A 72089-nucleotide genomic window follows, 5' to 3' on the forward strand; every position below is an offset into this window, starting at 1 on the left:
TAGTTCCACATTCTAAGTCCTCTAGACAGTGCCGCAGCTGCTTCTCTGGTTCCGTTGGTAATTTCCACATTTTATGTCCTCTAGGCAGTGCTGCAGATGTATATCTGTTCCCAGTGGTAATTCCTCATTCTCAGTCCTCGAGACAATGCTGCTACCTGCTTCTCTGGTCTCGTCAGTGACTTCTCCATTCTAAATCCTCTAGGCAGTTCTGTAGCTGTGTCTCTGTTCCCAGTGGGTAATTCCTCATTCTTAGTCCTCTAGGTAGTGCAGCTAGCTGTTTCTCTGGTCACATTGGTAATTCCCCATTCTAAGTCCTCTAGACAGTGCTGCTAGCCGCTTCTCTGGGCTCATCAATAGTTCCTCATTCTAAATTCTCTAGACACTGCTGCAGCTGCTTCTCTGTTCCCATCGGTAATTCCCACATTTTAAGTCCTCTAGGCAGTGCTGCAGATGTGTCTCTGTTCCCAGTGATAATTCCTCATTCTCAGTCCTGTAGGCAGTGCTGGTAGCTGCTTCTCTGGTCCTGTCAGTAATTCCGCATTTTTAGTCCTCTAGACAGTGCTGCTAGCTGCTTTTCGAGTTTCGTCAGTGGCTCTCCCATTCTAAATACTCTAGGCAGTGCTGCAGCTGAATCTTTATTCCCAGTGGTAATTCCTCATTCTTAATCCTCTAGGCCAGAGCTTTCCAAAGTGTGTGTCGCGGCACAGTACTGTGTCGCATCCCCTGCGTGGGTGTGTCGCGCAACGATGACCTCTGTGGGCAGATTAGCGGGAATGCTCTTGAGACTCTTGGAAGTTTGCATTCAGGGACTCAGAAGTACAGCGACGTACGCAGAGGAAGGAGAGCGTGAGCTGAGTGTGCAGTCTGTCACCGGGCGGAAGACTTTCCTTCTATGCAGCGTATTGGGGGCCAGGTCTTGGAAAATTTGGATCTTGTGTCCTCCATAGCGTAGGTCCGGCTTGTCCCTCGCCGCTTTCAGTATGGCCTCCTTCTCTGTAAAGTAGTGCAGTCGGGTTATGATATCCGGGAGGAGGCCCGTCTTGCCTCCCGCCCCAAAGACTCTGTGAGCATGGTCCAAGAGCGGTGGGGAGGCTTCTTCGTTGCCCCACACCTCGTGTAGGAGTTGGGCCACATAGGCCATGGCGTCAGTCCCCTCTTCCCCGAGTGGCACACCCCGTATACGGAGGTTGTTGCAGCGCCCCCTATTTTCGAGGTCCTCCTGCTTGACCTGGAGCTCGATGTTTTGTTCCTCCAGGGCCGCCACTCTCTGCCACAGCTGCTCCAGATCTTCCGTGCGTGCGTCGACAACTTTCTCGAGTCCATCAATCCTGTCGCCCAGCTCGGTCACCTCCTTTCGCAGCTCTTTGACGCACGAGTGCACTTCTGATCTCAGGGACCCAATTTCCGATTTCAGGTCTGTCATGAAGGAGGACATGAAGGCCTGGGTCACCGGAGGGGAGTCGGCGGTAGGCTGTGGCACTCCTTCAGTTGATGCTGGTGTTCCTGCTTTGCCCCACATGGTAACCACCGATGTGCCCCTGGACGCCGACGCCGGGTCCGTCTTGCCCCCTCTGCCACGGGTCATCGTCAGTCCAATGTCCTGCCACCTGGTGCGTCGCCCGTCGCCATGGACGCGGATTCTCTATGTCGCCACAGCAGCGTGGGGGTTGATTAGGTCACCACCAGTATCCTCCTCCCCTCCCGAGCACCTTCTCGCATGGAGACCCGCTCTGCCCGACAGGTGGAAGTCAGGCCTGAGTCCTCAGGAGTCTTGAAGGCGTCTCCAGTGTACGAAGGATACGCTATGGGGGTTAGGCCTCTCTTCTAGTCGGGGGTGCTGCACCGCTCCCCCCCGCAGGTTGAAGCGGCTCCTTGAGGGCAGTTGAGGCGCCCCCAAGCTCCCCGGCCACTATTGTCTTGTGCCTCCCAGATGGCAAAGAAGCCGCGTACAGGTCACCCAGGGTATCCCAAGCAAGTGGAGGGGTACTCACGAGTCTTCAGTAGTCTCTCCCTCTCTTCTCCAGGCCGGTTAGCCAGGCCGTGGGGCGTAGACACTATCGGGTGTAGCGTTTCGCCCAGCCAGCCGACGACTTTGCTCTCTTCAAACAGGGGGGGCCGGGCCACATTCCCCCTGCAGCACCCTCAAGCAGCCGATCCCAGCCCGACCCACCGGTGAGGGGGGAAGTGCACAATCCGCCTCCGCAGCCTCCCAGGCAGTGTTGTCCGCTCCGGAGTGGGAGCGTAGTGCTTTCAGGGTGTAAGCGCACATTGTGAGTAAAAAATCTAAATTTTACAAGACAGGATCTCAGATGAAAACCATGGTAAGCTCACTAGAAAGCTGTTTAAAAAAACGTCAGGAGAAAAAAAATTCAAATGAAGGTAAGAATATGAATTATAGAAAATATGTTAAGTGACTGCACTCTACTATGGACAGTGAAGCAATTACAAAGTATAGCATATAAAAGGAGACTGGATTTGCATACATTGTCCTGTATTTCATAGAAGATATGTTGTGTTATCTACTTGTCCATGGTTGCTTCATATATTACTTGTCCTGTGACAAAATCCACTTGTCCCTTTTGTGCCATCTAATGCTGCAACACAATATGGCAGCAATATCATTATATGAGAGTTCTATATACCATCTCTGATTATGCCAGGGCTCGTACCATAGTAGGGTTTGAATACTAGCAATTCCCTTATGTTGCCATGTTTCTGCAGGTCTACATACTGGGGCTGAAGTCAGTGGTAAGCAATAGTTCCAGGGTTGGAATGCCCTTTTGAGTCTGTGCAAACCTACTAACTTGCATGTTTAAGGGTTTTCACCAATTCTTCTCAATTCTTTTCTCATAATTAGAAAGGTTGGAAATTTACTTTTGACAGTGACAGGCGTAAAACTTCTTCTAGGGTTAGGAAAAAAGTGGTTGGAGGAAAAGTGAACTTGAAAACATTCAGATTTTCACATGAGCAAATATGTACATGCAGATTTGCTCATGGAAGAATGCAGTCCACAAATATTTTCTAGGAGTACTATTTCTTGGTCTACTTCTGTAAATTCTTCTGAATTCAAGGAAACCATATATGTAAGGATATATACCATGCATGCACTTTTGAGACTTTCTTTAATATTTGGGCCTCCAATTAGGCCTGTTGTTAGCCATGACCTTTTTGTATATTGAAATTATGCCTGTTCCTCTCTCTCTCTAACAGCTGGCATCATGATTTCAGAATGTGTGTAGGGGTGAGACTACGCACCCTATGTTTATGTACTGAAAATTTGTTAGTATATATCAGTAACTATAAATACAGCGGTCACGTTGATAAAAGCAATTTGGAGGACTTCAGTAATATATTAGGTTCAATAGGTCAAATTAGTTGCTGATCCCCATGAATGCACTACGTCCATCACAAGGGCTTGGTCAGCCATATTTATCACTTAAATGGGAAGCAGACAGCTTCCGATATATGTGAGTACAGGTGACAGATGCAGAGACTAGACAGCATGCTCTAAACATAGGTCAGATGCTCAGGAATTTCCTGAAGTCTCTCAGATTCTGTAAGACATTGCACCGGTCATTTGCTAGTCGAATAGCACTCGCTAAAATGATTGTCCTGCTGATGTTTTTCTGCCTGTTTCCTTGTTGCTTTCATCTATTGGCAAAAACATAATTTTAAGGACCTGGAGGGTATATTGATTGAGCTGGAAAGAAGACAAACAAGCATTGGCATAGCCAATAGGTCTCGCTTTTGGGACTTTCTAAGTATTTAGTTATGCAGCACAACATCCTTTGTGCAACAACATCAACTGTTGCATGGCTAAACACTTATAAGGTCCCAAAGGCGAGACCTATTGGCTATGTCGATGCTTTTTATTTTTTGTTCTTGGGGAAAACCGGGCTAGGGCAGGAGGATCAAGGGTGAGTGGCAGGGAGGTGAGGAGTGAATGCCAGGAGGGACAAGGGTGGCTGTCAGGCCATGGGGGTGAAGGGTGAGTGCCTTAGAGGTGAGGAGTGAGTACCAGGGAGATGAGACGTAAGAGTCAGGAGGGTCAACGGTGAGGTCCAGGGAGGGGAAGGGTGAGTACTGAGAAGGGTAAGTATGAGTGCCAGGGGTGAGGGGTAGCTGCCAGGCCGGTGGGTGAAGGGCTTGGGCCTCGTAGGTGAAGGTTGAGTGCCAGGTCAGTGGAATGAAGGGTGAGGGGCAGGGAGATGAAGGTTGAGTGCCATGGAGGTGAGACGTAAGAGTCAGGAGGGTCAAGGGTGAGTGCCAGGGAGGGGAAGGGTGAGTGCAAGCGGTGAAGGGTAGCTGCCAGGCCAGGGGGATGAAGGGCTTGTGCCATGGAGGTGAAGGGTGAGTGTCAAGGGGACGAGTAGTGAAGGCCAGGAGGTACATGGGTGAGTGTCAGGGAGGTGACAGTTGAGTGTCACGCAGAGTCAATGCTGAGTGCCAGAGAGGGAGAAGGGTGAGTGCCAGGTGTGAGGAGTGACTGCCAGGCCTGAGGGGTGAAGGGTGAGTGCCAGGGAGGTGAGGGGTGAGTGACAAACTGCAAACAGTAGTGAGCTGGGGTCTAGAAGTAGGTGCAGACATCATCACCCGGTGTGTGCCAGGCCGGGACGCACCAGTGCTAGGCCAGACTTGGGTGGATGCTAGAACCTCTGAAAGGTGGGTGCCAGGTCACTCGTAACATTAGTACAGGAGTGGGGTGCGCAGGAGAGAGTAACATCTTCAAACAAGAAACTATTCAAAATCCTGAATACTCCACTTTATGGTCTTGCAACCTTATGTGGAAAATAATTCGCAAATTAATGGGCTACCGTAGCGGACTTGCAGCTTGTTACAGCAACTTTTTGAGATAAAGTTTGCATTGCAAATAAGCCAAAGCTAATACAATTGAATTAGTAACGGTAAGATTCGCAATGAACTAGAAACAAGTTAAAAAAGCACTCCAGAATTGAATCGAGGATACAGAATAATAAAAATGGGGGAAATATTGGTCTCCCTTTCACAGCTGACCACCCAAAAAAAACAGGTTGAGGACTCGGATTCTGGTGGAATCAGAATTTTTAAAAGAGACAATTTTTCATAAAACTTTTTTTGCGGTTGTGTGTATGGTTGTGGTTGTGTGCGTTTGTGGGTGCTTGTGTGTGTGTGTGGTTGTGTGTGCGGTTGTGTGTATGTGTCGTTGTGTGTGTGTGTCATTGTATGTGGTTGTGTGTGGTTGTGGGTGTGGTGTGTGTGGTTGTGTGTGTGGTTGTGTTTGTGGTTGTGGTTGTGAATGTGGTTGGGGTTGTGGGTGTGGGAGTGGTTGTGGGTGTGGTTGTGGGTGTGGTTGTGGTTGTGTGTGGTTGTGTGTGTGTGGTTGTGATTGTGTGTGTGTGGTTGTGTGTGTGGTTGTGTGTGTGGTTGTGTGTGGTTTTGTGTGTTTGTGTTGATGTGTGTGTGTGTGGTTGTGTGTGTGTGATTGTGTTTGTGGTTGTGTGTTTGTGGTTGCATGTGTGTGGTTGTGTGTGTGTGTGTTTGTGTGCAGTTGTGTGTGTGTGTGGTTGTGTGTGTGTGTGGTTGTGTGTGGGGTTGTGTGTGTGTGGTAGTGTGTGTGGTTGTGTGTATGTATGGTTGTGTGTGTGTGTGGTTGTGTGTGGTTATGGTTGTGTGCGGTTGTGTGTGTGTGGTTGTGTGTGTGTGTGGTTGTGTGTGTGTGTGTGGTTGTAGGTTTGGGTGTGGTTGTGGGAGTGGTTGTGCTGTGGTTGTGGGTGTGGTTGTGTGGTTGGTTGTGCTGTGGTTGTGGGTGTGGTTGTGTGTGGTTGTGTGGTTGGTTGTGTGTGTGGTTATGTGTGTGTGGTTGTGTGTGGTTCTGTGTGTGTGTGGTTGTGTGTGTTTCTGTGTGTGTGTGGTTGTTTGTGTGGTTGTGTGTGTGGTTGTGTGTGTGTGGGGGGTTTTGTGTGTGGTTGTGGTTGTGTGTGTGCGTGGTTGTGTGTGTAGTTGTGTGTGTGGTTGTATGTGGGTGTGTGGTTGTATGTGGTTTTGTGTGTGTGGTTGTATGTGTGGTTGTGGTTGTGTGTGTGTGTGTGTGTGTGGTTGTGTGTGTGTGTGTATGTGTGTGTGTGGTTGTGTGTGTGTGGTTGTGTTTGTGTGTATGTGTGTGTGTAGTTGTGTGTGTGTGGTTGTGTGTGTGGTTGTGTGTGTTTGTGTTGGTGTGTGTGGCTGTGTGGTTGTGTGGGTGGTTGTTTTTGTGGTTGTGTGTTTGTGGTTGTGTGTGTGTGTGGTTGTGTGTGTGTGGTTGTGTGTATGTGTGTGCGGTTGTGTGTGTGTGGTTTTGTGTGTGTGGTTGTGTGTGTGGTTGTGTGCGTGGTTGTGTGTGTGTATGGGTGTGTGGTTGTGTGTGTGGTTGTGTTTGGTTGTGTGCGGTTGTGTATGTGTGTGTGGTTGTGTGTGTGTGGTTGTGTGTGTGTGGTTGTGTGTGTGTGTGTGTGGTTGTGTAGTTGGGTGTGGTTGTGGGAGTGGTTGTGCTGTGGTTGTGGGTGTGGTTGTGTGTGGTTGTGTGTGTGGTTATGTGTGTGGTTGTGTGTGTGGTTGTGTGTGTGGTTGTGTGTGGTTCTGTGTGTGTGGTTGTGTGTGGTTCTGTGTGTGTGTGTTTGTGTGTGTGTGGTGGTGTGTGTGGTTGTGTGTGTGATTGTGTGGTTGTGTGGTTGTGTGTGTGGTTGTTTGTGTGTGTGGTTGTGGGTGTGTGGTTGTGTGTGTGTGGATGTTTGTGTAGTTGTGTGTGTGGTTGTGGTTCTGTATGTGGGTGTCGGTGTGGTTGTGTGTGATGTGTGTGTGTGTGTGTGTGGTTGTGTGGGTATGTGGTTATGTGTGTGGTTGCAGGTGTGGTTGCGTGTGTGGTTGTGTGGTTGTGTGTGGTTGTGTGGTTGTGTGTGGTTGTGTGTGTGGTTGTGTGTGTGTGTGGTTGTGTGTGTGAATGTGCGTGTGGTTGTGTGTGTGGTTGTGTGTGTGGTTGTGTGTGTGGTTGTGGTTGTGTGTGGGTGTGGTTGTGTGTGTGTGGTTGTGTGTGTGGTTGTGTGTGTGGTTGGGCGTGGTTGTGTGTGTGGTTGTGCGTGTGTGTGGTTGTGTAGGTGTGTTAGTGTGTGGTTGTGGTTGTGTGTGCGTGTGTGTGTGGTTGTTTGTGTGGTTGTGGTTGTGTGTGTGTGTGGTTGTGTGTTGTCATGTGTGTGTGGTTGGCGTGGTTGTGTGTGTGGTTGTATGTGGTTGTGTTTGTGTGTGTGGTTGTGTGGTTGGGTGTTTGGGTGTGGTTGTGTGTGTATGGTTGTGTGTATGTGGTTGTGTGTGTGTGGTTGTGTGAGTGTGGTTGTGTGTGTGGTTGTGTGTGTGCATGGTTGTGTGTGTGTGGTTGTGTGTGTGTGGTTGTGGTTGTGTGTGTGGGGGGGTGGTTGTGTGTGTGGTTGTGTGTGTGGTTGTGTGTGGTTGTGTGTGTGTGTGTGTGGTTGAGTGTGTGGTTGTGTGTGTTTGTGGTTGTGTGTGTGGTTTTGTGTTGTTGTGTATGTGGTTGTGTGTTTGGGTTTGTGTGGTTGGTTGTGGTTGTGTGTGTGGTTGTGTGGGTGTGGATGTGTGTGTGTGGTTGTGTGTGTGCGTACTGTAATCCATGCAAGTTGCGTGTTGGGGGAAATTAAATTAGGCCCGATACCAATTTGTATAGTTGGTAGGCATTGACGAACAGAGTAAATACGTGGTCGTGCACGGAAGAGACTACAAAGTTTGAGAACAATAAGTTTATTCATAAGACTAATGATAACAAGACTATTTTGATGCAACTCGAAAAAGTTTGCACAACATGACCCGTGACGGAAGAGACAGATGGCGGCTGCGCGTGTCCACGCTCGCGTGAACGCAAGAGAGTAGCCAGCTAGTAGCACTTTGAAAACTCACCTACTAAATATCTCGGCCAGACCAGCGCATGTGCTGGATCAGGTGAGACCTAAAAAAGGAGTACAGTAAAGCTAGGTAGACTCAATAGACAATATGAAAAGCGGGATTACAAGTACCAGATCTGACGTGATATTGCATGTCAGCTCAGATCCAATTTGCATTCGCTTAGTTCACGGAGGAAGGAAACACTGGCACAGATTTGTTGTTGGGTTCAAGTTAACTACTGATTTATTGTTTTGGCTTTTTGGCTTTTTGTCATGGGGGAGTTCACAGTTGGATGCTCCTCGACTCCTCTACGTGTGGCATGACAACAGTGGCAACACATGATGAAGATGAATATAATCAGAATCCTGTATGCACCCCATGCTTCTTTGTGGGTCCTTCCTGAATTCCACAGTGCCACACGAGTCATGGAAATTCCAACATAGTTGCAGTGTTAATGTCACACTATGGGAGATTTATACAAAGAGGACATTTTTCTATAGTTCGAAGAAACTTGTTGTTTGGCGTGCACCAGAGTAAAAGTAAGTTGAGACAAGGATGAAGTTTGGGTCAGCCTTTTGGCCTTTTTGTTCCACCAGTGGCATAGGATATAGAGATTAATTATTAATCTGTTGACTTTCTTTTCACCCAGCCCTACGAGTGTGATTGTCCTCAAGGACTGAGGAAAGTGCAATACATCCTTAAATACATTTATGTCGGGTGAGTTTGGCCATTGATTTTATAGATTTCATTTCACCTTCTACCCGCACTCGGCATAAAGTTATGCAGTGATTGTTTTTTGCACTTGTTCGTAGGGCGATTTATTTGGCGGTCCATAGGAAGCCTAATTTACTCAATGGAGAAGTAATATTGGAAGATTGAGGGGGCGATTACGACTATTCGGCAGAGCGCTGGTGCGGCGGTGCAAAAGGCCGCGCCATCGCTCCGTGGAACATTGCCCCACCTGCTCGCCAGATTATGACTTACAAGTAGTCTGGCGGCGTGTCTGACCCATGGCAGTGCTTCTTTTAAAGGTGGCAGTGCCTGTGAAAAAGGTACTGCAATGAGACTACACTACAAGGTTCCTGCATGGCATAGACTTGAAAGTCCATGCCGTGCAGGAACCTATGTGCATGCACACAGGGGGGCAGATGGTATGCCCCCCTGTGTGCATCAACATGCGGTGGAGGGTCCCTTTCTTTCCTCTCCGCCAGGGTTTTCATGGCGGTGCAACCACCATACAAACCCTGGCAGAGAGGAAACTCATAATATGCTTGGTGGGACTGTGGCGGTCCCGCCAAGCATACTGCAACCTCTGACTGCTGCTCCAATGCCAGGGAACGGCAGTTCCCTGGCAAAGCCGGCGGTCCCAAGGTGGTCCGACTGCCCAGGTCATAATCGGGCCATCGGACTGACGATCCTGCGGTGGCTGGATCATCCACCGTCGCGTCACCATGAGTCTGGCAGTCCTCGAACCTCCAGACTCGTAATAGGGGCCTTAGTGAGTCTGAGTATTGAGAACAATTATTTTCCCCTTTAATTAGCATTTGTGAACTGTATACTTAGCGAGCATTTAGTGCATTTATTTGCAGCAGGTGGCCAAATGAACTTTTACAGACTGCATGAGGCCATTTTTTACAGTCAGTCCAGGGCTCAAGTCGGGGTACCACGCGGGTGGACAGCGTCCCCTACTTATTTTACCAGGTGGACGCCGTCCCCCCTGCCAAACAGCTGGACTTCACTCTTTGGCCTTTCTGGGACGAGGAGCTCGGAGCTCACAGCACGCTGCTCACGCGCTGGCTTCTCCGATGCAATAGCATCTAAGGTGTGAGCGAGGGGAGGCAATGAGCCCGATGGTGCAAGCCACCTTTCATGGCGTCACTTCCTGCCGTGACGTCACTTCCGGTGACAGCGTCCCCCCCACTTCTTTTTTTAGGACTTGTGCCCTGAGTCAGTCTGAAAGGTTTGGTGAGAGGCAGACCTTTGCATTCACACATTAGACTTTGCTCCTAGTCTTACACTGGCTGATACTGTAACTTGATTATTAGTACCCATCAGGGTGTTCTTTTCGTTTGGTCCTGAGGAAGACTCCGCTGGATGTTTTAGTTACACACATGACTACAGGGGTCGAAAGGGCCAAAATAGCTCGCACTACCTACACCTGGTTGGGAAGATGTGAACACCAGTGACCCGGTATTCATATGGTGTAGTTAAATAAATCATAGCCAAGATGCAAATTGTTTAATCAATTACGGATTTTAATATATATCTGCGGAAACATGTCCCCACACTGCACAAGCACTTTGTTTGTAATTTTCTACAAAAGACCCTGTTCATTTTCTGTTTATTTAATGCTTCAGTTAAACCATGTACTTTTGAGTAATAATAGACATTGCATTTACTTGGAAGCTAATTGTGAGCTTCGTGTGTATTTTTCTGATATTTACAATAAGGAAAGGTTGTGGTAGGGGACCGCAGCACGGCACCTCAGTAAATATGCAAAATATGCTTAATTAATTCTGGCAGAAACACGTGCAACTATATACCGATAATCAACCCAGGTTCTCCCCATCGACCATCACGTAGAGTAAATGGAAATGGCGGGATATGAATCATTTTAAAGGGGCAGGGCCGATAAGGGATTATTAGGTATAATACGCCCCTCCCACAGGAAGTGTTTTCCACACAAGACTCATCCAATCAAAGAATAAGAGATGCTCAAAGAGCCAATCACAAGTGAGGAAGAACCTAAACCTGGTCTCCCGAAGCTCTATAACGATTTTCGTTGTAAATTTATGCATGGTAAGGGCATACTCTTGGTAAAGGTTATACCCCTCCCCTGTACCCTTACGTGAACCCACAGCCCCCACTCCTTATAATTACCCCTGCCCTTAATCCTCAATCTTTTTTTTTAAACTAAAATTCCCCTTACCTCTTCACGTCGTCTCCTCTCCTTCATCTTCCTTGGTGACATTGTACGTCGTAAAGAGGAAGTGGAAGTTTCTTTCTGTTCCTCTCAAATGACGCCGATTGCCTCCGCTTCATCACATGAGGTGCGTTTTTTTGGGGGGGGGGGAGGCCCCATAACCCCCTTTTTAGTCCCACGCTTTTTAAAATTTTTGAGGGGGGGAGACCCCCCAAGCCCCCTTTTTCTATTTTAGCCTTTGCCACACATGCCTTTACTGCGTATCTCGTAGTAAAGGTATGCGTGGTAAAGGCTTTCGTGGTAACCACGCATGCGTTGTAATGCATGCGTGGAAACTAAGGAGCCAGTAGTGGCTGTTTCCCCCTGAGAGTTGTTGAAGGGACCATATTAAAAAAGGCCAGTGAAATGTTTACCAGTCCATCAGTTGCCAGAGTCTGTAGGGCACTGATCCTAGAAACTAAGTAGGACCACCTCAAATTACTATTGACTCTTTGAAGGCTTTCGAGATTAAACAGTGGATCCTGGAAAAAAACAAGGGAAACGAGAACAACATGCACTTCTAGAAGATAGTCTATTAAAGTGTTTCCAAGATATTCCTTCGAGACAGCCCTAAGGGTGAAGAAAAGGCAAAATCCGACCACTGACTTGTCTAATAGTAAAGCAGTCCAGACCGAGAATCATGTGGAGCAGTGAATTCAAGGTTTTTAAAAAGATTTCAGAGACCAAGGAATTCTTAAAAAAAAAGATGACCACTTAGCAAAATAAGTGGAGTTCAATGTCTCAATGTTTAGTGACAAATACATTTTGGGAACATTACCGAAGTGAGGTGATAGGATGAGAGCGTATTGGAAGCAGGGTGAGATGGTAATGTGCAAGATGGCCTTTGGTTAAAAGTCATTTTAGTGGGCCATGGAAAGTAATAGGTGGGCCTGGTCCAAACATCTTGTCCAACTTACAAGAAGAATGTCAGCATTTTTAACTGGTGTTCAGCAGAGTTTGATGACAACCCCCTGCTCCCAGAATGTGGTTCTGCTACTATTAGTGAGACGCATTAATAAAGTGTGTGTATGCACTTATGAAGTGCAACACCAACCCACTCCAGCAGATGGCAGCCAGAAACAACACTTAGATAAATAACTAACACTCTAGGTGGAAGAATACTAAGAGCAGAACAAAATACTGGACGAATGGGAGTGAGAGAGAAAAAGAGACAGCATGGATTTCTCAGTCCCTTCAAGGTGAGGTCTCTTTGGAACTGTTTTTTTGGAAGAGGTTACTCAAGCTGTCGTTCTCAGCAGTCAGAGCACACAGGATAATGAAGGTGAAGCACAGATATGTATGTACTGGCTCCATTAAAAAGTTTATGCAGATATGATATTAATCTGAAATAAGAGTAGCGTTTGCTTACCAGTTTCAAGGGGCAGGGTGCATTCATTGGTACATACCCAGGTAGAACGCCATCCATAGAGCAAGGCAAGAAAGGGCATAAACACAAGACAAACAACAAAGCAAAAACAGAACCTATTATTGTGGTTGAGCTACAAGCTGAAGTGTCAGTGACTAAGGGAAACTTCAAGGGAGAAAACAGAAAAGTAGATGGACGAAGTAATGGGGAGTGAACTGAATCAGCAAGTGGTAACACCAATGCAAGGTGGTAAGTTGCAAGGAAGGCTCTGTATGTGAAGCAGCACACATAAAAGTGCCAAAATGGCATTTAAGGATTGTTTATGTGCATGAAGGGACACCTTCCTACACATAAACAACCCTCCACTGCACAGACGCCATTGCACTATGGTGCACGGGTGCCTGCGTTGGTGCTACACTGCTAAGTGTAGCGCCAGCGCAGGGGGAAATGCAAGGCTGCACCATATTCTTGTAAATATGGCGCAGCCTTGCATATCAGAAGTGGCGGAGTGAGGAGTTAAGCCATGGCGGCTAACGCCCACTACGCCACTTCCTTGTACATAGGCCCCTATTTCTCAATTTTATTTTATTTATTTTTATTTATTTTATGTAGTTTGTAGAGCGCGCAGCTACCCCCGAAGGGGTGTCCCGGCGCTAAAATCCAGAGTTACCAAGGGAAAGGGGGAGTGAAGCAAGGGGAGCAGTGGAGAGACTAAAGTCCGGAGAAGAGCCAGATTTTAAGTTTGGCTCGGAAGATGGATTCAGAGGGACAGAATCTCAGCTCAATTGGAAGGGAGTTCCACAATTTGGCAGCAATGACACTGAACCCTCTGCCACCAGTTCTAGATAATCTAAAACGGGGCGAGATCAGGAGGCGGAGGTCATTAGATCTCAGGGATCTGGTGGAGCGGGATATCGAAACCCGTTTTTTCAGATAAGTAGGTCCGCAGTCGTTGACGGCTCGATAGGTGAGGGTGAGGACCTTGAACTGAATGCGGCTAGCCACTGGAAGCCAGTGGAGTTCCCTCCGATAAGCAGAAACAGATTGACGGTACGGGATGTTACCGATCAGTCTGGCTGCAGCATTCTGGACAATCTGCAGCCGGCCTATCAGGTACTGGGGGGCACCAGCATAGAGGCTATTGGCATAGTCCAAGTGGGACGTGATGAGGGCTTGGGTGACTGTACGGCGGGAATCCAGGGGGAGAAAGGGAAGGATTTTTCTAATCATGCGCAGTTTCATAAAGCAGGCGGAGGTGACTTTATTAACCTGGGTTTTGCATGACAGGGAGTCGTCAAATTGGAAACCTAGATTCCGAGCCGAGTGAACGGGGGACGGGGCGGGATCAAGCGCCGTGGGCCACCACCAAGAGGAGGGGATGGAGGTTCTCTGATTAAAAAACAGAACCTCCGTCTTGTCTGCATTCAATCTGAGGTGATTCGCGGTCATCCAGACACTGATGTTGTTAAGGCATTGGCGAAAATTGACGAATGCGGAGTCCGAGTGGTCCCTGAAGGAGAACACCAACTGTGTGTCGTCAGCGTAAGAGACCACCCTGACTCCGTAGGAATCCACAACGTCGGCCAATGGGGCAAGGTAGACATTGAAGAACAGGGGGCTGAGGGCGGAGCCCTGCGGCACCCCACATGACAGAGGTTTTTTCTCAGACTTGAAGGGACGCAACAGTACCCTTTGACTTCTAGATGAGAGGAAGGATTCGATCCAGCTGAAGGCAGTGCCACCAATGCCTATCTGCTTAAGTCGGTCAAGGAGGATGGGGTGAGAGACCGTATCGAATGCTGCGGACAAGTCGAGGAGAACCAGCATGGCCTCCTCGCCCCTGTCCACGCATTCTCGAATTATTTCGGATACTTCCAGCAGGGCCGTCTCAGTGCTGAATCCAGCTCTGAATCCGGATTGTGATCCATGCAGCAGAGAATGGTTTTCTAGGTATTCCGTGAGTTGCAGCTGCACGGCTTTTTCCAGGACTTTGGCGGGTTTAGGGAGAAGGGAAATGGGACGATAATTAGCAAAAACAGTGGGATCAGCGTCTGCTTTTTTTAGAATAGGGATCACCAAGGCCTCCTTCCAGGTGGTAGGGAAGAAGCCATGGTGAAGGGAGGCATTCCAGATGGAGAGGAAGGGGCAGACGAGTGAAGGCGCCAGTTCTCCCATGATTTTTGCGGGGACAGGATCAGAGGGGGCACCGGATTTGCAGTGAATAAGTAGTCTGATAGCCTCGTCCTGGTTAAGTTTGTTAAATGAAAGAAAGGACGGTGACTCTGGGGGAATAGTGGGAAAAGGCAAGGTGACAGGCCCTGTGGGGAAGGAGACACAGAGTTTGTTAATCTTTTCGAGAAAGTAGTCTGAGAGTCCCTCGCAGAGAGCCTGGCTCGCGCTGTTCTGAGGAGCCCTGGCCGGAGGGTTAATAAAGTCTTTAACAATGCTAAAGAGCGTTTTAGATGAGTTTTTAGCTTTATTAATTTGAGAGGCAAAGTGGTCTTTCATCGCGCTTTTTTTTTGTTTAAGGAAATTTTTTAGGGCAGTTCTATATAGAAGTTTGGCTTCGAGGTCGTAGTTTAATCTCCACTTGCGTTCGAGAGCCTTGCATCTGCTTTTCTCCTCCCGGAGGGAGGTGGAAAACCAGGGAGCAGAGGGTCGCGACCTGGTGGAGGTGATGATTTTCTGGGGGGCGATAGAATCAATCGCTTCAACGAGGGTAGTATTCAGCCTAGAGACATTTTCATCAATGTCCGAGGAGAGGTACTCCGACTGAAAATGGAATAACGGGTCCAAGGTGGCACATGTAACCTTGTGCCACTTTCTTCCCAGCTCCTTCCTTGGGGCCATAGGGGCAGATTTTCGTCCCAGGGTAAGAGAGAAGGGAATGAGGTAATGATCAGTCCAAGTAAGAGGGAGGGGCGGGAGGACAGAGATAAGTGGAAAATTGGCGAATATGAGGTCCAGAGTGTGGCCGGCCACATGAGTGGGACCTACAACTAATTGCTTGAGATTGAGGCTATCCATAGTTTCCAGCAGGTTGGTTGCCTTGACACAGAGCGGATTGTCTATGTGGAGGTTAAAATCGCCCAGGACAATGAAGTAATGGTGTTTAAGAGATAAGTCAGCCAGTTGGTGGACGAGAGCAGTGAGGGAGGGGGAGGTGGCGGGGGGGGGATTATAGACTAATGTGCCAGCCAGGATAACTGCCGCAGAGTCGGAAATGGAGAAGTACATGGCTTCAATTGTACCAATGTTGGTGAGTTTGGTAAAAGTCAGCTGGAAAAGGGATTTAAAAATGACGGCTAGACCGCCTCCAGACTTACCACCAGCCCGGTTCAAGCATTTTATATCATATCCTGGGGGAATAGCCAGATAGATATCCGGAGAGGAGGCCAATGAGGTGGAGTTGCTGGAGGGAGCCAAATTAACACTTTTGCCACAGAGGAGCAAGTGGAGCTCAACAACCTCTTTCCCGAAGAAGTGAATAGAGACATCTCTACTTTAAGTAAAAGACCTGGTAGAGTATAGGATTCCAAAGGAGGTGAATAAATGCATAGGGGTTTATTGGTTCCACAGTTAAAATTAGTATTTGATGTTAAATACTGGGAGTAGAGCCTCCATCCTCCATTAAGAAGGGGAGATTGATAACCTTCCTCAAAGCCAGCAAAGACCCAGAGAAGTGTGGTCTCTATAACACTAACTCTACATTGAGTATAAACTATTTATGATAATCTATGCAAAAGCTGATCCACAGATTGGTAGGTTCGAATGAGACGTGTTTTATCCCTAGTAGTTTATTAGCTTCAAACATTCATTACTTCCTGGAAGCGGGACACTATGTTGAGGATAATAAAAATACTTTAGCGGCTTGTTTTTTAGACACGTAGAAGGGCTTCTACCTGGTGAACTGGAGGTATTTGATAAAGGTTCTTAAAGTCATGAACTTCCCTCTCCAATTCAGCAGGCTCTTAAAGGCCAATAGGGAGGAGGGGGAGGGGCTACAGCTGATCTAGCACTGGGAGGCAATATGACAGATAAGGTAACTATTGAGAAAGGAACTCGACAGGAGTGCCCACTGCACCGATTAATATTTGCTCTTCTTAATGAACCTGTCAAGAATTATTCTGAACAGGGAGTAAGGTAAAGCTAATCTTAAATTATTATTGTATGCACATGCTGTGGTCTTTTTCCTTGCACCTAATAAACACCACCTACTTTTCAGACTAATTGAGTTATTTTCTAAAGTATCAGGCTATTGGTTTAATAAATACAAAATAGAATAGATCCTGGTAAATGCTCATAAAGTAGATCAGGTCAGGGAACTGTAAGAAATGTATCTGGGTATGTAGACGAATGGTCAAGCCTTATAGATATGTATATGTTTAAATAAACTCGTTTACAAGTGAAAACAGATGGAGAACTGAAAACGTAGCATATTGCATTGCCAGTTGTGTGTTATATTAGAACCAATGGTATTCTTACCACACTCTTTGTTTATGTTCCAATGTCTACCATCTATGTTGGATAAGACATGTTATATGTAGCTGAATGGGTGGGTTATTACCCTTGTGTAAGTTGGTGCACCCTTGCCAAACAATGAGACACTAGTCACCAACTGCAACTGGCAAGTACACACTGCAAAGCGCCATACAGAGGAGACTCTTTACCAGACAATGTTCACGAGGAAAGAGAGACCACATTCCTTCTTCCTTCTCAGGAGCCACCCCTCTCACCCTAGGACCTACCCTTGTCTCTGATCAGTCCTGGTTCGTTATCTCATTTGCAAGTTCTTTCTTGTCCGTGCGTTTCAATTCTCATTGGTGATGAAACCACAATCTCTTTCCGTGATCTCACATGCCTTGAGGTGAAATCGGTCCTAGGATGCTTGTTTCCGGTCCAGGGAAGACATGGCTTGGCGGTTCGGGCTGGACTGTTCCCATGAGGCACAGGGTCAGACTGATTTGCATATGGCCATGTCTGAACTGGGGTGGCTGAGTGAGCTAAAGAATGGTGATGGATTAAACCCAGATCAGTTGACTGGGGGTGAGTGTTTGATTTACTCAAACGCTCCGTCCATCACCCCCTTTTGTTTCACTTTGAGGTGAGACGCAGCACCACAGTCCTCTGCATTGTTAACAAGGCCAACACGACCAGTACCGCCTCCTATCTAGGAAACAAGCTCACTATCTCTGGTGGCTCTCAGTACATTACCAGTTTGGACACCATCAGATTGATGCAAAGAAGTGTCAAAAAGAAAAATAAGGCATCAGGTGTTCTCCAGCTATGCATCCAGAATCTGGAAAAACAACCCTGTATCCATCAAGACCACCCAACCCTACTCCAATGTAGGAACAAGCTGGACATTCACCTTTTTGAAGAACGCATCATGATGCAATAACAACCATTTCTGCTCCCAGGACTTAGCTGCTTTCTCAGTCATTTGTTGACTATATCCTTGCTTTTACAGTGCTCCACTACCTTTACACTAAATTCAAATCTGGTATTTGTAAAGTGCAAACTACTCACCCCTAAGGGACTCAAGGCGCTGGGGAGATTGAGTGAGCTAATACCCAGAGTCACATGGTGCTGAAATGACGCCAGGGGTCAAGCCGTGAGCCCGGCGCTCTTGAGTCAGCCGCCCTAGCAGCTGTGCCACACCACTCCCTCGGTTTGTGCCTGTTTGGTGCCAAGTGGTCACACAAGGCCCAGGGAGGTGCAGCGGCTGCTTGTGGAAGCCTGCCTTGTGCCACCCACTGATCATTGCATAGTAGGCCCTGCACCTTCTTTTTTAAGCCCGAAATAAGACGTCACCTCTTCGTTTTTCCGATGTTTGGTGCAAGAAATGTGACAGAGACAGCATGTTATTTATTAATCCTTTAGATACTGCCTGATTTGAAGTCTTGCTATTTAACTGAATTTATAAGAACTGAATAGAATATATTTGAATATTTTGATATGTAAATGTGTTTTAACTTGACTAAAATAACTCTTAGGAAGAAAATATGACGTGATGAAGGTACGATTCTCCAATAAAAACATATGTATTGCAAATTCAGCATTACTGCAATGAAAACTATTGACAATGACGTTGTTTTTACTTCTCGTTTGCTGTGACTGCTAAACTCCTTTCACTACAAGGTCTCGCTGAAAAATACCATAATCTTGTGTAGCGACAAAACACTAGTTGATTTCCTGAAATTGGACCGCCGCATTGAAAGGATAGACCAGAAAGAGGTAAACTTGAGTGTCATTGACGTACATATAAAAGGTAAAGCTTAATGATGTGATCATGTTAACAAAGAGCCGCAGTTAATCGTAATTAAATTGGGAGGAGGGATAAACCTTGCTTGGCGCCTTATGTAGGGCGCTGAAGCTATGAGTCAAGTAATCCAAAAGAGAGGAGGCTATGATTGACCACGTTGAGCTCCACTGAGTTACTTGTGAGAGATGGCATTGGTCTGTGGGCCCCAGATTGGACACTACCCAAGTGCCAACTGATCTTCAATACAAGTAAACTCCATTTCCGTTCCCAATTCCTCTTTATTAGGTCGAGCAAAACAACGTGCATGTACTGGTCTGCGAGGCATGGTGTATTCAGTACATGGGCTTCAAGCCGGCCCATCGCTTGTCCTTGGTAGTTCAGAGTGCCTTTCTCAATTCTATACTCTTGAATGGTAAATCATGCCCATTTGTACTTCTTTTTGGTATGTCGTTCCCTCCCATAGCGACTGGCCCTGTTACAGGGATCATTTTGCACACTATTGTTCCGATTGCCCATCTCGTGTTCTGGAAATGTGGCAAATGCGAGCAGCTGACCAGGGTTACTGCTTTCCCCTGCCATCCACTGTTTCTCAACGTGTTTTCCTCTTCGCACCTTAGCTTTGACTTATGATTTACAAAGTGTGCGTCACTGAAGAACCAGTTGAGCAGTCACAAAGTAAGAATGTTCGAAATTTGACTTTACTCTTTAGACCCCTTTCACCCAATCTTTTGTTTTAGCATTAATTATGTTTCATTCATTCTGAGCTCCTTTGTTCTATTTCTGTACACATGGCTGTAAATCTTGTTCTTTATCTGGTTACAAATGTGGCATCTGTTTCTCTGTTCCTAGTGGTAATTTCCCTTTCTTAGTCCTCTAGGCAATGATGAATCTGCATCTCTGTTCCTAGAGGTAATTCTTCATTCTTAGTTCTCTGGCCAGTGGTACAAGGTGTTTCTCTGGACCCAGTGGTAATTCCTCATTTTTAGTCCTCTAGGCAGCGCTGCAGCTGCTTCTCTGGCCCCAGTGTTAATTCCTCATTCTTAGTCCTCTAGGCAGCGATGCAACTGCTTCTCTGGCCCCAGCGGTAATTCCTTAATCTTAGTCCTCTAGACAGTGCTGCAGCTGCTTCTCTGATCCTAGTGGTAATTCCTTGTTCTTAATTCTCTGGGCTGCTGCTAGTTGCTTCTCTTGTCCCAGTAGTAATTCCTCATTCTAAGTCCTGTAAACAGTGCTGCTACCTGCTTCTCTGGTCGAGGGGTAACTCCCATTCTTAGTTCTCTATGAAGTGCCACAGAGAGTCTCTGTTCCCAGTTGTAATTGCTCATTCATAGTCCTCTAGGCAGTGCTGCTACCTGCTTCTCTGGTCCCGCTTGTAATTCCTCATTCTTAGTCCTCTAAGCTGTGCTGCTAGCTGCTTCTCTGGTCCTAGTGGTAATTCCTCATTCTCAGTCCTCTAGGCAGTGACGCAGCTGCATCTCTGTTCCCAGTTGTAATTCCTCATTCATTGTCCTCTAGACAGTGCTGCTAGCTGGTTTTCTGGTCCCAGTGGTAAATTCCTCAATCTGAGTCCTCTAGGCAGTGCTGTAGCTGATTCTCTGGTCCCAGTGGTAATTCCTCATTCTAAATCCTCTAGGCAGTGTTGCTAGGTGCTTCCCTGGTCCCAGTAGTAATTGCTCATTTTGAAGTCCTCTAGACAGTGCTGCTAGCTGCTGCTCTGGTCCAGTTGGTAAATCCTGATTCTATGTCTTTCAGACAATTCTGCTAGCTGCTACTCTGGCCCTGTCAGTAATTTCTCATTCTAAGTCTTCCAAACACTGCTGCTAGCTGCTTCTCTGGTCTCATTGGTAATTGCTCATTCTCATTCCTATGGACAGTCCTGCATCTGCTTCTCTAATCCTGTCAGTAATGCCCACATTTTGAGTCCTCTAGGCAGTGCTGCAGCTGTGTCACTGGTCGCATCCCTAATTCCTTATTCTAAGTCCTCTAGACAGTTTTGCAAGCTGTTTCTCTGGGCTCATCAATAGTTCCTCATTCTAAGTCCTCTAGACAGTGCCGCAGCTGCTTCTCTGGTTCCGTTGGTAATTTCCACATTTTATGTCCTCTAGGCAGTGCTGCAGATGTATATCTGTTCCCAGTGGTAATTCCTCATTCTCAGTCCTCGAGACAATGCTGCTACCTGCTTCTCTGGTCTCGTCAGTGACTTCTCCATTCTAAATCCTCTAGGCAGTTCTGTAGCTGTGTCTCTGTTCCCAGTGGGTAATTCCTCATTCTTAGTCCTCTAGGTAGTGCAGCTAGCTGTTTCTCTGGTCACATTGGTAATTCCCCATTCTAAGTCCTCTAGACAGTGCTGCTAGCCGCTTCTCTGGGCTCATCAATAGTTCCTCATTCTAAATTCTCTAGACACTGCTGCAGCTGCTTCTCTGTTCCCATCGGTAATTCCCACATTTTAAGTCCTCTAGGCAGTGCTGCAGATGTGTCTCTGTTCCCAGTGATAATTCCTCATTCTCAGTCCTGTAGGCAGTGCTGGTAGCTGCTTCTCTTGTCCTGTCAGTAATTCCGCATTTTTAGTCCTCTAGACAGTGCTGCTAGCTGCTTTTCGAGTTTCGTCAGTGGCTCTCCCATTCTAAATACTCTAGGCAGTGCTGCAGCTGAATCTTTATTCCCAGTGGTAATTCCTCATTCTTAATCCTCTAGGCCAGAGCTTTCCAAAGTGTGTGTCGCGGCACAGTACTGTGTCGCATCCCCTGCGTGGGTGTGTCGCGCAACGATGACCTCTGTGGGCAGATTAGCGGGAATGCTCTTGAGACTCTTGGAAGTTTGCATTCAGGGACTCAGAAGTACAGCGACGTACGCAGAGGAAGGAGAGCGTGAGCTGAGTGTGCAGTCTGTCACCGGGCGGAAGACTTTCCTTCTATGCAGCGTATTGGGGGCCAGGTCTTGGAAAATTTGGATCTTGTGTCCTCCATAGCGTAGGTCCGGCTTGTCCCTCGCCGCTTTCAGTATGGCCTCCTTCTCTGTAAAGTAGTGCAGTCGGGTTATGATATCCGGGAGGAGGCCCGTCTTGCCTCCCGCCCCAAAGACTCTGTGAGCATGGTCCAAGAGCGGTGGGGAGGCTTCTTCGTTGCCCCACACCTCGTGTAGGAGTTGGGCCACATAGGCCATGGCGTCAGTCCCCTCTTCCCCGAGTGGCACACCCCGTATACGGAGGTTGTTGCAGCGCCCCCTATTTTCGAGGTCCTCCTGCTTGACCTGGAGCTCGATGTTTTGTTCCTCCAGGGCCGCCACTCTCTGCCACAGCTGCTCCAGATCTTCCGTGCGTGCGTCGACAACTTTCTCGAGTCCATCAATCCTGTCGCCCAGCTCGGTCACCTCCTTTCGCAGCTCTTTGACGCACGAGTGCACTTCTGATCTCAGGGACCCAATTTCCGATTTCAGGTCTGTCATGAAGGAGGACATGAAGGCCTGGGTCACCGGAGGGGAGTCGGCGGTAGGCTGTGGCACTCCTTCAGTTGATGCTGGTGTTCCTGCTTTGCCCCACATGGTAACCACCGATGTGCCCCTGGACGCCGCCGCCGGGTCCGTCTTGCCCCCTCTGCCACGGGTCATCGTCAGTCCAATGTCCTGCCACCTGGTGCGTCGCCCGTCGCCGTGGACGCGGATTCTCTATGTCGCCACAGCAGCGTGGGGGTTGATTAGGTCACCACCAGTATCCTCCTCCCCTCCCGAGCACCTTCTCGCATGGAGACCCGCTCTGCCCGACAGGTGGAAGTCAGGCCTGAGTCCTCAGGAGTCTTGAAGGCGTCTCCAGTGTACGAAGGATACGCTATGGGGGTTAGGCCTCTCTTCTAGTCGGGGGTGCTGCACCGCTCCCCCCCGCAGGTTGAAGCGGCTCCTTGAGGGCAGTCGAGGCGCCCCCAAGCTCCCCGGCCACTATTGTCTTGTGCCTCCCAGATGGCAAAGAAGCCGCGTACAGGTCACCCAGGGTCTCCCAAGCAAGTGGAGGGGTACTCACGAGTCTTCAGTAGTCTCTCCCTCTCTTCTCCAGGCCGGTTAGCCAGGCCGTGGGGCGTAGACACTATCGGGTGTAGCGTTTCGCCCAGCCAGCCGACGACTTTGCTCTCTTCAAACAGGGGGGGCCGGGCCACATTCCCCCTGCAGCACCCTCAAGCAGCCGATCCCAGCCCGACCCACCGGTGAGGGGGGAAGTGCACAATCCGCCTCCGCAGCCTCCCAGGCAGTGTTGTCCGCTCCGGAGTGGGAGCGTAGTGCTTTCAGGGTGTAAGCGCACATTGTGAGTAAAAAATCTAAATTTTACAAGACAGGATCTCAGATGAAAACCATGGTAAGCTCACTAGAAAGCTGTTTAAAAAAACGTCAGGAGAAAAAAAATTCAAATGAAGGTAAGAATATGAATTATAGAAAATATGTTAAGTGACTGCACTCTACTATGGACAGTGAAGCAATTACAAAGTATAGCATATAAAAGGAGACTGGATTTGCATACATTGTCCTGTATTTCATAGAAGATATGTTGTGTTATCTACTTGTCCATGGTTGCTTCATATATTACTTGTCCTGTGACAAAATCCACTTGTCCCTTTTGTGCCATGTAATGCTGCAACACAATATGGCAGCAATATCATTATATGAGAGTTCTATATACCATCTCTGATTATGCCAGGGCTCGTACCATAGTAGGGTTTGAATACTAGCAATTCCCTTATGTTGCCATGTTTCTGCAGGTCTACATACTGGGGCTGAAGTCAGTGGTAAGCAATAGTTCCAGGGTTGGAATGCCCTTTTGAGTCTGTGCAAACCTACTAACTTGCATGTTTAAGGGTTTTCACCAATTCTTCTCAATTCTTTTCTCATAATTAGAAAGGTTGGAAATTTACTTTTGACAGTGACAGGCGTAAAACTTCTTCTAGGGTTAGGAAAAAAGTGGTTGGAGGAAAAGTGAACTTGAAAACATTCAGATTTTCACATGAGCAAATATGTACATGCAGATTTGCTCATGGAAGAATGCAGTCCACAAATATTTTCTAGGAGTACTATTTCTTGGTCTACTTCTGTAAATTCTCCTGAATTCAAGGAAACCATATATGTAAGGATATATACCATGCATGCACTTTTGAGACTTATTGGGGCCTCCAATTAGGCCTGTTGTTAGCCATGACCTTTTTGTATATTGAAATTATGCCTGTTCCTCTCTCTCTCTAACAGCTGGCATCATGATTTCAGAATGTGTGTAGGGGTGAGACTACGCACCCTATGTTTATGTACTGAAAATTTGTTAGTATATATCAGTAACTATAAATACAGCGGTCACGTTGATAAAAGCAATTTGGAGGACTTCAGTAATATATTAGGTTCAATAGGTCAAATTAGTTGCTGATCCCCATGAATGCACTACGTCCATCACAAGGGCTTGGTCAGCCATATTTATCACTTAAATGGGAAGCAGACAGCTTCCGATATATGTGAGTACAGGTGACAGATGCAGAGTCTAAACAGCATTCTCTAAACATAGGTCAGATGCTCAGGAATTTCCTGAAGTCTCTCAGATTCTGTAAGACATTGCACCGGTCATTTGCTAGTCGAATAGCACTCGCTAAAATGATTGTCCTGCTGATGTTTTTCTGCCTGTTTCCTTGTTGCTTTCATCTATTGGCAAAAACATAATTTTAAGGACCTGGAGGGTATATTGATTGAGCTGGAAAGAAGACAAACAAGCATTGGCATAGCCAATAGGTCTCGCTTTTGGGACTTTCTAAGTATTTAGTTATGCAGCACAACATCCTTTGTGCAACAACATCAACTGTTGCATGGCTAAACACTTATAAGGTCCCAAAGGCGAGACCTATTGGCTATGTCGATGCTTTTTATTTTTTGTTCTTGGGGAAAACCGGGCTAGGGCAGGAGGATCAAGGGTGAGTGGCAGGGAGGTGAGGAGTGAATGCCAGGAGGGACAAGGGTGGCTGTCAGGCCATGGGGGTGAAGGGTGAGTGCCTTAGAGGTGAGGAGTGAGTACCAGGGAGATGAGACGTAAGAGTCAGGAGGGTCAACGGTGAGGTCCAAGGAGGGGAAGGGTGAGTACTGAGAAGGGTAAGTATGAGTGCCAGGGGTGAGGGGTAGCTGCCAGGCCGGTGGGTGAAGGGCTTGGGCCTCGTAGGTGAAGGTTGAGTGCCAGGTCAGTGGAATGAAGGGTGAGGGGCAGGGAGATGAAGGTTGAGTGCCATGGAGGTGAGACGTAAGAGTCAGGAGGGTCAAGGGTGAGTGCCAGGGAGGGGAAGGGTGAGTGCAAGCGGTGAAGGGTAGCTGCCAGGCCAGGGGGATGAAGGGCTTGTGCCATGGAGGTGAAGGGTGAGTGTCAAGGGGACGAGTAGTGAAGGCCAGGAGGTACATGGGTGAGTGTCAGGGAGGTGACAGTTGAGTGTCACGCAGAGTCAATGCTGAGTGCCAGAGAGGGAGAAGGGTGAGTGCCAGGTGTGAGGAGTGACTGCCAGGCCTGAGGGGTGAAGGGTGAGTGCCAGGGAGGTGAGGGGTGAGTGACAAACTGCAAACAGTAGTGAGCTGGGGTCTAGAAGTAGGTGCAGACATCATCACCCGGTGTGTGCCAGGCCGGGACGCACCAGTGCTAGGCCAGACTTGGGTGGATGCTAGAACCTCTGAAAGGTGGGTGCCAGGTCACTCGTAACATTAGTACAGGAGTGGGGTGCGCAGGAGAGAGTAACATCTTCAAACAAGAAACTATTCAAAATCCTGAATACTCCACTTTATGGTCTTGCAACCTTATGTGGAAAATAATTCGCAAATTAATGGGCTACCGTAGCGGACTTGCAGCTTGTTACAGCAACTTTTTGAGATAAAGTTTGCATTGCAAATAAGCCAAAGCTAATACAATTGAATTAGTAACGGTAAGATTCGCAATGAACTAGAAACAAGTTAAAAAAGCACTCCAGAATTGAATCGAGGATACAGAATAATAAAAATGAGGGAAATATTGGTCTCCCTTTCACAGCTGACCACCCAAAAAAAACAGGTTGAGGACTCGGATTCTGGTGGAATCAGAATTTTTAAAAGAGACAATTTTTCATAAAACTTTTTTTGCGGTTGTGTGTATGGTTGTGGTTGTGTGTGTTTGTGGGTGCTTGTGTGTGTGTGTGGTTGTGTGTGCGGTTGTGTGTATGTGTCGTTGTGTGTGTGTGTCATTGTATGTGGTTGTGTGTGGTTGTGGGTGTGGTGTGTGTGGTTGTGTGTGTGGTTGTGTTTGTGGTTGTGGTTGTGAATGTGGTTGGGGTTGTGGGTGTGGGAGTGGTTGTGGGTGTGGTTGTGTGTGGTTGTGGGTGTGGTTGTGGTTGTGTGTGGTTGTGTGTGTGTGGTTGTGATTGTGTGTGTGTGGTTGTGTGTGTGTGGTTGTGTGTGTGGTTGTGTGTGGTTTTGTGTGTTTGTGTTGATGTGTGTGTGTGTGGTTGTGTGTGTGTGATTGTGTTTGTGGTTGTGTGTTTGTGGTTGCATGTGTGTGGTTGTGTGTGTGTGTGTGTTTGTGTGCAGTTGTGTGTGTGTGTGGTTGTGTGTGTGTGTGGTTGTGTGTGGGGTTGTGTGTGTGTGGTAGTGTGTGTGGTTGTGTGTATGTATGGTTGTGTGTGTGTGTGGTTGTGTGTGGTTATGGTTGTGTGCGGTTGTGTGTGTGTGGTTGTGTGTGTGTGTGGTTGTGTGTGTATGTGTGGTTGTAGGTTTGGGTGTGGTTGTGCTGTGGTTGTGGGTGTGGTTGTGTGGTTGGTTGTGCTGTGGTTGTGGGTGTGGTTGTGTGTGGTTGTGTGGTTGGTTGTGTGTGTGGTTATGTGTGTGTGGTTGTGTGTGGTTCTGTGTGTGTGTGGTTGTGTGTGTTTCTGTGTGTGTGTGGTTGTTTGTGTGGTTGTGTGTGTGGTTGTGTGTGTGTGTGGGGTTTTGTGTGTGGTTGTGGTTGTGTGTGTGCGTGGTTGTGTGTGTAGTTGTGTGTGTGGTTGTATGTGGGTGTGTGGTTGTATGTGGTTTTGTGTGTGTGGTTGTATGTGTGGTTGTGGTTGTGTGTGTGTGTGTGTGTGGTTGTGTGTGTGTGTATGTGTGTGTGTGGTTGTGTGTGTGTGGTTGTGTTTGTGTGTATGTGTGTGTGTAGTTGTGTGTGTGTGGTTGTGTGTGTGGTTGTGTGTGTTTGTGTTGGTGTGTGTGGCTGTGTGGTTGTGTGGGTGGTTGTGTTTGTGGTTGTGTGTTTGTGGTTGTGTGTGTGTGTGGTTGTGTGTGTGTGGTTGTGTGTATGTGTGTGCGGTTGTGTGTGTGTGGTTTTGTGTGTGTGGTTGTGTGTGTGGTTGTGTGCGTGGTTGTGTGTGTGTATGGGTGTGTGGTTGTGTGTGTGGTTGTGTTTGGTTGTGTGCGGTTGTGTATGTGTGTGTGGTTGTGTGTGTGTGGTTGTGTGTGTGTGGTTGTGTGTGTGTGGTTGTGTGTGTGTGTGTGTGGTTGTGGAGTTGGGTGTGGTTGTGGAAGTGGTTGTGCTGTGGTTGTGGGTGTGGTTGTGTGTGGTTGTGTGTGTGGTTATGTGTGTGGTTGTGTGTGTGGTTGTGTGTGTGGTTGTGTGTGGTTCTGTGTGTGTGGTTGTGTGTGGTTCTGTGTGTGTGTGGTTGTGTGTGTGTGGTGGTGTGTGTGGTTGTGTGTGTGATTGTGTGGTTGTGTGGTTGTGTGTGTGGTTGTTTGTGTGTGTGGTTGTGGGTGTGTGGTTGTGTGTGTGTGGATGTGTGTGTAGTTGTGTGTGTGGTTGTGGTTCTGTATGTGGGTGTCGGTGTGGTTGTGTGTGATGTGTGTGTGTGTGGTTGTGTGGGTATGTGGTTATGTGTGTGGTTGCAGGTGTGGTTGCGTGTGTGGTTGTGTGGTTGTGTGTGGTTGTGTGTGGTTGTGTGTGTGGTTGTGTGTGTGTGTGGTTGTGTGTGTGGATGTGCGTGTGGTTGTGTGTGTGGTTGTGTGTGTGGTTGTGTGTGTGGTTGTGGTTGTGTGTGGGTGTGGTTGTGTGTGTGTGGTTGTGTGTGTGGTTGTGTGTGTGGTTGGGCGTGGTTGTGTGTGTGGTTGTGCGTGTGTGTGGTTGTGTAGGTGTGTTAGTGTGTGGTTGTGGTTGTGTGTGCGTGTGTGTGTGGTTGTTTGTGTGGTTGTGTGATTGGGTGGGTGTGTGGTTATGTGTGTGTGTGGTTGTGGTTGATTGTGTGGTTGTGGTTGTGTGTGTGTGTGGTTGTGTGTTGTCATGTGTGTGTGGTTGGCGTGGTTGTGTGTGTGGTTGTATGTGGTTGTGTTTGTGTGTGTGGTTGTGTGGTTGGGTGTTTGGGTGTGGTTGTGTGTGTATGGTTGTGTGTATGTGGTTGTGTGTGTGTGGTTGTGTGAGTGTGGTTGTGTGTGTGGTTGTGTGTGTGCATGGTTGTGTGTGTGTGGTTGTGTGTGTGTGGTTGTGGTTGTGTGTGTGGGGGGGTGGTTGTGTGTGTGGTTGTGTGTGTGGTTGTGTGTGTGTGGTTGAGTGTGTGGTTGTGTGTGTTTGTGGTTGTGTGTGTGGTTTTGTGTTGTTGTGTATGTGGTTGTGTGTTTGGGTTTGTGTGGTTGGTTGTGGTTGTGTGTGTGGTTGTGTGGGTGTGGATGTGTGTGTGTGGTTGTGTGTGTGCGTACTGTAATCCATGCAAGTTGCGTGTTGGGGGAAATTAAATTAGGCCCGATACCAATTTGTATAGTTGGTAGGCATTGACGAACAGAGTAAATACGTGGTCGTGCACGGAAGAGACTACAAAGTTTGAGAACAATAAGTTTATTCTTAAGACTAATGATAACAAGACTATTTTGATGCAACTCGAAAAAGTTTGCACAACATGACCCGTGACGGAAGAGACAGATGGCGGCTGCGCGTGTCCACGCTCGCGTGAACGCAAGAGAGTAGCCAGCTAGTAGCACTTTGAAAACTCACCTACTAAATATCTCGGCCAGACCAGCGCATGTGCTGGATCAGGTGAGACCTAAAAAAGGAGTACAGTAAAGCTAGGTAGACTCAATAGACAATATGAAAAGCGGGATTACAAGTACCAGATCTGACGTGATATTGCATGTCAGCTCAGATCCAATTTGCATTCGCTTAGTTCACGGAGGAAGGAAACACTGGCACAGATTTGTTGTTGGGTTCAAGTTAACTACTGATTTATTGTTTTGGCTTTTTGGCTTTTTGTCATGGGGGAGTTCACAGTTGGATGCTCCTCGACTCCTCTACGTGTGGCAGAGCAACAGTGGCAACACATGATGAAGATGAATATAATCAGAATCCTGTATGCACCCCATGCTTCTTTGTGGGTCCTTCCTGAATTCCACAGTGCCACACGAGTCATGGAAATTCCAACATAGTTGCAGTGTTAATGTCACACTATGGGAGATTTATACAAAGAGGACATTTTTCTATAGTTCGAAGAAACTTGTTGTTTGGCGTGCACCAGAGTAAAAGTAAGTTGAGACAAGGATGAAGTTTGGGTCAGCCTTTTGGCCTTTTTGTTCCACCAGTGGCATAGGATATAGAGATTAATTATTAATCTGTTGACTTTCTTTTCACCCAGCCCTACGAGTGTGATTGTCCTCAAGGACTGAGGAAAGTGCAATACATCCTTAAATACATTTATGTTGGGTGAGTTTGGCCATTGATTTTATAGATTTCATTTCACCTTCTACCCGCACTCGGCATAAAGTTATACAGTGATTGTTTTTTGCACTTGTTCGTAGGGCGATTTATTTGGCGGTCCATAGGAAGCCTAATTTACTCAATGGAGAAGTAATATTGGAAGATTGAGGGGGCGATTACGACTATTCGGCAGAGCGCTGGTGCGGCGGTGCAAAAGGCCGCGCCATCGCTCCGTGGAACGTTGCCCCACCTGCTCGCCAGATTATGACTTACAAGTAGTCTGGCGGCGTGGCTGACCCATGGCAGTGCTTCTTTTAAAGGTGGCAGTGCCTGTGAAAAAGGTACTGCAATGAGACTACACTACAAGGTTCCTGCATGGCATAGACTTGAAAGTCCATGCCGTGCAGGAACCTATGTGCATGCACACAGGGGGGCAGATGGTATGCCCCCCTGTGTGCATCAACATGCGGTGGAGGGTCCCTTTCTTTCCTCTCCGCCAGGGTTTTCATGGCGGTGCAACCACCATACAAACCCTGGCAGAGAGGAAACTCATAATATGCTTGGTGGGACTGTGGCGGTCCCGCCAAGCATACCGCAACCTCTGACTGCTGCTCCAATGCCAGGGAACGGCAGTTCCCTGGCAAAGCCGGCGGTCCCAAGGTGGTCCGACTGCCCAGGTCATAATCGGGCCATCGGACTGACGATCCTGCGGTGGCTGGATCATCCACCGTCGCGTCACCATGAGTCTGGCAGTCCTCGAACCTCCAGACTCGTAATAGGGGCCTTAGTGAGTCTGAGTATTGAGAACAATTATTTTCCCCTTTAATTAGCATTTGTGAACTGTATACTTAGCGAGCATTTAGTGCATTTATTTGCAGCAGGTGGCCAAATGAACTTTTACAGACTGCATGAGGCCATTTTTTACAGTCAGTCCAGGGCTCAAGTCGGGGTACCACGCGGGTGGACAGCGTCCCCTACTTATTTTACCAGGTGGACGCCGTCCCCCCTGCCAAACAGCTGGACTTCACTCTTTGGCTTTCTGGGACGAGGAGCTCGGAGCTCACAGCACGCTGCTCACGCGCTGGCTTCTCCGATGCAATAGCATCTAAGGTGTGAGCGAGGGGAGGCAATGAGCCCGATGGTGCAAGCCACCTTTCATGGCGTCACTTCCTGCCGTGACGTCACTTCCGGTGACAGCGTCCCCCCCACTTCTTTTTTTAGGACTTGTGCCCTGAGTCAGTCTGAAAGGTTTGGTGAGAGGCAGACCTTTGCATTCACACATTAGACTTTGCTCCTAGTCTTACACTGGCTGATACTGTAACTTGATTATTAGTACCCATCAGGGTGTTCTTTTCGTTTGGTCCTGAGGAAGACTCCGCTGGATGTTTTAGTTACACACATGACTACAGGGGTCGAAAGGGCCAAAATAGCTCGCACTACCTACACCTGGTTGGGAAGATGTGAACACCAGTGACCCGGTATTCATATGGTGTAGTTAAATAAATCATAGCCAAGATGCAAATTGTTTAATCAATTACGGATTTTAATATATATCTGCGGAAACATGTCCCCACACTGCACAAGCACTTTGTTTGTAATTTTCTACAAAAGACCCTGTTCATTTTCTGTTTATTTAATGCTTCAGTTAAACCATGTACTTTTGAGTAATAATAGACATTGCATTTACTTGGAAGCTAATTGTGAGCTTCGTGTGTATTTTTCTGATATTTACAATAAGGAAAGGTTGTGGTAGGGGACCGCAGCACGGCACCTCAGTAAATATGCAAAATATGCTTAATTAATTCTGGCAGAACCACGTGCAACTATATACCGATAATCAACCCAGGTTCTCCCCATCGACCATCACGTAGAGTAAATGGAAATGGCGGGATATGAATCATTTTAAAGGGGCAGGGCCGATAAGGGATTATTAGGTATAATACGCCCCTCCCACAGGAAGTGTTTTCCACACAAGACTCATCCAATCAAAGAATAAGAGATGCTCAAAGAGCCAATCACAAGTGAGGAAGAACCTAAACCTGGTCTCCCGAAGCTCTATAACGATTTTCGTTGTAAATTTATGCATGGTAAGGGCATACTCTTGGTAAAGGTTATACCCCTCCCCTGTACCCTTACGTGAACCCACAGCCCCCACTCCTTATAATTACCCCTGCCCTTAATCCTCAATCTTTTTTTTTAAACTAAAATTCCCCTTACCTCTTCACGTCGTCTCCTCTCCTTCATCTTCCTTGGTGACATTGTACGTCGTAAAGAGGAAGTGGAAGTTTCTTTCTGTTCCTCTCAAATGACGCCGATTGCCTCCGCTTCATCACATGAGGTGCGTTTTTTTGGGGGGGAGGAGGCCCCATAACCCCCTTTTTAGTCCCACGCTTTTTAAAAATGTTTGGGGGGGAGACCCCCCAAGCCCCCTTTTTCTATTTTAGCCTTTGCCACACATGCCTTTACTGCGTATCTCGTAGTAAAGGTATGCGTGGTAAAGGCTTTCGTGGTAACCACGCATGCGTTGTAATGCATGCGTGGAAACTAAGGAGCCAGTAGTGGCTGTTTCCCCCTGAGAGTTGTTGAAGGGACCATATTAAAAAAGGCCAGTGAAATGTTTACCAGTCCATCAGTTGCCAGAGTCCGTAGGGCACTGATCCTAGAAACTAAGTAGGACCACCTCAAATTACTATTGACTCTTTGAAGGCTTTCGAGATTAAACAGTGGATCCTGGAAAAAAACAAGGGAAACGAGAACAACATGCACTTCTAGAAGATAGTCTATTAAAGTGTTTCCAAGATATTCCTTCGAGACAGCCCTAAGGGTGAAGAAAAGGCAAAATCCGACCACTGACTTGTCTAATAGTAAAGCAGTCCAGACCGAGAATCATGTGGAGCAGTGAATTCAAGGTTTTTAAAAAGATTTCAGAGACCAAGGAATTCTTTAAAAAAAAGATGACCACTTAGCAAAATAAGTGGAGTTCAATGTCTCAATGTTTAGTGACAAATACATTTTGGGAACATTACCGAAGTGAGGTGATAGGATGAGAGCGTATTGGAAGCAGGGTGAGATGGTAATGTGCAAGATGGCCTTTGGTTAAAAGTCATTTTAGTGGGCCATGGAAAGTAATAGGTGGGCCTGGTCCAAACATCTTGTCCAACTTACAAGAAGAATGTCAGCATTTTTAACTAGTGTTCAGCAGAGTTTGATGACAACCCCCTGCTCCCAGAATGTGGTTCTGCTACTATTAGTGAGACGCATTAATAAAGTGTGTGTATGCACTTATGAAGTGCAACACCAACCCACTCCAGCAGATGGCAGCCAGAAACAACACTTAGATAAATAACTAACACTCTAGGTGGACGAATACTAAGAGCAGAACAAAATACTGGACGAATGGGAGTGAGAGAGAAAAAGAGACAGCATGGATTTCTCAGTCCCTTCAAGGTGAGGTCTCTTTGGAACTGTTTTTTTGGAAGAGGTTACTCAAGCTGTCGTTCTCAGCAGTCAGAGCACACAGGATAATGAAGGTGAAGCACAGATATGTATGTACTGGCTCCATTAACAAGTTTATGCAGATATGATATTAATCTGAAATAAAAGTAGCGTTTGCTTACCTGGTTAAAGGGGCAGGGTGCATTCATTGGTACATACCCAGGTAGAACGCCATCCATAGAGCAAGGCAAGAAAGGGCATAAACACAAGACAAACAACAAAGCAAAAACAGAACCTATTATTGTGGTTGAGCTACAAGCTGAAGTGTCAGTGACTAAGGGAAACTTCAAGGGAGAAAACAGAAAAGTAGATGGACGAAGTAATGGGGAGTGAACTGAATCAGCAAGTGGTAACACCAATGCACGGTGGAAAGTTGCAAGGAAGTCTCTGTATGTGAAGCAGCACACATAAAAGTGCCAAAATGGCATTTAAGGATTGTTTATGTGCATGAAGGGACACCTTCCTACACATAAACAACCCTCCACTGCACAGACGCCATTGCACTATGGTGCACGGGTGCCTGCGTTGGTGCTATGCTGCTAAGTGTAGCGCCAGCGCAGGGGGAAACGCAAGACTGCACCATATTCTTGTAAATATGGCGCAGCCTTGCATATCAGAAGTGGCGGAGTGAGGAGTTAAGCCATGGCGGCTAACGCCCACTACGCCACTTCCTTGTACATAGGCCCCTATTTCTCAATTAGAGGCCAATGAGGTGGAGTTGCTGGAGGGAGCCAAATGAACACTTTTACCACAGAGGAGCAAGTGGAGCTCAACAACCTCTTTCCCGAAGAAGTGAATAGAGACATCTCTACCTTAAGTAAAAGACCTGGGAGAGTATAGGATTCCAAGGGAGGTGAATAACTGCATTGGGGTTTCTTGGTTCCACAGTTAAAATGAGTATTTGATGTTAAATACTGGGAGGAGAGCCTCCATCCTCCATTAAGAAGGGGGGATTGATAACCTTCCTCAAAGCCAGCAAAGACCCAGAGAAGTGTGGTCTCTATAACACTACTCTACATTGAGTATAAACTATTTATGATAATCTATGCAAAACTTTAGCTGGGCTGATCCACCGATTGGTAGGTTCGAATGAGACGTGTTTTATCCCTAGTAGTTTATTAGCTTCACACATTCATTACTTCTTGGAAGAGGGACACTATGTTGAGGGTAATAAAAATACTTTAGCGGCTTGTTTTTTTAGACCCATAGAAGGGCTTCTACCTGGTGAACTGGAGGTATTTGATAAAGGTTCTTAAAGTCATGAACTTCCCTCTCCAATTCAGCAGGCTCTTAAAGGCCAATAGGGAGGAGGGGGAGGGGCTACAGCTGATCTAGCACTGGGAGGCAATATGACAGATAAGGAACTCGACAGGAGTGCCCACTGTACCGATTCATATTTGCTCTTCTTAATCAACCTGTCAAGAATTATTCTGAACAGGGAGTAAGGTAAAGCTAATCTTGAAATATTATTGTATGCACATGCTGTGGTCTTTTTCCTTGCACCTAATAAACACCACCTACTTTTCAGGCTAATTGAGTTATCTTCTAAAGTATCAGGCTATTGGTTTAATAAATACAAAATAGAATAGATCCTGGTAAATGCTCATAAAGTAGATCAGGTCAGAAATGTATCTGGGTATGTAGACGAATGGTCAAGCCTTATAGATATGTACATGTTTAAATAAACTCGTTTACAAGTGAAAACAGATGGAGAACTGAAAACGTAGCATATTGCATTGCCAGTTGTGTGTTATATTAGAACCAATGGTATTCTTACCACACTCTTTGTTTATGTTCCAATGTCTACCATCTATGTTGGATAAGACATGTTATATGTAGCTGAATGGGTGGGTTATTACCCTTGTGTAAGTTGGTAAAGTCTCCAGAGTGCACCCTTGACAAACATTGAGACACTAGTCACCAACTGCAACTGGCAAGAACACACTGCAAAGCGCCATACAGAGGAGACGCTTTACCAGACAATGTTCATGAGGAAAGAGAGACCACATTCCTTCTTCCTTGGGGATTTATACCTTACTCCTTCTCAGGAGCCACCCCTCTCACCCTAGGACCTACCCTTGTCTCTGATCAGTCCTGGTTCGTTATCTCATTTGCAAGTTCTTTCTTGTCCGTGAGTTTCAATTCTCATTGGTGATGAAACCACATCTCGTTTCAGGCATGAGTTTTAATCTCTTACTGTGATCTCACATGCCTTGAGGTGAAATCGGTCCCAGGATGCTTGTTTCCGGTCCAGGGAAGACACCCCTTGGCAGTTCGGGCTGGACTGTTCCCATGAGGCACAGGGTCAGACTGATTTGCAAGCTATCCAGGCTGAAGAAGGCTGATAGCCAGAAACCGGTCCTTGAATGCTTGATTCCGGTCTGGGAAAGACATGGCTTGGCAGTTCGGGCTGGACTGTTCCCATAAGGCACAGGGTCAGACTGATTTGCATATAGCCATGTCTGAACTGGGGTGGCTGAGTGAGCTAAAGAATGGTGATGGATGAAACCCAGATCAGTTGACTGGGGGTGAGTGTTTGAATTGCTCAAACGCTCCGTCCATCATCCCCTTTTGTTTCACTTTGAGGTGAGACGCAGCACCACAGTCCTCTGCATTGTTAACAAGGCCAACACGACCAGTACCGCCTTCTATCTAGCTGACAAGCTCACTGTCTATGGTGGCTCTCAGTACATTACCAGTTTGGACACCATCAGATTGATGCAAAGAAGTGTCAAAAAGAAAAATAAGGCATCAGGTGTTCTCCAGCTATGCATCCAGAATCTGGAAAAACAACCCTGTATCCATCAAGACCACCCAACCCTACTCCAATGTAGGAACAAGCTGGACATTCACCTTTTTGAAGAACGCATCATGATGCAATAACAACCATTTCTGCTCCCAGGACTTAGCTGCTTTCTCAGTCATTTGTTGACTATATCCTTGCTTTTACAGTGCTCCACTACCTTTACACTAAATTCAAATCTGGTATTTGTAAAGTGCAAACTACTCACCCCTAAGGGACTCAAGGCGCTGGGGAGATTAAGTGAGCTAATACCCAGAGTCACATGGTGCTGAAATGACACCAGGGGTCAAGCCGTGAGCCCGGCGCTCTTGAGTCAGCCGCCCTAGCAGCTGTGCCACACCACTCCCTCGGTTTGTGCCTGTTTGGTGCCAAGAGGTCACACAAGGCCCAGGGAGGTGCAGCGGCTGCTTGGGGAAGCCTGCTTTGTGCCACCCACTGGTCATTGCATAGTAGGCCCTGTACCTTCTTTTTTAAGCCCGAAATAAGACATCACCTCTTCGTTTTTCCGATGCCGTTTCTAGGTGTTTTGCCGCCCTAGGCGAGAATTGAAAAATGCCGCCCCCTCCCTTTTACTACGATCTCTATCGCCCCCGTCATCCAGGCTAGAGGAATTATTCCACGTACCTGGAGAACACTGTATAGGCAACATACGCTACTACATACATTTCCTCTCTCAGCATCATTGTAGATGAACCAGCCAGAGCGAACCCTTCCCAGCTCTGGTAGAAGGTCGAATCATGTGAGATCTCCAGGGACACCGTTCTGCCCACCCTTTGCACCAATCACTACTCTCTAAGCCCTATTGGTTCAATATCTCCATGTCTACCTTATTTTATTTATTAGGCCTGGCTAAACGCAGCAGCTTCGGAAAGCCCTATTGTAGCCAAGTCTACAAAATATCTACAGAGTAGCCTGGAGGAGAATTTCCCTCTCCTACCTCTTGCTACTGGATGTTTAATGCACCACTCCTGCTTCCATTGCAATGCAGGATGGATTATTGTACATCTCAAAAGCACAGGGAATTCTTGCACATTATGTTTTTCCTTTTATGTGTGCATTGCATACAGAAAGAAAATCGTTTTTTTTTCTGTGCATCAGGCTTCTTTGCCCAGGAATCTAAAATATAATAGCATTGGCTAAACGAATAGGTCTGGCATTGCATGAAGCACAGGCACTCACACATACAGTTTAAATATTTTGCACGCATACAGTTTAAATAATTTGCACATTAACATCAGTTCTATTGGCTTTGCCAAAGCTTGTGGCTCAGAGGCTCGCTATCTTCTTTTTATTTTTTTCGGATGCCTCCACGCACGTCTTTAGTGCTAGCTAGGAGCAGTTTCGCCTTATTGCCTCCATGTTTCCATTCATGGCTTTTGTTTTAAAAAGTATATTCAGGGTTAGGGCCTGCTGCTGCAACAAACAAATGAAACCCACGCCAACATCCATATCCCTCACAGTTGTGTCCCCGTCTCTGGGGCCGTGAGGACCGAGATGAGTTCATAGACTCACTCACAGGCCTCTTTTAAAAGTACAAGTAAGGACTCATTACAAAAGTTCGCAGTCACACGCAGCAGGCCTGAATGATGATGTTCTAACTTCTTACTCACCTGTGGTCACATCCACACGCAAGTCCGCTCTAGCAGAACAGACCCTGGAATCGGATGTACAGTTTGCAGACTCCGAGGCTCGTTGTGCACTGCTGGCTCGTGGTCCTGCTGCTGCCTGCATGTTTTTTGCCGCCCCCCACCTTTTGCCGCCCTAGGCGGCTGCCTAGTCCTGCCTAATGGCAGAAACGGCCCTGCGCAAGCAATGTGACAGAGACAGCATGTTATTTATTAATCCTTTGGATACTGCCTGATTTGAAGTATTTGAATATTTTGATATGTAAATGTGTTTTAACTTGACTAAAATAACTCTTAGGAAGAAAATATGACGTGATGAAGGTACGATTCTCCAATAAAAACACATGTATTGCAAATTCAGCATTACTGCAATGAAAACTATTGACAATTTTGTTGTTTTTACTTCTCGTTTGCTGTGACTGCTAAACTCCTTTCACTACAAGGTCTCGCTGAAAAATACTATAATCTTGTGTAGCTACAAAACACTAGTTGATTTCCTGAAATTGGACCGCCGCATTCAAAGGACATCTGATTAAGGAGTCCGACTATACTGTATATACTTTGTAAATATTACCAAGCGCTTTGTACAAACACTATATTGTTTTTTTAGGAGAAATTATAACTTTTGCGCTATAAGGACTGCCTTGGTTGTGATACTCCACCCAAATTGAGGAGTGGGTATTTATAGAAAATTGATTGTGCTCTTCTCTTTTTTCTTTTTGTTGAGGGTACACACTGTTGTATATATAACTAGCAGCCCGTCCCGACCTTGACCGGGAGCAATCAGGCTTCCCGGACCCCCGCCCGCCCTGACATTTTGCATCAGCAGCCCGGCCCCCCGCCTGCCCCGACATTGTCAAGCAGCCTGGGCCCCCGCCCGTCCCGTCCCCCGCCCGCCCCCCGCCTGCTCCGACCCCCTCCTGCCCCGACCCCCGCCTGCCCGGAGCCTTACCTCAGCCGCCGCTCCTCCCCCGCGCTCCTCATTTCACCGCTCCGCCGCTCCTCGCCGCTTACCGCTCCTCCTGCCTGTCCGCCGGTCCTCACCGCCATTCCGCCGTTCGTCACCGCTCCTCCCCCGCGCCATATCCGCCGCTCCTCCTCGCGTTCCTGGACGCCGCTCCTCCCCGCACTCCTGACGTCAGCACGCAGGTCACGGCCTGTGCTACTTCAAAGGGACTACTTTTTTTTTAATGTTAATTTTTTAAATAACGCATATTTTTATACTTTATATAGCCTATGTCCATCTGCACACCCTGACAATTACAATGATGTATCGGGTGTGTGGATTGGCGCTGTGGTTCCCGAGTTTACCCACCTCAAAGGTGCAAAGTTCTTCCTTTATAATAGTAGTATAGATTTAGATATAGAAATAGATTTTATACAATAAAGATGTATTCATTCAACACCTCCTGTGCTGTGTTGAGGCCGGGTGTGGTAGACGGTCAGGTTCTGTGCTATGTGATGGTGTGCCAGGATCCAGAGGGTAAAGTTGTCAGGCTGCACACTGCATACCCACAAAGTCTGGCTGGTTTTATCCTCCCTGTAACTACCTCCTTATGTGCACACGCCATGCATTACATCTTTTTACCACGACAGGGCGCACGAGTCCTGCAGACACCTTTCAATGTGGTTGTCTTCCAGGTTTGTCTCCTTGCTGTTCCTGTGTTACAAAGCACTTCACTTCACCCTCTCGTGTGGGAGTATAAAGTGCCGTGCCGTCCGGTACGTCTACACCATGGTTTAACACATTCCTCTGCGTTCCTCAGTCACCAGTGTGCTAAAGCATTATTTCTTGTTCTTCTACCTCAGGTATTTTAAAGCAGTGTCCGAAGAAGTGCGACTCCTTGAGAGACTGGGCGCCTGGGGAGCAGCAGCACCCCAAACTCGCTCAAGATGAGTCCGGGAGGCGCTGTCTGCTGTGAGGGGTTGTGTGTGTGCAGGGGCACTACACAACAGCACCCCCCAGCAGCCCCGACCTCTCCTGTTCCTGGAATTAAGTTGGCATCATGCCCCTTACGACCCCTGGCCTGCCCTCTGCGGCCCCCAGACTCCGAGATTGCAAGGGCCGACGCAAGAACAGAAGGGAACAGAAGGGAGACGGGGCTCAGATGAGCACTGTTTGCTTTGTTTTGCTTCGCCTGGACTGGAACATTGGTGCATGCATCACACACAAAGGGTTTATTTTGCAGGTAGATGCAGTGCATTCAAATGTCTCTTTCTGATGATGGATTACGAACAAACTGGGTTCATTTAGTAGCAGATTTTTTCACTCCCTCTTCTGCTGCTGAAAGTCCGATTCACCCGTCCAGCGCCCGCTCTCTCCCCTGCGCCCGCTCTCTCCCCTGCGCCCGCTCTCTCCCCTGCGCCCGCTCTCTCCCCTCCGCCCGCCCTGGAAAGCAGAGACGAAACCAAACTCGGGCGAACAGCAGGCCGTGAAGTGCTTGGCTTGCCTGGGACCGGGTACGGAACGCAAACCTGCCAACAGTCTTTGGACATTTCCCGTTTTAAAACCACTAATTCACATAAAAGAAACCACATAACGTTAACCCAAGATGAACTTACTGAAAATCGGCCTATACGACATGAAGCCCTAATCAATAACCATGTCCGCCCGGTCCGCTGCTCCTCACCGGCCGCTCGTCACCGCTCCTCCTCCGCGCCATGTCCTGACGTGAGCACGCAGGTCACGGCCGGCACTACTTCTCAGGGACTATTTTTTTTTTGTAATTTTTTTTAAATATAACGTATTTTTTTACTTTATATAGCCTATGTCCATCTGCACACCCTGGGGATTACAAAGATGTATCGGGTGTGTGGATTGGCGCTGTGGTTCCCGAGTTTACCTGCCTCAAAGGTGCAAAGTTCTTCCTTTATAATAGTAGTATAGATGTATATATTGCATTGATAGGTTTTTTTGTTGTTGTTTTTTATACACTGTACACTTGTTGACCTCCTTGTCTTTTGACTTTGAATACTGTCCTTTTCAATTCATATCATTTAATGATAACAGAAACTACTGTATAAAACAGGATAATAAATTGTATCTTGTTTTGAAATAGTATATATGTCATTGATTCCTCAGTACCTTTTCTTCTACTTTTTCATCTTTTGATGCTCCTTGCCCAGGTATGCGAGGGTAATTTGGGCAGAACCCCTGTTCATTACATAGCATTCAAAGGATAGACCAGAAAGAGGAAAACTTGAGTGTCATTGACGTACATATAAAAGGTAAAGCTTAATGATGTGATCATATTAACAAAGAGCCGCAGTTAATCGTTAATAAATTGGTAGGAGGGATAAACCTTTCTGGGCGCCTTATGTAGGGCGCTGAAGCTATGAGTCAAGTAATCCAAAAGAGAGGAGGCTATGATTGACCACGTTGAGGTCCACTGAGTTACTTGTGGGAGATGGCATTGGTCTGTGGGCCCCAGATTGGACACTACCCAAGTGCCAACTGATCTTCAATACAAGTAAACTCCATTTCCGTTCCCAATTTCTCTTTATTAGGTCGAGCAAAACAACGTGCATGTACTGGTCTGCGAGGCATGGTGTATTCAGTACATGGGCTTCAAGCCGACCCATTGCTTGTCCTTGGTAGTTCAGAGTGCCTTTCTCAATTCCTTACTCTTGAATGGTAAATCGTGACCATTTGTACTTCTTTTTGGTCTGTCGTTCCCTCCCATAGCGACTGGCCCTGTTACATGGATTATTTTGCACACTATTGTTCCGATTGCCCATCTCGTGTTCTGGAAATGTGGCAAATGCGAGCAGCTGACCAGGGTTACTGCTTTCCCCTGCCATCCACTGTTTCTCAACGTGTTTTCCTCTTCGCACCTTAGCTTTGACTTCAGGGCCGGACTGGGAACAGAAACTGGCCCTCGCAAACTGCTCAGCTGGCCCCCCTGGGGTGAGGGGGAGTGCAGCTGAGCTGTTTGTGACGGCCAGTTTCGTCCGATTTTGTTACAGGGGGCTGATATTGCCGACCCCCGTAACAAAACCGGCCCACCAGAGGCCCAAAACCGGCCCCCACCCTATCAGCCTACCGGGGAAACGCCCGGTGCCCGCTATTGCCAGTCCGGCCCTGTTTGACTTATGATTTACAAAGTGTGCGTCACTGAAGATCCAGTTGAGCAGTCACAAAGTAAGAATGTTCGAAATTTGACTTTACTCTCTAGATCCCTTTCACCCAATCTTTTGTTTTTAGCATTAATTATGTTTCATTCATTCGGAGCTCCGTTGTTCTATTTCTGTACACATGGCTGTAAATCTTGTTCTTTATCTGGTCACAAATGTGGCATCTGTTTCTCTGTTCCTAGTGGTAATTTCCCTTTCTTAGTCCTCTAGGCAATGCTGAATCTGCATCTCTGTTCCCAGAGGTAATTCTTCATTCTTAGTTCTCTGGCCAGTGGTACTGGTAGGTAATTCCTAATTTTTAGTCCTCTAGGCAGTGCTGCAGCTGCTTCTCTGGCCCCATTGTTAATTCCTCATTCTTAGTCTTCTAGATAGTGCTGCAACTGCTTCTCTGGCCCCAGCGGTAATTCCTTAATCTTAGTCCTCTAGATAGTGCTGTAGCTGCTTCTCTGATCCCAGTGGTAATTCCTCGTTCTTAATTCTCTGGGCTGCTGCTAGGTGCTTCTCTTGTCCCAGTAGTAATTCCTCATTCTAAGTCCTGTAAACAGTGCTGCTACCTGCTTCTCTGGTCCCAGGGGTAACTCCCATTCTTAGTTCTCTAGGAAGTGCCACAGAGAGTCTCTTTTCCCAGTTGTAATTCCTCATTCATAGTCCTCTAGGCAGTGCTGCTACCTGCTTCTCTGGTCCTGTTTGTAATTCCTCATTCTTAGTCCTCTAGGCTGTGCTGCTAGCTGCTTCTCTGGTCCTAGTGGTAATTCCTCATTCTCAGTCCTCTAGGCAGTGACGCAGCTGCATCTCTGTTCCCAGTTGTAATTCCTCATTCATTGTCCTCTAGACAGTGCTGCTAGCTGGTTTTCTGGTCCCAGTGGTAAATTCCTCATTCTGAGTCCTCTAGGCAGTGCTGTAGCTGATTCTCTGGTCCCAGTGGTAATTCCTCATTCTAAATCCTCTAGGCAGTGTTGCTAGGTGCTTCCCTGGCCCCAGTAGTAATTGCTCATTTTAAGTCCTCTAGACAGTGCTGCTAGCTGCTGCTCTGGTCCAGTTGGTAAATCCTGATTCTAAGTCTTTCAGACAATTCTGCTAGCTGCTACTCTGGCCCTGTCAGTAATTTCTCATTCTAAGTCTTCCAGACACTGCTGCTAGCTGCTTCTCTGGTCTCATTGGTAATTGCTCATTCTCATTCCTATGGACAGTCCTGCATCCGCTTCTCTAGTCCTGTCAGTAATGCCCACATTTTTAGTCCTCTAGGCAGTGCTGCAGCTGTGTCACTGGTCGCATCCGTAATTCCTTATTCTAAGTCCTCTAGACAGTTTTGCAAGCTGTTTCTCTGGGCTCATCAATAGTTCCTCATTCTAAGTCCTCTAGACAGTGCCGCAGCTGCTTCTCTGGTTCCGTTGGTAATTCCCACATTTTATGTCCTCTAGGCAGTGCTGCAGATGTATCTCTGTTCCCAGTGGTAATTCCTCATTCTCAGTCCTCGAGACAATGCTGCTACCTGCTTCTCTGGTCTCGTCAGTGAGGACTACTATTGTCCGCCACTGTTTTATGAATTAATGATGTTTTTGTGTATAATTGATTAGATGTTGTATTTTCTTTTATTCTGTGTCAAAATTTTTTTTTAATGTTTTTTAACTTGAGTATATATACCTAATAAATATAACATTTTGTTAATTCTTTTTAAAATTTTGTGTGCTTCATAATTACCGTTGTCTCCCTAGCGATATTATATTTGAAACTTTTTTTCACACTGTTCCTTTCCCTGTCAAACATATTCTGTTGCCTTAGCAGGGGGTCCTTGTTATTTACGCCAACTCGTCAGTGACTTCTCCATTCTAAATCCTCTAGGCAGTTCTATAGCCGTGCCTCTGTTCCCAGTGGGAAATTCCTCATTCTTAGTCCTCTAGGCAGTGCACCTAGCTGTTTCTCTGGTCACATTGGTAATTCCCCATTCTAAGTCCTCTAGACAGTGCTGCTAGCCGATTCTCTGGGCTCATCAATAGTTCCTCATTCTAAATTCTCTAGACACTGCTGCAGCTGCTTCTCTGTTCCCATCGGTAATTCCCACATTTTAAGTCCTCTAGGCAGTGCTGCAGATGTGTCTCTGTTCCCAGTGATAATTCCTCATTCTAAGTCCTGTAGGCAGTGCTGGTAGCTGCTTCTCTGGTCCTGTCAGTAATTCCGCATTTTTAGTCCTCTAGACAGTGCTGCTAGCTGCTTTTCAGGTTTCTTCAGTGGCTCTCCCATTCTAAATCCTCTAGGCAGTGCTGCAGCTGAATCTTTATTCCCAGTGGTAATTCCTCATTCTTAATCCTCTAGGCAGTGCTGCTAGCTGCTTCTTTGGTCCCGTCAGTGACTCCCCCTTTGTAAATCCTCTAGGCAGGGCTGCAGCTGTGTCTCTATTCCCAGTGGTAATTCATCATTCTAAGTTCTCTAGGCAGTGCTGCAGCTGCTTTCCTGGTCCAGTCAATAATTCCCACATTTTAGGACCTCTAGACAGTATTGCAGCTGCTTCTTTGGTCCTGTCAGTAATTCCTCATTCTAAGTCCTCTAGAGAGTGCTTCTAGCTGCTTCTCTGGTCCTATCAGTAATTCATCATTCTAAATCATCTAGGCAGTGTTGCTAGCGGCTACTCTCGTCCTGTCGGTAATTCCGCATTCTAACTCCTCTAGGTAGTGCTGCAGCTGTGTCTCTGGTCACAGTGGTAATGCCCCATTCTTAGTCATTGGTCACAATGGCAATTCCCCTTTCTTAGACATCTAGGCAGTGGCGCAGCTGCGTCTCTGTTCTCGGTGGTAATCCATCATCTCCTTGTGCTTACTTTATTTCTCCTAAGTTGGCAGGGTATGCCCAGACGTGGGTCCCTTGCTTACTTTGCCACTGAATTCAAGCTAGCTTGGCTGATGAGGGGTGTTACCCCAAAACCGGTCCCAGGATGCTTGTTTCCAGGCCAGGCAGGACCTGGCCTGGCAGTTCGGGCTGGACTGTTCCCATGAGACACAGGATCAAGACTGATTTGCATATGGCTGGGTCCAAACTGGAGTGGCGAAGTGAGCTAAAGAACGATGATGGATTCAACCCAGATCTGTGACTGGGGGTGAGTGTCTGAAAAGTTTCAGCAGTCCATCCATCATCACTTTGTGTTCACCCAGTGGGAATTCCTCATTCCTAGTCCTCTAGACAGTGTTGCTAGCTGCTTCTGTGTTCTCATATGTAATTCCTTATTCTAAGTCCTCTAGACAGTGGTGCAGCTGTTTCTTTAGTCCCAGTGGTTATTCCTCATTCTATGTCTTCTAGGCAGTGCTGCTACCTGCTTCTCTGGTCCCTTTTGTTGTGTCTCTCTTCCCAGTTGTAATTCCTCATTCTTAGCCCTCTAGACTCCTCTAGTAAAAAACAATATAATTTACAACGCCAATAGCTCTAACTATCACAAATGCGAGACCAATTGCATTGCAAATGCTTGTTTTTATTGTTAGGGCCAGTTGCTATTTATGGAGCACAACATGAAAAACTCTACCTTAGGGCAATGATTGTTTATAAACAAAGCCGGAAAGAAATTGAAAGGAAAATGAATGTCTACCACCTTTATTGTAGTAAAGTTTGACTTCTCACAGTTAGAAGCTCTGGCCCTCCGCCTCACTGAATCTCCAATCACAAATACTGATCATCTGTGTGCAGCGACCAACTTCAATAACACACGTGTCTGTAACAAACAACCCTGCAGTGCACTGACAGTCGTCAAAATCACATTAGCAATGTCCAGAGTGCACTTTGACGTGCCAATAACAGAAACGCTCAGCGTGCAAACAGGTCTGCAGACAGAATGCATTTTAAAAGGATGAAATACATCTGTGAAACTAAACGTTATTTAATTTCAGTTTGCACAAAGATGAACAAATCCCGCTTGTTTTTGTGGTGGCCTCTAGATGTGACTGTAAATTTGAAAAGCCATGAAAGCACATTGGCAACCCTGGCTTTTCAGCAGAGATTTAGAGCCAGGTGCTTGTTGGTTCTCTTTCCTGTTAACAGTTTAGGCCTGACCCTAAGTATGCAAAGCACTGTGGGTTTAAAAATTCAGAACTGGCTGAAGGTGTGAGACTTCCCATGGCTGCATGGATTGGAAGGTGGGGAAGTGGAAGGAAGTAATTGAAATGTTAATGTTAATGTTAATGTTAAAGGGAATTTATTGAGCGCACTGTCACCATGAGTTTCCTGGCGCTGATTGGACACTGAGGCTGTGCAAGAGGGACTTAGCGGGGGTGTGAAAAAAGCAACGTTTTTAAGGATTTCCTAAATGATAAGAGAGAACACGAGGTCTTAAGTGAGAGTGGAAGAGAATTCCACAGCTTGGGAGCCAGGTGAGTGAAGCTGCGGCCACCTAGTTTGGTGAGTTTGAAACGGGGGGTGACCAGAAGCTGAAGGTGGGTAGACCTCAAAGTGCGGGGGGGAAAGTAGGGGGTGATCAAGGACTTCAAGAAAGCGGGGGAGGGGCCAGTCAAGGCTTTAAAGACCAGGCAACAAACCTTGAAGGCTATTCTTTCGCTGACTGGTAGCCAGTGTAATTGATGTAGTAAAGGTTTGGCCGACTGCCATCTTGGAATTGTGAATGCCAGTCTGGCGGCCTGGTTTTGGACGATCTGTAGCCTAGACAGCAGGGATTTGGGAAGGCCATGGTACAGGGAATTAGAGAAGTCCAAACGGGACATCACCAGTGCTATTAGGACTTGTAACAAGGCTTCAGGAGTCAAGAGGTGGGCGACTTTCCGTATCCTGTGTAGCTGGAACATGCAGGAAGATGTTATACAAATTGTAGTTTTCCATGTGCGCTTCACCTCCCCCATATCCATTGGTGCATATTCACTGTCTACAGTGAGCGCCTGCTATAGCGCTGGTGGCGCCCTGTGCGACAATATCTGTTGGTGGCCCCCCAATGACCACCTCTGCCACGGATTCCCTCACTAGCACCCTTTAACAGTGCCTCTCAAGTCTCCTCAACCATTGTCTCTCAGATTCATTTTGTTTTTTTATAGCACCACTCATACCAGTGTAGGTGTCAGAGCACTTTATACTACACCCACATTGCACAGAGACAAACATGTGTGTAAATCAGTGTATAGGAAATGTTACATGAGACAGTACTACAAGGTGTAGTGTAGGAGTGGCATGCCATCGATACTGGTAGGCAATATAGTTAAAGTTCTTATTCAGGAAAGGCACACATTCAGAATTGAAAACGCAACATCATTGTTAAGGGGGTTCTCTTTCTTAATAATAATTGTTTTCTACCCAAAATAACCCTTTTTACAAGATTAGGATAATGAAAGACTGGGCAAAAAAAATAGAGCTTTAACATATACCTTGCAGTTTGCAGCAGCTTTAGGATGACAGTTAATAGCTCAATGTTCTATATTAGGATTTTGACTTAGAAACCACAAGTAACAAAAGGAGTTCTCTTAAAGAAGCAGTAACCACTGTCCTATTTACCTTATTTGCACTTCATTATCTGCATGGTACACTTTCTTAGCAGCAGGCATTTTAACCCTCTGCGCTACCTTAGGATGAGTGAAAATTTCCACTAGACAAAGCTCCGGTCTCTTTCCAGGAAGACGATTAATCATGGGACTTCTCTTGACATTTTATTTGATGTCTGAAAGTTGTTGGAGGCCAGGAAAAGGAGGCAGCTGGTGCTTTTGAAATGATGATACACATTTCAACAAATGATGCCCCCACCTCAAGGCAACACCCTGTGCGGTTGCACCAATCACGTCCTAGAGCTGGCCCAGTCTAGAGTAAAGATATTCCACAGTGATAAGCTTACCAGGCGTGTGAATTGGCATGTGTGAGAAAGTATATTGCTATTTTTGAGATTCATTGACGACATCCTGATCTTCTGGCGAGGGAGTAAATCAGAATTGGAAGAACGGATTACAGAACTGAATGCACGAAATCCAAAAATCAAGTTCACACATAATATTCAGGAAGAAAGGATCCAATTTTTGGACATAGAAATTTGCAAAAAAAGATGAAGGAATTTCCACTACAGTTTTTCGTAAGTCAACCAATGTCAATAATGCTTTGCATTACACAAGTGCGCACCCGAGCACTCTTAAGAATCATCTACCCACCTCACAATTGATCAGAATTAAAAGAATATCTTCAGATCAGAGGGAGTGTGAGAATCTCATTAAAGCTCAGGTGGAGAGATACAAGGAAAGGGGGTACCGGGTGGCAGTACTACAGGACGCGGAGAAAAAAGTTGCACAGTTGGACAGAACAAGATTATTGCAGAAATCTCAAAGGTCAACGAATGAGCGAATAGTATTCATGATGAAACACTCTATACAATCGGAGAAAATCAAACAGATAATATGCAAGCATTGGGAAATTGTAGCAAATGAACCTGATTTTGTGCATCTATTTAAAAACTCTCCTATTTTCGCACATACCAGAGCGAAAAATATCAGGGAAATTTTGAAAAAACCACAGACAACTGAAAACACCACTTACAGAGGAATGAGAAAATGTCAGAATTGTGGTCAATGTAACAACGTGATAGTGAGTAAGACTTTCGCACATCCTAAAACTGGTCAAGAAATGAGACTCAGACACATTGCTGATTGTAACACCACGGGGGTAATTTATGCTATACGTTACCCCTGTGGACTGGTATACGTAGGCAGGACACTAAGGAAGATCAAAACTCGCATCATTGAACATAAAAGCACCATACGCAATAAAACCTTATCATCTAGCTCAGCTACCCATTGGCTAAAGGCATCACACACCATACCTCAGTTAAGGTTTACAGTTCTAGAAGTGGTTGAAAAACACACAGGCAAAGATCACAATAATGCACTATCACGCAGAGAAAAATTTTGGATAAAATATCTTGGCACCCTGAACCCAGGTGGGCTTAATGATCAATATGAATTGCTATGTTTTTTGTAAATAATGACTCATCATGTTGAAGTTTGGAGTGTGCTTTACGTAACACTTGATGGAAACAGTAATTTTAAGACAATCGTGAGAACTTTGACAGTGGATGTTATTATTTATAATGTCAGTGTTCACTATGTTATAACGTAACAAACATGTAATAATGATTGATTTCGTTTGAAATGCAATACTCAGAGAGTTTTACAATGAAACGTATGGTGTATCCAATGGCCATTTAGAACCATAATGGATGCTTTCACTTACTGTGATTGAATTTAACCAATTTGAATTAAGACTCATCTCTTTTTTAAATGAAACACTCAGAGTGATTTAAACTTGATGGTGTACTTAACCACCAGACAGATCTAGAAATTAGATTCTCTCGCACAAGTAATGCTTCAATACTTTGATCGTTAAATATGTGATTGCATATTATGTATATATTATACATTGATGAATTGGTTTTCTATATAATATTGTTTGTACGGGATTAGCACAAATTTCCTTTCTAATTTTCTTTTGAACCTTTCTTTTCTTTTATGTCTCTTTACGCAGGGTTTAGGTTTTTTCTGTAAACACAACCACGGGATTCTAGAGCTATAAGAAACGCTGGTAACATTCTTCATAAACATAGGCTCATTGAGACTGAAACGTAGTATTTCAGTTTCACGCAGCTTTTTTTAGAATGGGAACACTACGAAGTGAGGAACATTGTCAGTAATGTTTGTGAATAAAGTTACTATGACATTGAATCGTAGCCACATATATAACATGGCACTGCGGGACCGGATGTTGTTACCGGAAGGACTATGGTCGTTAGAGGTCAACGCACGCGGGTCGAGAAAGGTAGGCTGTAATGGCGACACGGTCAAACAGTATTGTTTGAAGAGTCTATATCATCGTATCCAATACTCATTAAATTATTTGCATGTTGCAGTGCTGATCGCGAAATTGGATTAGGAACCGACGCGGGGACAGCGTTTTTTAGGTCTCGCTGGAGTAGCATCCGAAGGATGCGTCCAGCTAGAGACGTATAGCCGTCCGTCTCGCGGGAATTAGGGACAGGAGGGTGGCACGCGCTTCTGCTGCTGGATTTGCCTGCGTGAACGCGCACGTCGGCTCCGTCCACATTCTCAGCAATTCCCGCGCCGTGCACTTCCCCGGGCTCCGATTTCTTGAAGTTCGCACACATACACACATGCATGCGCATACACACACAGACAGACACTCGCGCGCTCACACACACCCCCTCCCCCCCACAGTCATCGGCCTCTTTTAAACACACACACACGCATACACACACACATACACACAGACTCCAAGACACATACACACCATTGCACGTTCACACACATACAGAGCCCCCCGCCGCCGCACGCGCACACAGACATGCCCCCTGCCCTCGCAGCTCAGCAAAGGCCCCCACTCATCGGTATTCGTCTCCAGCTCTCAATGCGAGGGCTCGTTGCTGGCGGCGGCGGTCTCTTCCTTCGGTGCGGGGCTCGCTCACCTCACAGGAGCCCCGCTAGCACCAACCGCCCTTCTCCTCCTGCCCACACGTCCCAGTGCTGGGTAGGCTCCCGCCTGGGCTTCCGGTGTGTCTTGACGTCCCGCCCCCGGCCTGCCTGACTTCTGCCCGGGATTGTGCACACCACGCTAGTTTCTTTTTTTCTGCTTTCCCTGCCGATGTCCACAATGCAGATGGCGTTCCGTTGAATTATGAATGTTAATAAATGGCGTGGCTACCAATTAATTTCCTGTTATGCATGGCTTTCGGACAATCCTGGTTTTGCCAATACATCACGTTGCATGTTGAGCTTTGAATGTTAATAAATGGCGTAGCTACCAATTAATTTCCTGTTATGCGTGGCTTTCGGACAATCCTGTTTTTGCCAATACATCACGTTGCATGTTGAGCTTTAATTTTGAGCTCGTTCTTAGTTAAAAAGAATTTATTTTGGTTTGTTGGGATTGTCGTACTCTGAGCATGTCTGAGTGATTAGTATCTCTTCGGGGAGCAAGCTTGGTTGCGCGCTGTCTCTGAGTCTGTTCTAGTGATAAGTGTCTTGTGTTCTGAGCATACGAGGTAAAATTACCTCCGTTTTATTTGTTAAAACGGCAAACTCGTTTTTTATAGGGATCGTCTAGTAGGCAGACGAGTAAGATAAATTGAGAGCAATGTCTTTGAAGGATTTAACTGAGGTAAGACTATTAAGATTGATTGGTGCATGATTCGCAGTGCTAGTTTAACTTGTTTGGGGTTAGACACGAGGAGATAAGGGATTTGATCACAATCACAGGATGTTGAGCCCACACCGATATGACAGTTTTTTTCAACGTAGATTATCATAAATGAAGTCTGCAGTTTTCTATCACCTAACAATGTTTCCCTATCTTTGCAACAATCGCCGTACAGTCAGTGAAGTATTTGTTCTCACACTGCAGCGCCATGTTTATCCATAACGTGACTAAGATGAAGATTAATTGGGTAAATGAAGGCTGGCTCTCGGCCGCTCTTAAAACACCCCCCAGGGCACGCGCCATTGCTCCACTTGTCATGGGTTCTGCCTTTAGTGGGAGGCGCTGAACGTATCTTCAAGTGCTCTTATTCAGGTGTCTTGTTGACAGACCACTGTTTGTCTGGCTTGGGTAGAGTACTTCCTAAGCAAGCGTCACGTGTGCGAGGAGCGAGACGTAGTGCATATGAAATATCTGAATTGTGCATACACACCTGCATAGTCTGTTTATGTGCATTAGCTTACTTTTGTTTGGAATGATTGAAAACAGCCACATAATTGCAGTCACAGTCAACAGCATGATCGAAAAATACCGTGGCTTTGAACATCCCGTAGGAATGAACGGGCCCAACTTGCATTGGCAAAGCCAACAGGCTTGTTCTTGTTGTCTTTCGTGGCTAACACAATCCAAGGGCGAGGTGACAGATTGTGGAGGTTATCTGCCACCCTGATTAATCACTGTGTTTTCCCCAGCCCAGCCTACACACTGTTCACATGGGGAGAAACACTGTGTGAAGGAGGGTGGGAAACAAGACTAGCAGATTACGTCAAAGGGTTCAGTGTAGCTTGCTAAAATATATCTTTTTGAAGACTGTCCGCCGCTGGAACTGGTCACCAGAGAAACTATGCAGGACTAAACTTTGTAATGATTTCAGACATTGGAGAGGCGCAGAACACAACAGTAATATGGTGCACATCTGTGGGACGGCACAAAACTTTACGAATACTGGCTTTATATGCCCCCTGCCTGCATGGCGCTGCTGCATGATGTTTCATTTTTACCTGCACTAACAAGACATGTAAGATGATTGGCAATTGCATTGGGCATTGCTAGATTGGTTATCCTAGGTCACTAAAGGACAAGTACAAGCCTGACACTTTTATTTAAGTATTAATTATTTAAAAAAATTAAAAGCTATTCTTATTTGTAATATCCATATATCTACGTCACATAAATACAAAACATGTTGCATTACAAATGCTATAGGTGTCACATTTGCGAACATTATAACTATTGGCATTGTAAATGACAAAGCTATTAATTTCGCTATTTTCAAAACCAACACATAAATAAAAAATTTGTCATTTGCAATACCAATAGCTCAAACTTTCCTAATGCGAGACCTATTGCATTGCAAATGCTTGTTATAATCGGTGAGAACATGGAAAACATTAGGTAAGCGCAGATAAGCTTGTGCTGTTATATTCACTCGACAATTCAGGATGTGAGTTTTTAAAGGTTTTGTCCGTTTGTTACAGACACGGGCATTGAGTGCTGCTACTAGGACAACAGGGTCCATTGAACAATTGTCCGGTCAAGCTTTTAAGTTTTCTGGTTGGGGTAAGATATGATGATACATACAATTAACACACACATGGCGTGTATTTAAAGAACACGGGTATCAGGTGAATTTTTATTTGTTTTTCCCAGATCTGGAATCGGCAGCGACAAAGGACAAATCAGTCAAAACTTTTACTTATACCATTAGGGTAAGATAAATCCTGCATCCACGTTCTTGAGGTGTGAGTCACTTATGGTTTCGGATTCTCGTGTAATTAACTTGCGGTGATAAAAGATTTAGAGGCTTACTAGTTCACACATTTAATTTACACCACTTTCTTTCTCTATTTGCATTCCTTTTCAGCTTAATTTTCATCCTCTTCACTAATGCTCTTCCCCTAACCTTTTCTTAGTGCTAATCTCATTAGGATTTATGTACATACAATATTGAAATGTAATACTAAGCAATTTACTTTGCAGTGCCCAAGTACGGAACTGACGAGAAAACTAAAGAAGAACCAGAATTATTAGACTTAATTTTTTGAACCCCTGATGAAGGGTTCTGTTGAACCCGAAATGCATAGGGCTTTTTCTTTTTCTTTCATTTAGTGTGCAAATAATCTCGGTGACACATGATTTCATTCGTTTTTTATGATTGTGAAACACAATGTAATACTTATCAAATGATTTGTATAATGATAATATCAAAAGATTTTTGTCAAAGCTATACTAACTATTCATGAAGTAAATATTTTGTCCATTCACTTTATTTAATGTGTAAAATGTCAAAAACTTGATTAAATGAACATAATTGATTAGAAACCTTAGGGACTTACAGGGTGAGCGCCTTGCAGACCTAGCGGCGTCTAGGTCTCAACATGGCATGTGTGAGAAAGTGCCATCTTTCTTGCATGATATGCCCCCACTTTTTGCTGAAGTACTTTGACTGAGTGTGCCCTGGGCTCCTGGCAATCAGGTGCCCAGGGCCTGTGTTCCTCCCCAATTGGCATCTCTAGCCGTATGTCAGCCCCTGGTAAATGGTACCCTAGGTACCCAGGGCATTGTGACCAGAGAAGACCCCTAAGGGCTGCAGCACTTATTGTGCCACCCTTAGGGGCCCTGCACCCTGACACACACACACTGCCTTTGCAGGCTGTATGTCCTGGTGCAGAACTAAACAAAGAGTCGACATGTGTGCCATGCCTACAAACCCACTGCCCTGACATACATCAGTCACCCCTCTAGCTGGGTGCCCTATGCCAGTGGTATGCGCACAGTTGCATGAGCCCTGTGCCCCTACAGTACCCAGGGCCATTCTTGGTCACTGTAAGTGCAGTGATGCCATTAAGAGTATATGGTGCTGGGAGGTTGTCATTACAAACTCCACAGCACCATAATGGCTCTACTGAAGACTGACAAGTTTGATATCAAACTTCTCAGCACATTAAACCCACACTGATTCCAGTGTGGGATTTAATGTAAAATGCATTACAGAGGGCATCTTAGAGATGCCCCCTGAAACCTAACCTACAATCCACATCTTGTCTGAGAGGCTGCCTAGGCTGCCACAAAGCAGACATGTTGCTGGACCCCTGGGTGGAGAGCCCCCGCTCTCCCGGCCCTGCAACAATGCACATCCTGGGTGAGGTGGGAGGTCTCCTCCCCCAGGATGGGCAGGGGGAAACTTCAAAGGCATACCACCTTTGTGAGCTTCTCCAGACCACTTGCTGTACTCAGCAACTGGCCCCCACCGGTTCTGACCTCCACTCTGGCGGAAAGACTGGCGGGAAACCCTATGTGGAGAAAGGGGGTGTGCCAGACTGTGCCAACTCCACCCCTCAGGTGGGAGAGGCGAGGTGAAGCACAACTCCGGGTTCTGGCCATCTTGAGGATGGGGAGCCCTACCCAATCAGAGATAGGCTCCTGCCCCCCTCCCACAGGAGAGGAGCAGGATAGGGGGTGTACTCACCCCAGGACAGGGACCTATTTGTCCCTGCCCTTCCTCTACCTGTAACGCCCCTAAATTTAGTATTTAGAGGCACCCTGATCCTACCTTCCTCAGATCCTGATTTTGAAACAAGAAAGAAGACCAAGAAGAAGAAGACCTGCTGTGCAGCTGCTAACAAGAGGATGGCACCAACTGACTTTGCCCCAGCCCTACCAGCATGTTGATCCTTGAACCTGCTCCTGCTAAATCCAGGCGTCTCCTGCGGGCAGCAACCTCGAGAACCCCGGAGGACCTGCCTGCCTTGACCCTCCTAGAGACTGGGACTCCCATGAGCAGTTGTTCTACTCAAACAGCAATACCCCTGGTGCCAGCCAGTATCCGTGAATCCAGCACACTCTACACCCGCCAAACCCAGCCTGTGCCTGAGTGGACAAAGACCCTGAGGACGTTTCCCCGGCGATTCTGACCTGGAATCCAGTGCCCAAGGACCCTCCTCGACGACTCAGACGACACCTGCAGCCTCAGAACCAGTGACTCCTCCAACCGCGCCCAGCAGAGGGTAAGATTTCTCGATGTCAAAAGACACCCCTGCACCCGGCGGCCCCCGGCCTCCTGTGCCCAACTCCGGGGTGCCTACCTATCCTCCAAGATCCCAACTTACCCCTCGAAGTGTTGGTCGCTCCTGAAGAATCTCCGTCCCGAGCCTGCAGCCTTTGTTCCCTTTTCAAGATCTCCTATGAATAACATTGAGCGCCCGACGGCTGAAAAGCACCCTGCACCCAGCCGCCCGAGTGGCCCTGGCAGTACAACCTTTGCCCTATCCTACTTCCCCATTTGCCCTGAGCAAGTAACCAGGAGCCCAGCTCCCACAGCCGCCTGCCCTGCTAGCCAGCAACCACCAACCGAAGGCCCCCTGCCTCTCATTGGATAACATTGGGCATAACTACCTCTGCACCCGGCTGCCCCTGTGCCGCTGAGGGTGTACCAACTGTACCTACCTGAACGTGGCAGACCCCTGAGTCTATGCCCTGAAACGTAACTCTGCCAGTCGAGTACTTACCTAAAAGCTGATAACTCACTTTTCTTCCATAGGCTAACATTGACTGGTTTCACTTGGAAATTCTTCTAAGTGTGGAGTTTTGGAACTTTAAAATATTCATCCAAAATCAGCCGAACAACGAATTCTGATTTACTCACCTGTTATCAGGAGAGACCTCAGTGCTGCATCTTTTAGCCCAGTGCTGACCCTGAAATGTAATTTTAACCGTACTTACCAGTAACTTGAATTACCTTCCATAGGATAACATTGGCTGCTTTTTGCTGAAATAGTTTCTAAGTGTCGATTTTTGAAACTTACAAATATTCTTTAAAAATCGTGCCAACGATAACAACTTAATTACTTGCCTGTTTTAGAAAGATGTCCCAGTGCTCAGCCTAGGAGCCCAGCACTGGATTACAAAAGTAACTTGAACTTACTTTACCTGCAAATTGAATTTCCTTCCATAGGATAACATTGGTAATTTCACCTAGGAAAGTTTCTAAGTGTCAACTTTTAAAATACAATTATATTCCTTAATAATCACTACTGTAACCAAAACGCTTTTACTCACTTGTTTACAGGAAATGTCCTGTGGTTAGCAAAGCAATCTGAAAAGTAATCAATTGCATTTAACTAGAAATTCCCATTAGCTCAATGTTATATTGTGTTTGAAATTGTGTTGCCCATTGCAACAACTGTAACTATTGCTTTCAAAAGTCTATTGCCTATTTGAAAAGTATTTAACTAACAGTATCTCATTCTGAGAAAGTATATTTTGATACCTTGTTGGTTCTAAAATAAACAACTATACCTTTTGATACAAAACAATTGTCCTAGAGTTCAGTTCTTGATTGTGTGAGACCATTTGCTGAGTGTGTACAACAAATGCTTTACACTGTCCTCTGATACTGCCTTACTGCTCGACCAAGCTACCACTTTAGAGAGTAAGGTAATATCTAACTTTAGCCTCTGCCAAACGTCTGGGGACTGTGGACTCTGTGCACACTGTACCTTACTTTGATCCAGTGTATACAGAGCCACTTTCCTACAGCATGTGTACGTTTTTTCATTCTTTCAACATAGCATTCACCTTTATAAGTGAAGAAACCCCTACCCATAAGCGTCAGTGAGATATTGAGGTGTTCAATACCCTTAACAACCTGTTAACTAGATTTACCTTTCTAGTTGTAAATGTATGTCTCTTTCCAGGGTGGAAGTAGCCATGTGAATTGTTTGTGGACCCTCACAACCTTTTCGGTCTTGGAAATAATTTGCATGGCTCAACCCCCTTCAACTCCCTTGAAAAGGTGCCGTGTATGCTAGGCCCTAGGTGTGAATAGTACCAGAGACTGTGCCACACGATCGAACTAGAGGACTTTCGGAAAAGGGTGTGTCAGAAGGGGAAGAGAAGGTGTGTAATTTCTCTACTACACTTGGGGCCTAATTACGCTGTCAGTCGGTTCGCCTTTGACCACTTGTCGGAGGCTTACTGACCAGCATGATACGTTTACATTCCGACTGCTAAATTATAATGTTGGCGGTCAGAGTGTAAACCGGCTGGTCAATCCGACTCCGTTCTGACAGGCTCGGCCAATCGGAAACCCCCCATAATCTTTTAAGGATGGTGTTTCCCCTGTCGGGATTACAATGTAGGTTTTGGACAGCTTTTCCTTGTATGCCTTTACGACATGGAAAGGCTGTCTGAAAGTGACCTAGGGGGCCCCTTGCAGGGCCCCAATCCCTCCATTGTGGCCCTGGGGGGCACCTATGATGCTCTCCTTCACATTCCTACACTGTGTGGTGGGCACCGTGAGGTACATGCCACACGGTGCAAGGATGCGCAAATTCTTCTATTTTACATGGGAGCTTTTGCTGCGGCCAGTTTTGGACTGCTTCACAGACTCCCATTGTAAAATGGAAGTTTGCGACCGCACTGTCTGTGGTCACATACTAATTATGGTGTTCGGACCCAGGGTCGGTCGGTTCCGCATCTGCGGCAATGTCAGTCAGAAGCATCTCCGATAGACATTATAATGAGGCCCATAGTGGTATAACGTAATCACACATCCATTCCCTCTGCAAAAAGCACTGTCCACTCTAGGAGTTTGATGGATGAATTGTGAATAGTCCCATTACCTCACCATCCTGTTGAATATCCCTTAAGGTAGAGGTCTTCAATCTGTGGTGTGCGACCCCCAGGGGGGCCGTGGAGTCATGGGAAGGGGCCGAGCTCTTCCTTTGCTAAAAGATAATGTTCCAGACAGGGTAGTTAAAAGGCCTTTCCTGGAGCGTTATTCAGTGACTCTCCTGTGCTGGGAAACAGAAGCCAGTCAGACAGTTAAACACACCTTTCTGCCAGTGTACTGCTGGCCTGAAAGAAATGCAAATTTGCACAACGAGTTGATCTGCAGATGTACAGGAATTGCAGATAAACTCGTTGTGTACATTTGCATTTCTTTCAGGCCAGCAGTACACTGGCAGAACGATGTGTTTAACTGTCTGCCTGGCTTTGATTTCTCAGAAAAGGTGAGTGCTTTTGAAGTTCATTTATTGAATAACTTGACCCTTTTTGAGTGGTAGTGCACAGAGTTAACTAAGCTGTGACGTGCTTGCTCTTAATTGTCATTGTATTTACATAGATTTTACTATCCCAGAGAATGTGTTGAAGTGACAGTTATGTTACAAAAAAATGCATTACATAGGGTCTAGATATTACTAAAATCTATGGTCTTCATTTACAATGAAATGGTGTAGGGCAGCTCCGCAAGTATTTTTGCTGCATTGCCCTATGCCAATTCAAACGGGCAGAATTGGACTGTATTTATAAAATACAGTGCAGTCCTGTCCTTTCTGCCAGCACACAATTTGGTACCTAGCGCCAACGCAGGCACCCTTGCACCATGGTGCAAGGGTGTCTGCATTGTTTATAGGATTGTTTTTGTGCAAGAAGGCATGCCTTTCTGCGCAAAAACAACCCATGGAGGCTGTTTCCTCTTTCTATGTGTGCCACACATAGAAAGAAGACACAACTGAGGAGAAATAAAGATATTTCTCCTCGTTAAGCATCTTCTGGGGCAGCATACAGTTTTGACGCATCCTCAGGTTTACAGATGCTTGTAATTCTGGGAATGTGTCAAAACCCATTGCAAAGCCCATGGAACGACCCCACCCCGACTCAGTGTAAGACAACACTATTGGTCTTGTAAATGACAATTTTTTTATTTATGTGTTGGTTTTGAAAATAGCTAAATTAATAGCTTTGTCATTTACAATGCCAATAGTTATAACTTTTGCAAATATGACACCAATAGCATTTGTAATGCAACATGTTTTGTATTTACGTGACTTAGATGTATTGATATTACAAATAACAATGGCTTTTAATTTTTTTAAATAATTAATACTTAAATAAAAGTGATTCTAATGTATAATAGCAATAGCTTAAACTTTTGTAAATAACTTTTGTGAAGATTATGTTCAGTGTATTTTATTATGATGAAAATCCAAGAACAGAAGTGAAATATTAACATATTTTTGTGACATTTGTAATAAAGCTTGAAACATTGAGAGAACATATTTGAACCAGTTGTTGTTGAATGGTTGCAGAGATTGATGCTGTGATGGCGCGGAGTGATGCTGGGGTTGCGCTGAGTGATGCTGGGGTTGCGCTGAGTGATGCAGGGGTTGAGCTGAGTGATGCAGGGGTTGCGCTGAGTGATGCAGGGGTTGCGCTGAGTGATGCAGGGGTTGCGCTGAGTGATGCAGGGGTTGCGCTGAGTGATGCAGGGGTTGCGCTGAGTGATGCAGGGGTTGCGCTGAGTGATGCTGGGGTTGCGCTGAGTGATGCAGGGGTTGCGCTGAGTGATGCAGGGGATGCGCTGAGTGATGCAGGGGTTGCGCTGAGTGATGCAGGGGTTGCGCTGAGTGATGCAGGGGTTGCGCTGAGTGATGCAGGGGTTGCACTGAGTGATGCAGGGGTTGCACTAAGTGATGCAGGGGTTGCGCTGAGTGATGCAGGGGTTGCGCTGAGTGATGCAGGGGTTGCGCTGAGTGATGCTGGGGTTGCGCTGAGTGATGCAGGGGTTGCGCTGAGTGATGCAGGGGTTGCGCTGAGTGATGCAGGGGTTGAGCTGAGTGATGCAGGGGTTGCGCTGAGTGATGCAGGGGTTGCGCTGAGTGATGCAGGGGTTGCGCTGAGTGATGCAGGGGTTGCGCTGAGTGATGCAGGGATTGCGCTGAGTGATGCAGGGGTTGCGCTGAGTGATGCACGGGTTGCGCTGAGTGATGCTGGGGTTGCGCTGAGTGATGCTGGGGTTGCAAGGGGAAAAAAAAGAGTCTAACAGAGGGCAGAAGGGCACAAAAAGCGAGTCTAACAGGGGCAGAAGGGCACAAAAAGCGAGTCTAACAGGGGCAGACGGGCACAAAAATAGGGTCTAACAGAGGGCAGAAAAACAAGGGAAACAAGGGAAAAAACGAGTCTAACAGGGGCAGAAAGGCACAAAAAACAAGCCTAACCGGGCAGAAGGGCACAAAAAACGAGTCTAACAGGGGCAGAAGGGCACAAAAAACAGGTCTAACAGAGGGCAGAAGGGCAGAAAAACAAGGGAAAAAACGAGTCTAATAGGGGCAGAAAGGCACAAAAAACGAGTCTAAGGCACAAAAAGCGAGTCATACAGAGGGTAGAAGGGCAGAAAAACAAGTGAAACAAGAGAATTATGGGGAAAGGAAGAACACACAAGTGTCCTTAAACACATAACTTTGATGAGGTCACATAACTTTGATGAGGTGGGACTAACGCAAGTACCTACTTTCGAAGTTGGCCTTCCATCAGAATGTGAAACTAATACCACCTGCTAAACACTTTTGCCAACAAAATGACTACTATCCATGGGGTGTGGGGAAAGAAGTAACCATAAAAACACTTGTGTCCCTTCAGAGCGCTGAGTGATGCAGGGGTTGCGCTGAGTGATGCAGGGGTTGCGCTGAGTGATGCTGGGGTTGCGCTGAGTGATGCTGGGGTTGCAAGGGGAAAAAAAGAGTCTAACAGAGGGCAGAGGGCACAAAAAGCGAGTCTAACAGGGGCAGACGGGCACAAAAATAGGGTCTAACAGAGGGCAGAAGGGCAGAAAAACAAGGGAAACAAGGGAAAAAACGAGTCTAATAGGGGCAGAAAGGCACAAAAAACGAGTCTAACAGGGGCAGAAAGGCACAAAAACAAGCCTAACCGGGCAGAAGGGCACAAAAAACGAGTCTAACAGGGACAGAAGGGCACAAAAAACAGGTCTAACAGAGGGCAGAAGGGCAGAAAAACAAGGGAAAAAACGAGTCTAATAGGGGCAGAAAGGCACAAAAACGAGTCTAAGGCACAAAAAGCGAGTCAAACAGAGGGTAGAAGGGCAGAAAAACAAGGGAAACAAGGGAATTATGGGGAAAGGAAGAACACACAAGTGTCCTTAAACACATAACTTTGATGAGGTCACATAACTTTGATGAGGTGGGACTAATGCAAGTACCTACTTTCGAAGTTGGCCTTCCATCAGAATGTGAAACTAATACCACCTGCTAAACACTTTTGCCAACAAAATGACTACTATCCATGGGGTGTGGGGAAAGAAGTAACCATAAAAAAACTTGTGTCCCTTCAGAGCCAGCAGAGTGCTTGAGAAGCTCGTGACACAAAAATCAAAAATGATTTCATTTAAAAAAATGGGTGAATGTTCACAATCAAAGCTTTCCAGTTTGAAAGTAACACAAAAAGTAAGCACTGAAAGCTCTGCAGTGTTACTGCCCATGTCCATGTCATTCACATCAGCTCATGTCAGACGTTTTTCACTACACGTGCAGCACAAAAATAACACTTAGCACCGAACATTTGTAGCTTGTCCGTGACATTAAGAACACCCTTAGCTCGGTGCCTGGAAGAGAGAGAAATAAACAGCAGGGCGGGATGGCGGGAGAGGGAGATGTCGAAAAAAAGAAAATCAGGGACAGAAATTAGGAATTCCAGATATGGACAGAGAGAGATAATGAAAGACAGGCAGAGCAGGACAAAAGTCAAAGATAGGGAGAAGAGAGAAAGTCAGACACAATGATACACAAAGATACAGAGAGAGGGAGAAAGAAGACAGACAGGAAGTGGCAGAGAAAGACAGATGGAGAGACAGGGCGAGAGCGTCAGAGTGACCTACGCTGGAGAAAGATGAGGAAATAAAAGGGAGGCAGAGAGGCATAAAAGAGAGAAAGCAAAAGAAAGACAGAGACTAAGAAAAACGGAGCCAGGACGTTACAGAAAGAAAAAAAAAAAGAGGAAGAAAGAATGTGAAGTCAGAGTGGGGCGGAAGAGAGCTCTTTGAAATGTGAAGCTCTCGGCGAGGGGGGAGGAGAAGTGAGCGGATCCCTTGAAGCACGCACGGCCTCGCGGCCGTGAAAGAAGTGTGAACAAGCAATAAATGGCTTTCATGTGGTGATGCGAGGCAGGCGGATAGAAGCGCGTTCACGAGACCACATGCACTTCTGGAAATCTGCATTTTTCAGAGCTTAGTTTAGCTCTTAGTTTAGCCCCAATAGTCTCGTCCTATTCATTCCTTGCGGAATGGAATAGGACGAGACCTAAAAATTATGCAGTGCAAGGAGCTTACAAATATGCCCCTATATTTTGAAAACAGCCTGTATATTTTGAAAGCACCATTTTATCGCAAAACATTTTGTAGCAGTCTATCTTATACTGTGTGTAATGCAAGTATAAAATAAAGACTTACATATTCACAGTGCTTTCTGTCACAGGCTGTGAACTCATAGCACTAAAAATACACAAGTGACTATTTTCCACTGCACCAACCATGATTTAATTCTGTGGCTCTCTAGTTTCACACAGACCTTTGCAGTGCATTAACTAATAGAATTTTCATAATGTATTATAGTGCATTTCCCACTGAGTAACAACTTTTTAAATCTATTTATCATCATTGAAGCTGCCAGTTATTTTATATGTAGCTACTGGATGGGGAAAGGCCTAAAAAATGTATGTAAGTGAAGCACACGCTGATAGTACTGATGCACTGATGCATGTGCACCTCTGCATCACACTCAAGGCCCCAGTAGCTGCCTCCACATCATGTGCTTGTCTCCTCGCAACACCCCATCCTTCAGCTTTCCTGGACATGCCTGTTTCCTACAAGCCCTGAATGCTCAGGCCGGCACTGTGACACGCTGTTGCAAGGAGGGACCACCACGCACCCTTGCAATTCCACAGCACAGGCAGTTAGCTGGCCCACAAAGCCCAGAAGGACACAACCTGCGCTCTCCAGCGCCCTGCCAGAGGAATCACACTCCTAAGCACCCTGCCAGAACCCCTGCAAGGTCGCGCAGGGTCACGGCCGTTTTCGCTGCCCGCCCAGGCCTGTACAAGGGCTCTACCAGCTATAAGTGCACCCAGCATTGCAGCAGCACATTGTTCTAACCAATAACCCACCACTGCGGGCAGGGCCGGTCCTAGAACTTCTGGGGCCCTGGGCAAAAGGGAAGTTGTGAGACCCCCCTAATTTGCATGTAAAATCCAGTTGCGGCCAGCATGACTCGCAGGGGTTCAGACGGGGGGGGGCCCATGGGGGGTAGTTTAAAAATAAAATAAACTTACCTTCCCAGGTTTAGCGTCATCTCTGCTCCTGACCTGCTCTCCTTCTTTCCTGCTTCTAGCAGGAACAGGAAGCAGGCAGCCTCCCTCCCCGAAGCCAATCACACCGCTGCAATGTCAGCCAACCAGCCAGGCGCCTATGGGGAGGCCATTTTCTCCATGTAGGGTGCATTGGTGCCTACATGGAGAAAGGCCAGAGTGTGCATGACTGGTTGGTCAGCCCTGGAGGGCAGACCAAACAGTCAGGACCCTTAGCAGTGGGCAAGGCACTCCTCCCCTGCCCTAAAGCAGACCCGCCTGCCCCCAACCAAACAGTTCTGCTTTCTCGCAGTGCGACAAGCAGAAAAATAAAATGGTAGTTTTTGCATTTTGTGTTTCTGCTTCTCGCACTGCGAGAAAGCAGTGGGGCAGCGCTCATCCGCCCTAGTGGAGGAGCTTTGAAAGTGACATCGCGGGACTATTGATCTTATTTGACATCCCTGAAGAGACCTAACGTGGATATCAGTAACAACATGGACAAAAAGATAAATATACAAATGAGATAAGTCCATATATTTTAAATCTGTATTAAATGGATTATATTTGTCACATTGGATGAAAAAGCTGGGTGCAGGTCTCACAAAGATGTATATTATTTACTCCTCGTTAACTGATTGTTTCGAGATGAGTGCATGATACAATTTCCAGCTCTGCCTCATAAAGGGAGGAGATACTGTGAAGTAATGAGGGGCGGGATCATTCAAAATATAAAATGACACAAGAGAAAACCTCTCGCACCATGGATATAATTGCAAATTTCAAAAGGCCCCTTATCTTTCCGTGCCATTATTGTGCTACCTTAGGATGACATTAATACTTCGTAATTTGTTTTAACATAAATCCTCTCATCAGTATCCCACACGCACATGCTAAGAGACGTAGGACAATCTTTTTTGTGTGTAGGCTCTTTACTCAACAGAATTATGTTAAGTTTAAAACACAACACATATAGTATCAAAAAAAACTAAGGCCCAAGGGAGAGAATGGCATTTGGACATCGTAGAACAGGATCGTGGCTGCAAGGTGTAGGAGAGCAGGCCAGCTGTTGTGCAAACAAGGCAAATTGTGACTCCCCATTACCCTCTGGTCACTGACTGAGCAGTAAAATACAGCCATAATTTGGGTGCATTGGACACATAACCCCACAAGAACACGGTCCCATTGCACTTTCTACACTATTGATAGCTATGCCCTTCAGATGTTGCCTCTTGCCCTAAGCATGGAATTCATGAATCTGCGCTGCCTCTCAGCATTGGACGATGACAGTGAGGCCTAGGGGAGGGTGGGCCTTGCGTGAGCTGCACAGCAGTTCTGCATCATGGCTTTGCGGTGCATGGTAGAAGGAACCAGTGCCATTGTAATGTTGCCATGGACCGTGATGCAAGAAAGAGCCCTGGTGCCACTGCACCTGCTGCACTATTGTTAACTGTTAGACCTGGCACCTTGGCGTGAGTTCTCCTCCCACTTTTTGCTGATGTGCCTCCGATGTTTTGCTGGTTTTCCGATACTCAGGGCACTGCGCCACGGCCGACCCGTGCCGCAGTGCAAGTGCTCCCTACTGTAAATTGTACATGTGATTGGTATCCATGATTGGTTCATTGGATTTACTGTTAGTCCCTAGTAAAGTGCACTAGGAGTGCCAGGGCTTGTAGATGCCAATACTGCTAGTGGGCCTGCAGCGCTGGTTGCGCCACCCACAGAAGCAGCCGTAAGATGTGTCTGGGGGCTGCCACCGCAGAACCCGCATGCAGTCTCGTACTGTCACGCTGGCTGGGCAAGTGCACCCACTTGCCAGCCCCTGAACCTTCCCTTGACTGCATATTAGTCACCCCTATGGTAGGCCTACGGGCAGGGTGCATTGTGGGTGTAAGGTAGGACAAGCCCTGATGTGTGTGGCATGTCCTAGTAGTGAATTACAACCACCTTCGTATTTCACTATTGAAGGCTACCTGCTTCCGCTAGGCCAGAATGGGCTGCTGGAATTATTACACCCTATAATCCCAACAGGCCCAGGGAGCATGGTAGAGAGTCATGTTTAGTATGCCTGAACTCAGGATGATAAAATATTTCTTTTAGTGAAGTTTATTTTAATATCCTGGGTTTGCAAATGCTACTTTTAGGAAGTTAGCATTTGCTTGCCTAACCATTTCAGCCGCCTCTGCTGGTATGTGTATCTGACTGTCTGGGATGTGTGAGTGACAGGGCTGGGGGATGACAGGTGGTGAATGCGCAGATTACACCTTAGTGGGAGGAAGGAGTGGCTCTTGACTCTGAATCTTGCTGTGCTCTGCCACCACAATGCTGGCTCCACCCTCCTGGGGAGCGACTGATGACTCAGCCGACACCTAGCCCAGGACGGGCGAAGCCCCATCAACAAGGTACTCTGGCTGCCCATGTCCGCACAATGCAGGCTCCACCTCCTGTGGGGCGTCTGATGCGCCTGCCCCTCACACTGAAAGCAGAGGCCGGATTACGCCCCCAGAGTACTCACGGACTGAAAGTGGCTATGCAAAGGCCCCCCTGGCCTGCGAGAACAAAAGAAATGCAGTATAAAAGTAGGAGCCCTGCTCCTTGTAAATTAGATCCTGTTTGTGCTACAGAAGGAACTCTGCCCGACGAGAAGGACCGGGAAGGACAAGGAAGAGTGCTGGCTCTTGCCTGTGTCTGGTGCCTTGCTGCCGAAGGAGAGGAAAAAGGAAAGACTACAAGAAGACTTTTGCTTTGAGAAACTTTGTGCCAAACTCTGCTGAAAAGATCTCCAAGGGCTTGCTGTGAACTTGCCCCCTGACCAGCGCCCCAGGACCAGTGGGCGCTACATCCTGAAGAAAGCGACTGTGTGTGCTGCTTATCGCTGCAGTACTGACGGAGGAGTCTCCTCCAAGGCAACGACATCCCCCCGAGCACCGTGACCGGGGCCCAAAGCAACAGCGAGAGCAACGTGAGGTCCAGCCGCCGCCGGCCTGAACACCGTGACCGCAACTGCACCGGGAGCCCGAGAGCAAAGTGAAGGAGGACCTGTCCGGTCCAAGCTCCCGAATTGACTGCGCTTCGAGCCGTCAATCCACTTGCAAAGACGGACAGCCGCCCTGTGAGAACCCCCTCTGGTCGGTATCCTGCCCGACAGCTCAGCTGTGAGCGCACAGCTGCAACCGGCACTTGGCTGGGTACGTCCTGCACTTGAGGACCGTACTGCCACTTGCCGCCACCACACAGCCGCCGCCTCCAGGGTCGGAGCGAACGACGAGGAAAGGACCCTGCCGCCACAGAGCACCGCCGCCCCGGATGACCCGTGACCTGCCCGGCTGAGAGCCGCAACGAACAGCGACCCCGGAAAAGCAACGCGACGTGGGACAGCTCCCCTGGAAGCCCTCCCGCTCCACAAGAATTTGAAAGGTACTGTGTTGTATCCTCCCGGTGCGAGCGACCTGCAACTCGAGCTCGCACCGCGCCCTCTGCTCCCAACGCGAGCCGCCTCTGAAACCGAGGCACGCACTGCTCCTGGCCCTCGAGGTCCACGCAGAGAGCGCATTGAGGCGCTACGAGACACTGAACCTTGTCGAACCTGGGCAGAAGGCCCCGAAGATCGCTTATTGCTGAAAGAGAACTGTGGCAACCTGAACTTAAGTAACCTGGAACCGCTATTGAAAGTTTGACAACTGTATTTACAAGCCTGCTTGAAATTTATATAAAGATATATATTTTTACGAATACAGTTTGGTGTCATTGTGTGGTGGGTTGGTTGTGACGGTGTAATATTGCAAATGTTTAACCCTATGTGCCCCAGAGATTAGCCTAAGACTGCTTAAGCCACACTACCTAGAGGGTAAGCAGAGGTTGTCTTGAAGGTAGCCCTCAGCCCTGACGAGGAAGAGAGAGTCCCTGCTTGTCGCTAGTGTTGCACTGCGCCAACTAGAGACTCCCCCTTCCTACATTGGACGCAGCGGTGAGGATTTTCGAATTTACATTTGCAGTGTTTATACCTTAACTTCTGACCATTGCACAGTGATTACAGTCCAGTTACTTGGCCACAGGTTTGGTTGCAATTTTGCCGAGAGGAGATCCCTAGCGAAAGAACCATGCCGGGCACGAAGAGCCTGGATGGAGTGGAGTCCACGACCTCTGAGATGTTGGAGGTGGAGTGGGACGCCGCAAAGCTGGACAAATACTCAAAGAGTGAGCTGAAGTTTTTTTGCAAGAAACTCAAGGTTCCGCACGCTGGTTGCAAGAACAAGCCAGAGCTCTACAAGGCCCTGAAAGCCTGGATAGAGTCCAGAAAGGCCCCGGAGGATCAAGATGCCCTCGCGGAGCAAGATGCAACTGAGGAGCAGAATGCACCTGGGGATCTGGTGGATCTCGAGAGGCAAGACAGCGTGCACAGCTTTGGTAAAGGCCTGTCGCCAGAGGAGCTGGCAGAAAGGAAGGAAACGAGGGATCATGAAAGGAAGCTGGCAGAATTAAAAATCCAACTGGAGCTTGAAACCAAAAGAATGGCGCTAGAAGAGCGAAAGCACCAAATGGATTACGAATTGAAAATGAGGGAGATGAGTCTGAAGGAGAGAAACTTGGATCATCCTCCCTCTGGTGGCAGCACAACGCCGGTGCAGGTAGAGTCAAGAGTGCACATCCCTAAAGACGTAGTTAAAGAGTTCTTTAAGGGGGATGACATAGGACAGTGGTTTAGGGCATACGAGGTAGCCATGTCCTCCCACCGGGTCCCTGACAAGGATTGGGGAGCGGGGTTGTGGGGAAGGTTCCTTAGCGAAGGGCGAGATACCCTGCTAGATTTGGCCGTTGAAAACCAGAGGTCCTATTCCCACATGAAAGAAGCTTTAATGAACAGGTACGGGCTTACCCCTGAAATGTATAGACAGAAGTTTAGGGGATGTACTAAGCGGCCTGGAAATACGTATGTGGAGTATGTGACTTACTTTTGCAGAGCACTGGATGGTTGGGTGAAGGGTAGCAAAGTGAATGATTTTCAAGGTCTCTTTGATTTAATTGCATGGGAGCACTTGTCTGATCACTGTTTTCCTGAGTTACGCCAACACCTGATCGATAGCAAGCTGTCCAACCCGAGGAAGCTTGCTGAGGAGGCGGACCGCTGGCTCAGCACCAGGGTCCACAAGGGTCCAGTGGGAGACTCCGCCAAGAGTGGGCAGGGTCCCCAGCAGAAGAGTGGGGGGGACAAGGGAAAACAGAAAGGGTTCCAAAAAGGCCCCCAAAGTAATCCCCAAGGGGACCAGCAGAAAGGTTCTCAGCCTCCCCCACCCCCAAAGCAGAATGGGGCCCGACAGGTAAACCTGTTCCGAAGGGGCCCTTCAATTGTTTCAAATGTGGCGAGCCTGGGCACATATCCAGTGACCCCAAGTGTCGCCTGTTTGGAAAACCCGCACCCACTGGTGCTCCGCCCCGTCAAGTGACTAGTGTTCACTTAGGAGAAGAAGTGATGGTCCCGGGGGGTGGAGATCCCGTTCACATGACCCTAGTCTCACTAGGAGACAGTGAGATGATCCCTACAAACTACCTGCCCTCTAACACTAAGAAATATGGGCAGGTGGTGGTCATCAATGGTAAGGAAGCTGAGGCTCTTAGAGATACAGGAGCCAGTGTGACTGCAGTGAGGCAGCACCTGGTGTCTCAAGAGCAGGTTGTACCCCATGCCTACTGTAGGGTTATCAATGCTGATAATTCAGAGAGTCAGTGTCCGATGGCTCAAGTTCCCTTCGAGTGGGGGGGGGGTCTCTGGTACTCTGCAGGTCTGTGTGAGGAAAACCATGCCTGTTGACTGTTTGCTAGGGAATGACTTGGAGCACTCCCCTTGGGAAAAGGTGGAGAAGACGACTCACCTGCGGATGGTGGGTCTGCCTGACTGGGCGTGCGTGACCACCCGGTCAATGGCAGCCAGTAGGGGTGATCAAGAGGTCCTGGGGCCTGAAGGAGAGGCCCAGGAACCGGCCTTAGGGAGAAGGCGCAGGGGGCGCGGGAAACCGGCCCCTGAAGTTCCCACGGTCCAGGAGGAAGCAGACCTTGAAGGGGATGCCCTGGAGCCTACAGGGGAACAGATTGCCAAGCTGGGGGACCTGCCTGAGCTGACCCATTGGCAGCAAGAAGGAGGACCCTCCAGGGAGGAATTCTGCAGGGAGCAGAAAGAATGCCCTTCTCTCGTGGGTATGCGGCAGCAGCTGCAGACCAGGCCAATGGTGTTCAGGCCAAAACACATTATGTGTACTGGGAGAACGACCTCCTGTATTCAGAGCCTAAGGCTGCTGTACCTGGGTCAGCCCGTGTGCTGGTGGTACCCCAGAAGTTCAGAGCCTTCCTACTGGGTCTGGCTCACGATGTGCCTTTAGCAGGACATTTGGGGATGGACAAGACCTATGACAGGCTTGTCACCCACTTTTACTGGCCCCAAATGCACAAGAGCTCAGACGCTCATTGTAGAACTTGTCCGACTTGCCAGGCAAGTGGGAAGAGCGGAGGGAAGAACAAGGCTCCCCTCCAACCCTTCCCTGTGGTCGGTACGCCATTCCAGCGAGTGGGTATTGACATTGTTGGGCCTCTGGACCCCAAGACAGCCATGGGCAACAGGTTCATCCTGGTCTTGGTAGACTACGCCACCCGGTACCCTGAAGCCATCCCTCTGAGGACAGTGACGGCCCCCGTGGTGGGACGTGCACTGATGGGAATTTTCTCACGAGTAGGATTCCCTCTAGAGGTGGTGAGCGACAGGGGGACCAACTTCATATCCAAGTATATGAAGTCCCTTTGGCAAGAGTGTGGTGTAACGTACAAGTTCACCACGCCTTACCATCCCCAAGGTAACGGGTTGGTTGAGAGATTCAACCGAACCCTGAAAGGCATGATCATGGGCCTAGAAGGTCCAATGAGGCGTAAGTGGGACGTCCTCTTACCATGCCTGCTCTTTGCATATCGCGAGGTACCACAGAAGTCCCTAGGGTTCAGCCCCTTTGAACTGCTGTACGGTCACCCCGTGAGAGGACCACTGAGTTTGGTAAAGGAAGGCTGGGAGCAATCTCCCAGGAAACCTCCCCAGAAAGTATATAGCTACATGCTGGCCTTCAGAAACCAAACCAGGCGCTTCAGACAACTTGCCGAGGCAAATCTGGAAGCAAGCCAGGAGGAGATGAAGCAGTGGTACGACCAGAATGCCACTCTGGTCGAGCTTCAGCCTGGACAAGAGGTGTATGTCCTGGCCCCAGTGGAGCCCTGTGCCCTTCAGGATAATTGGACAGGTCCATTTGAGGTTGTGGAGCGCAAGAGCCCCGTGACATACTTGGTGGACATGAAGACGCCCAGGAACCCTTTGAGGGTCCTACATGTCAACCGCCTCAAGCCCCACTTAAGAAGGTCCGAAGTGGGCATGTTGTTGGCAACTGATGATGGAACGGAGGAGGAGTCGGAGCCTCTTCCTGACCTCTTAGTGGCCTGTGAGAAGGACGGGTCAGTGGATGGAGTTAACCTCTCACCCACCCTGACCCCCGAACAACAGGAAGACTGCCGCCAGTTGCTGGGGCAGTTTCCAGATCTGTTCTCCCTGGTTCCGAGTGTCACAGATTGGTGCGTCCATGATGTGGACACAGGAGACAGCTTACCTGTGAAGCATAAGGCTTACAGAGTGACTGACAGGGTCCGGGCCTGCATCAAGGAGGAGGTCTCCAAGATGCTTGCCCTTGGGGTGGTTGAGTCTTCCAGCAGTCCTTGGTCCAGCCCCGTGGTCTTGGTCCCGAAGGCTGCTGCGCCGGGAGCCACACCCGAACTCCGGTTCTGTGTGGATTACAGAGGACTCAATTCAGTCACGAAGACTGACGCGCACCCCATCCCCAGAGCTGACGAGCTCATTGATCGGCTAGGGGCTGCCCGGTTCCTCAGCAGGTTTGATTTAACGTCTGGGTACTGGCAGATCGCCTTGACCGATGGGGCAAAGGAGAGGTCGGCATTCTCGACAACAGATGGGCATTTCCAGTTCCGGGTTATGCCATTTGGGATGAAGAATGCCCCTGCCACCTTTCAGATATTGGTCAACTAGGTGTTGGCTGGGCTGGATGAGTTCAGTGCCGCCTACCTGGATGACATCGCAGTGTTCAGTGGCACCTGGCCAGAGCACCTGCGACACCTCTGGGAAGTGTTGATGGCCCTGCGCAGAGCAGGCCTCACAATCAAGGCAAGCAAGTGCCAGATTGGGCAGGGTTCAGTGGTGTACTTGGGGCACCAAGTGGGGAGTGGCAAGGTAGCACCCTTGCAACCCAAAATCGAGACCATCCTGGCTTGGGAACCCCCCAAGACCCAGACTGCAGTGAGAGCCTTCCTGGGGCTCACTGGGTATTACAGGAGGTTTGTCAAGGGCTATGGCACGATTGTGACCCCCTTGACAGAGCTGACTTCGAAGAAGCAGCCCAGGAATGTGATTTGGACTGACACCTGTCAGAAGGCTTTTGACACCCTGAAGACTGCCATGTGCACGGCGCCCGTGCTCCTGGCTCCTGATTTCTCCAAGGAATTCATAGTGCAAACAGACGCTTCAGAGCATGGTGTAGGGGCTGTTCTTTCACAGATGACTGAGGAGGGCTTTGACCAACCCGTAGCCTTCATAAGTAGGAGGTTACTTCCACGGGAAAGTAGGTGGAGTGCAATAGAGCGTGAAGCATTTGCTGTGGTCTGGGCGCTGAAGAAGCTAAGACCCTACTTGTTTGGGTCTCACTTCCGAGTTCAGACGGACCACAGGCCCCTCAGATGGTTGATGCAAATGAGGGGTGAGAACCCGAAACTGTTGAGGTGGTCCATTTCTCTACAGAGTATGGACTTTACGGTGGAACACCGCCCTGGCACCGATCACGCCAACGCTGACGGTCTGTCCAGATTTTTCCGCCTTAGTGATGTGGAACTCCCTGGGGAAGGGTAGTTCCCCCCACATTTCAGCTGGAGGGGACACATGTTAGACCTGGCACCTTGGCGTGAGTTCCCCTCCCACTTTTTGCTGATGTGCCTCCGATGTTTTGCTGGTTTTCCGATACTCAGGGCACTGCGCCACGGCCGACCCGTGCCGCAGTGCAAGTGCTCCCTACTGTAAATTGTACATGTGATTGGTATCCATGATTGGTTCATTGGATTTACTGTTAGTCCCTAGTAAAGTGCACTAGGAGTGCCAGGGCTTGTAGATGCCAATACTGCTAGTGGGCCTGCAGCGCTGGTTGCGCCACCCACAGAAGCAGCCGTAAGATGTGTCTGGGGGCTGCCACCGCAGAACCCGCGTGCAGTCTCGTACTGTCACGCTGGCTGGGCAAGTGCACCCACTTGCCAGCCCCTGAACCTTCCCTTGACTGCATATTAGTCACCCCTATGGTAGGCCTACGGGCAGGGTGCATTGTGGGTGTAAGGTAGGACAAGCCCTGATGTGTGTGGCATGTCCTAGTAGTGAATTACAACCACCTTCGTATTTCACTATTGAAGGCTACCTGCT

This window comes from Lissotriton vulgaris, chromosome 11, assembly GCF_964263255.1.
Source record: "Lissotriton vulgaris chromosome 11, aLisVul1.2, whole genome shotgun sequence".
Lineage (NCBI taxonomy): Eukaryota > Metazoa > Chordata > Amphibia > Caudata > Salamandridae > Lissotriton > Lissotriton vulgaris.